The 71042-nt window shown below is 47.5% G+C and overlaps 1 protein-coding gene across 3 annotated transcripts; it reads left to right on the top strand.

The window, feature by feature from the left end:
• The first annotated feature begins 17604 nt into the window (after nt 1-17604).
• On the top strand, nt 17605-70514 carry SLC14A2 (solute carrier family 14 member 2). Of its 3 annotated transcripts, XM_078060385.1 has the most exons (19): nt 19165-19343; nt 25040-25220; nt 26174-26363; nt 30749-30877; nt 34269-34461; nt 38490-38637; nt 39709-39843; nt 41550-41599; nt 42104-42278; nt 56300-56422; nt 58563-58645; nt 59330-59489; nt 60215-60404; nt 60765-60893; nt 61755-61947; nt 64465-64612; nt 65268-65402; nt 66495-66544; nt 69458-70514. In XM_078060385.1, the coding sequence occupies exons 1-19, from the start codon at nt 19194-19196 to the stop codon at nt 69656-69658; spliced, it is 2763 nt and encodes a 920-aa protein (XP_077916511.1). In that variant the 5' UTR covers nt 19165-19193; the 3' UTR covers nt 69659-70514. The 3 variants fall into 3 exon arrangements, with proteins under 3 accessions (XP_077916510.1, XP_077916509.1, XP_077916511.1); XM_078060384.1 differs by lacking the exons at nt 56300-56422; nt 58563-58645; nt 59330-59489; ... (5 more) ...; nt 66495-66544; nt 69458-70514 and adding an exon at nt 17605-18099 and having other exon boundaries at nt 19159-19343; nt 42104-42908; XM_078060383.1 differs by lacking the exons at nt 56300-56422; nt 58563-58645; nt 59330-59489; ... (5 more) ...; nt 66495-66544; nt 69458-70514 and adding an exon at nt 17605-18251 and having other exon boundaries at nt 19159-19343; nt 42104-42908.
• Nucleotides 70515-71042: the final 528 nt, after the last annotated feature.

The following is a 71042-nucleotide window of genomic DNA, read 5'->3' as shown; positions in this document are numbered from 1 at the left end:
AGATCAAGTCACACGAAGGGATCTTTGACTCACTGTGCTAAATCTTTCCAAGGGTGCTTGTTCTTCAAAAAAGGATACCTGAAAAGGTCTGTGTTTAGTTCAAAGTAGTGAATCACTAATGGTATAATTTCAGATGCCAGGTAACTGGAGAGAGTCCCAAGTGTCAGCAGACATGGTTTTAACAAAGCCAAGTATTGTGAAGAGCCATCTTGCTTAAAGAATCAGAACACATTCACTCTCAAGTGTATTCATGCAGAATTAAGTGGCCCACTTTTGTCCGATTCAAATTTTTCACTGGTCAGATTTTCTCCCGGTCATAGACATTTCTGCAGCAGGAATAAGCTGATTATTGGTAGTCAATCACCACCTACAATTCACTTTTCCAATTTTCCGTGTTGCATGTACAGTGCCACTTTGTCAATCCCTGCAGTTTATTGACTGTGTTCTGATGGCTGGGGTAAACAAATTACTTCAGGAATGACTGGAGCAAAAAGGGCATTGCTCGCTGGCTTCTAATGATGGAACTGGTGTGTGATCCAGTTGGTCCTAATGTCAGGAGGCAATTCACCATCAGGACGGTGCAGGCTGCCATAACCCATCCTATGAGTGACAAAATTCTGTATGGTACCCAATATTGACCTTTTTTTATTCTCGGTAAATATCAGATAATATTAGATCAAATGATTTTGCAGATAAAATACTCCCAAATTTTAAAGTCTCCTCCTTTAAAACCCACTGAAAATATATGGCACAGTAACAACCCTGCTTTATAAATGCATTAAAAGCATCAATAACCAGGAAGTTCACATTCTTGCATTAGGCCAGAGGACATTTATTGGATCTAGAGCAAGTCCTTGCACCATCTAGACCCAAATCCATGCTTAGCTTAGTGGTCTGCAAATTTCTTTATTGTGCAATTCTACTAGAAAAATATTTTTGAGCAGGCACCCCCCAGTACATTTGTTTAATTACGAATTATATTTATGTACTTACATCAGCCAATATGTCAAGGCACAATACACGGTTAGGAGAGGGTCATCTTTAATGACAGTAAATGTAAATCCTTTTTAAAGTAGACTTCATGATTTTGACATTTCAGGGGCCTAGTTCTTGTCATGGCTAATTAGGTTGTCATTGTCTTTACTTTCTAATGTAGCTGGAATAACCAGAAAATAAGCACAACTGAGGAAGCAATAGCCCTGGCACTCTCCTCCGACTTATTTGGGCTTTTTTAGTCAATCTTTCTTTATATTCTAAAGTTTCTTTGTAAGGATCTTGTTAATCCAAGTGTCCGTTTTGTGTAAATCTTTTTGTACCATGGGAATCCACTCTATTCCAGAATGATAATAATAATGCTAATAACCAATAAAAAGCACTTATCCAGGAAGTTTGACTCCTGAGGCTACACAGACAGCCACCAACCTCCTGACCTTGCCACACTGACCTTCACCCAAGGTACGCAAGGTCCATACATGACATGTGACAACTTGAAAAAGCATCTGAAACAGGACACTTTAAGTGTATCTCAATTTTTAGATAAAAATATCCATAGAAGTTCTAATATTTTCTATCCACACCCCAGTGGACTGAGTGTCTGACATATCCCTCAGGATGAATATCCCACTTTGGGAACCACGGGTTCTAGTTCACCTTAAAATACAGCCTCTTCTGGAGAGGAAGGTGGAGAGGCCCACTGAGACCAAGTCAGACTTGATGTCCTGCCCAGCAGTTTGGGCATCCTGGGGGCACTGGGAAGCATTAAAGAGTCTTTTGAAGAAGGGATGCTATGACCTGAGTTGCATTCCCTTGCAAGATTATTCTGAATGCGCTAAGAAGAATGGATTGCAGAGCATACACAGGAGTGATACACAGGAGTTATAACGGGAGAAAGGATAATGGTCTGAATTAAGGCTGCAGCCTCTAAAATGGAAAAAAGTGGGCAGATTCACAAGATAGTAAAGATTTGGTTATTCATTAAACTTGCCCAAGGTTAAACAGCTGGTAGGCAGCAGAGCTAAATTTAGACCCCAGGTCCCCTCACTCCCAATACAGTGATTTTTCTTCTGATTTGCCGTGTCAGAGAACACCTGGTCCCTCGGTTTTATCCTCCCCCAGGGAGATAGGTGATCAGGAGCTAAGCCCAGACAGCAGCGTGCAGTTTCCAGCAGGGTGATGAAGGAAGGCAACCAGAGAGGAAAAGCACTGCCTTCTCCAGATGTATTTGTCTTTGCGGGATCCATGAGGGGGCTCCATGAGAATCTGTGTTCTGGGTATTGAATCCCATACTGAAATCACACACTTTCCATGACAGCAAATAGAAACTCAAGTGACTATTCACTCCAGGCCAGGCCTTAACAAAACCCATAGCCCATCCTGCTGAAGGGTGGAAGGAGATAGGGAGGTACCAACTTGGGGGAAAGAGAAACAGACTCGTAATCATTCTCACTCAGGAGCCCTTGTCTCTTCTTCTAGACTGTTTAAAATCCTTCTTCCTTTAAGCTAAAACATTAGCTCCTCCAAAAATTCCTTCCTAATTACTCCTGCCCTCCTGTCCCCTGCCCCAATCTCCTTCCTTATGGCACCTCTTGTTCAGGGTTCAGTACAGAAAACAGAAGCCACTCAGCTATTTTAAGCAGAAAGGGATTTAATACAGGAATCTAGGGGCTCACGAAATTTGGGGCAGAGTTATAGGAGTGAGCTTTCTAGGTTGGGCCAGAAATGACTCCTGGAACCCTACAAAACTGACATACCATAGGAGCTACTACCTCAGAGGCCACCTCTGAAACTACTGAGTTCAAGAACCCACCACAAGGGGCACCTGGTGGCTCAGTCGTTAAGTGTCTGCCTTCGGCTCAGGTCATGATCCCAGGGTCCTGGGATCGAGCCCCGCATCGGGCTCTCTGCTCAGCGGAGAGTCTGCTTCTCCCTCTCCCACTCCCCCTGCTTGTGTTCCCTCTCCCGCTATGTCTCTCTCTGTCAAATAAATAAATAAAAGCTTTAAAAAAAAAAAAAAAGAACCCACCATGATATTCCAGGAATCAGAAAGCCAGAATCATGTGGTCACTATAGCTCCCGCCCCTCAAACCCCACAAAGCTGGTAGCTGAGCATTGAGTGGCAAAAAACATCATCTGTCCATGACCTTGCTTCCACAAAAAAACAGCTAAAAGATCAAGACTTCTGCTTCACTTCTACCTTCTAGACTTTGCCTACATGCCTCTACTTGACAACGCCTGATTTTATTCCAGAACTTTAGCTGCAAGGGAAGCTGAGAAATTTGATTTTTAACTTTCTAGACTCTTGTATATAGTAGGGTGCCCTAGGAAGACTGAGCAAGCCACACTAGGGGTTCCAGCATGGGACCTCCCAAATAATACATCTTATGGTATTTTTATGTGTCTAACCACCCCTCAGCTCCTGGAGGACAGGGGTCATGTCTTTCACATCCTTTAAGGCTACAAGACTTGGAGATGAGAGGTCCTTGCTAAGGACAACCAAATAATCAAATGGTCAAACTCACTGTTTCAGTACTTTCTTACTTTGCTTTCTGATTCTGTTCCCGCCTTTTTAAATGTTGTCTCTGCATTAAACCTCCTTGAAGATAATGCTAGTTGGTACTTCTCAGGCATATCCCCACAGAGTGAGCCATCGGGCGAGGTATATACGTTCCTCAATTGGTGGATGATTGTGTTTCACAGCTGACCCCCAGCTGGTTTTTCTTCCCAAGAGACATTTCTGCCCCATGAGGCTCGGCCAATAGGAACCCGATTTCCTGCAAAAGTGTGAGGCCAACCGATCTTTCTTATCTGAACTATCATCTTGTTTTGGCAGCAGGGTAGCTCCAAGCGGGTAAGCAGATGCCCTCTACACTTTTCTACTTGGTTGCTATGGGGATTAGGTAGGATAACACAGGAACAATACCTACCACATAGTACGTGTTCAGTAAGTGTCAATTTCCTTCCTTCTCCCCAAGAACTTTTTCCTCCATAAAAAATATGTCTTTTGGGGCTCAAGCTAAGAGACTGGCTAATTAGCTCCCTGAAGAGGTATTAATGGCTAGTGTATTAGTTATCTACCGATGTGTAACAAATTGCCCAAAATTTAGCAACTTAAAACAGCAAAAATGTCTTTGGCCAGGAATCTGGGAGCAGCATAGCTGGGTGGTTCTGGCTGAGGGTCTCTCATGAGATGGCTGTCAAGGTGACAGGCAGGGCTGCTGTAGTCTGAGGGCTTTCCTGGAGCGGGCGGATCTGCTCTCAAGATGACTGTCTCGTGCAGCTAGCAAGTTCATGCTGCTTGTTGCCAGGAGCTCTCAGTTCCTCTCCACAAGGAGCTCCTAAGGCTGCTGCAGTGCCATCATGACATGGCAGCCACGCGCCCAGAGCCAGTGACCCAGGAGCGCCAGGCCGAAGGGCCATGGCTTTTATAACCTGGCCTCGGAAGCCACAGAGCCTCATTTCTACATAATGTCTGGCCTGTTACACAGGTCAGCTCTGTGAGCACTGGGAGGCAAGGGCCACCAAGGGCCACTCTGGCAGCAGCAGGCTGCCACACCTCCTAATGCCTCACCCTGTAGATGAGCTCTTCCGGGTACTGTCACTGTGATTTGGAAAGGACTTTGACTGTCTCAGTGCAACCTTGTGAGATGTCCTTAGAGATACTTTAATCTTTGTACGATTTTAGCTCTGGAGTGCACTTATTCGTCACTCAGGAAATATGTGAAGAATGAATAAATTTGTCCTTTAAGCAACATATAGGCATTCCCCAAAATGGAGCAGCTCAAGAGGTAAAGCACCTAGGAGGCTTTCTTGTGAATATAGATGTATACGAATCATGTATTATGTGTGTGTGATAAAATGTCACCCACAATAAGAACTTGGGAACATATGAACTATAATAAAAGAATTAGTGATAATCACTGAATTCCTTTTTTATGTAGAGGAATAAAAATACATATAAATATATACACATAAAATATATATAAATGTATATATACATATATATGTATACTCTACATAAAATATATATATACCTATATATACATATAGATGTATACTCTACATAAGAATGAATATGTATATATATATTCTTTCTTCAATAGATAGGGATAGAAGTGTATGACAACTATAAATTATAATTAAAGAATAGAATAAAATGGTATAAACCTTGACAAAGCAAAAATAATAATAGTAATAAAATTAGTAAAAATTGATAAAAGCATAGAAAACCAATTTTCTTATTTTTCTAGTAAGAGGCATTCAGTACTACCTAAATATGAAACCTGGGGGTTTCTTTGAAAGATACTAAGTTCTTAATTTTTTTAATGGTTTTTCTGTTTTCTTAGCCTTAAAAGGTTATAAAAACTAAAAATATTTCCTGTGATGAATAAACATTTATCTGAAGTTTAGCACTTTTCTGGTTTCACTTTAATTCATTTTTCTTTTATTTAAGTCACACAAAATTAAATACGATACTTTCCATTAAAAATAGCTCAAAAGCAAAAACAAATAGCTCATAAGGCATAATCCTATTTCTAGAAAAGAATTTTGTCTGTCTGTTTCTCTTGCTGCTTGGGTATATGAGCAGAGAGGTGTCTGGGAGGACAGCTCCCAAATGTTTATGATGGCCATTTCCGCATTTGGGAAATGCCAGTAAGCCTCTGTATTCCTCCTATGCTCCTCAGTAGTTGAAATTTTCATGGCAATCATATATGATTTTATAAACATGGCAATGAGGGCTTAAAATAAAAAGAATATGATTATTGGGCAGGTGATATTGTCATCTCATTTTAAGGCATATCCCCCAAAATGTTTGTGTCTTAGCACCTCAGAAGCCCTTGAAGATGTTATAGATGGGTCATTGGTTTTGAGAGGTGTACTTTACCTGCCTCTTGATGAGCCATTTGTCTTCTCCCTGATCTGTGATCCCCATCTGCACCCCTACCCAGAACTGGACCCCTTCTAAAGGCAAAGCACTGCGAGTCAGGGAGTTCTGGTTGAATCCTACTTCTTAGTTCACAGTTTTATCAGGCCTGGGCATGAAGGAATTAGGAGCATCACCAAAAAGGCAATACAATCATGTGGAAGGACGGGCCCGAGAGGAAAAGAGATGTGTCTATAAACACTGAAAAAAAAAAACAGAAAGAAACAGGACACAAGACTCCTTCACATTCAATTCAAAGATCTCTTAAAAATTGATCTTAGGAAAATGATGATATTAAAAATCTTTCTACCGACAGGCAAGTTTTTGGTTTTCATGACTTCTTTCATCCTTGGCCTACCAGGTTTCCCCACTGAGAATCTTGTGGGGGACATTCCCTTGTCATATAGGCTTGTCTTGCATATTGCAACATATTTAGCCTCCCTGGCCTTCACTCAATAAATAGTGGTGGTACCCCTCAGTCACTGAGACAACCAAAAGATGCTCCCCTCATTTCCACCTCATTTCCTACCCACCCCCGCAGTGGGAACCAGGGCAGTCCCATCCCTGGACACTCACAGTGTGCCTTCTGGTTTCCGTGAGGACAAGAAGAGCTTTTGCTTGCTCACTGTTGAATCACTACTGACTGGCCCATATAGTAGGTACTCAACAAACACATTTGACTGAATGAGCAATATCTGATAGAGGACCTGCTCTGGAGAAATTAGTGTTTTAGGAAGATTAACATTTCTAAGTATTTACATCAGCAAATTCTCTCTCATTAAATTCCTGGTAGTTGGAGGCTTTCAAGCTTATGAACAGCCCCAGAAAACCTGGGAGGACGTAGGCAGAAAGTGACATTTGTTGACATCTACGGCACGCGGGGTGGTGGGCTGCTCAGCCCTCTCCGGGTAGTAACCACCATCCTGCCTCCCAGATGAGAAGGAATCTGTGCATCCCGTGGCGCCATGGTAGGTGGCAGGGCTAGAATTTGGATGGACTCCCGAGGCCATGCTCTTCTGGTTCCACTCACTGTGACCATCCCAGTGGGGTTTGCTCATCAACACTCACCCTCCTTTCAGATGCTCTCGAGAAAACACATCTTCAGAGATTTCACAACAAACGCCACTTCTTTTCCAGTGATGTCCAGACAAATTCCATCTCTACAGAGTCTTGGCTGCTTAAATATAGCCAACGTATCTCTCCCATTACCTCAGCCAAGCCGCAGGGGGTCAGAGGACAAGCATCTTGGCAAATGTCTTCGGCCACTTGCAAAATGCATACATTCTTTAACACTCAACTGGTGTAACCCCAAGTGGCTTCTTCAGGGTTCTGAGGAAAGCTTATTTGGTAAATCTGGTTAGGCATGAAAGAGGAGAAAGGGTGGGATGAAGCTGGAATTAAGTCCCCGTTTCCCGCCAGCCTCCCTCTGGTTCTCCTTCTTAAGTAGCTGTCCCAGGGGCTGGCTATCTCTAAGCCCAGATGATGTGCCAGGAGCCACGCACAGGGCAGTGTGACAGATCACCTCGCCTCCTCTTCTCCGGAAAGAGTGTTGCTCCATCCTTCACAGGATTCATGCAAGAAGGGAGGAGGAGGGAGAAGCCTCGCTAGAGAGTCTGGCAGCTTGAAGGCTGTGGCCCCTTCAGAGCAGGGACAAATGGCTCCAGAGCACCCATCTGTCTTCCCAGCCCCATCTCCCCTCCAACTCCAACCCTTCTCAGCACCTCTCCAGCCAGCACTTAACCCTCCCCCTGTGCTGTGACTCTGCTTTTCCTCTTCTCTCCTCTCCCCCTTCCTCCTTATTCTCCCCCCTCCTCCGCCACGTCCCTCCTTGTCTACCTGTAAATTCCCTTGTTCCTTTCTGCCAACCCCAGCTGTGTTCCTTTCTCACTATCTCCACAAAATATCCCCTTCCAGTCCAGGCAGCACTTTCTCTATTCAGTCTTCTTTGATGTGGCACAAACTTACTGTGTGATTACTGATGTTCTTACTAGTGCTCTTCCTTCCTGCAGCCCCCTTCCCCCACCCCAGCACCCCCACTGGAGTTCACAGCGAGGCTGCGTGACATGTCGTAACTAAAGCCCCCTAACCTTGACTCGCCCCAGCATGGGCCCAGGCTCTGTCCTCTTTGGGGGCCATTCACAGCCACGACCCATCTATGTCTCCTCTTTATTGTCTTGTAGGAGCTTATAAGGCAAAGGTGAGCTTTTGATTTAGGTATTTTCAATAATGGGATGAGCTTCCACTTCCATAGGTGCCCCGTTTTTATTTCTGAAATTGTGCACCCCTTACAAGCCAGCTTCCTCGGGGGCATGCCGTGGCTAGGACCCTGCTCAGGTTGTGTGGGAAGCAGGGATTTAGCTTCGACAGGCCGAGACACATGCTGGAAAGGACTGGGGCATTCGCCACCTCCTTTCATCTGGAGATAGAGAATGTAAACGATATTTAATTAAAGTCATAAATCTAGCTTTGGTTTCATTTTGGTTTTGCTGTTGCTAAATCTAATCTGGTTTCACTTGTTTACTGAATGCTTGGACACTTCAGCCGAAGTTCTAAAACTAATGGAGATTGTTCCCAGGCCCAGAGCCCGCATTTAGAAAGGCAGCTGATCCTCAGCCCACACGTACCTTGAGTAGCAAGGCAGTAAAATGCGTGCCGCAAAGACAGATCCCCAAAGGTCCAGGTCAGTGCCTCTCAGTGCGGGCTGCACATCAGCATCACCTAGAGAGACCCTCAGGCTCCCAGGGCCCAGGCCGCACCCCAGACCACGTAAGTCACACTCTATGAAGGAGGAGCCCTGGCGAAGGACAGCTGTGTGCTGTCCGGGATGAGAACCTCTGCCCCTGCGGTTTAAAAGGATGGAGGGCTCACAGCTGGCCGAAGGGGAAGGGGGAGGCACTCTGAAAACAACATTGCCCCCTACTTGCCCAACTGTTTTCCCACCAAACCAGATTGCAACAGGGGCTCCGGTTCATCATGTGCAGAAAATGAGGCCAGTTTTGAAGACTGGAGGTGACTGGGGGCAGCCATGCCTCGAATGGCTCCCAAGCACATTACAGCGTGCTGAGAAGTGCCGTCCAAAGGGATGGAGGGCAGGGCCCCAGGATCTGCACCAGGAGAACCCAGCCCTGGGGCCCCTTAGTCTAGTGCTTAGCACCTGAGATTCAGCACCATCCCGTTAACTGCCCCTTTACCTGCACCCAACACCACCCCTCAGCCCTTTCAGAACGCCTCCACTCTGTCTCCGGAAGGCCTTCGAGGTCACCTGACTCTGAGCTGTACCTGAATTAGAGGCTCCGGGCACAGCGCCTGATGGGATCTGTCCCAATTTCCGCACCCTCCCAGGGACAGCTCTGCTTCCCCACTCTGATCGGTGTCAGTTCCAGAAAATAAACATCTGTGCAGGGAAAACATGGTCAGGGTTTTGTTGAAAAGAAAGGGTGTAGCTCTAGGGCCTAAAGGACATTGCCAGACTAAGTCCTTGGAGAGGTCAAGTCCAGAAGAGCTGTGTCCTTGCCAAGTGGAAGACTGGGGCTGCATACTGCCCCAGGTTACAGCATGAAGTCCCAGCTTTACACCACCGTTCAGTTCCTGAAAGGAGGCATGTGTCTGTCCACATTAAAGCCAAACACCAGAAACCTCAATGACGTAAAGCCAGGCCCCAGGGAGAATGAGGACCTGCTGGCCCCCGGAGCTCTGCATGAGAGGAGAGAGACGTCCTCGGGGCGGACATGGCCGCAGCAAGGGAGTCAGTGATGCAGTTGTGGACAGAGCCCAGGCCTGAGCTTTAGGAGGCAGGGTCAGTCCCAGCCACTGTGTCAACTCCCCGTGTCACTGGGGGTGGGGAGGTGCCCTCACTTCTCTGGGCCTATGAAATGAGAATCGCACCCCCTGCCTCTCTCCCCATCATGGATCGTTTGGGGAAACAAATGCAGATCTTGACCTGAGAGTACTTTGTAAGGTAGGGAACACTAAAGGACATGCCAGACTAAGTCCTTGGAGAGGTCAAGTCCGGAAGAGCTGTGTGCGCGAAGAGTTAGAGCAGTGCCGAATCCTCAGAGTTCATAGTGTGTGTGTGTGTGTGTGTGTGTGTGTGTGTGTGTGTGTGTGTGTAGGAGTGTATGCATGTGTGTGCATGTGAGTACGAGCATGAGTTTGAGTAGTGTGTGTGCATGTGTATGAGTGTGTGCATGCGTGCGCATACATGAGTATGTGTGCATGTGTGTGAATACGAGTCAGAGTATGTCAGCCGAGAAGGGTATGGTGACCCCCTCAGAATGTCCTTCCAAACCCAAGGATAGCCAAGTCAGAGTTTGTGTAGTGTGTGTGTATGCATGTGTATGAGTGTGTGTGTGCACATACATGACTGTGTGTGCATGTGTGTATGAACATGAATTTGTGCCGTGTGTATGTGTTCATGTGTATGAGTATACGTGCATGCACATACATGAGTGTGTGTATGTGTGTATGAGCATGCATGAGTTTGTGTAGTGTGTGTGCACATGTGTATGAGTGTGTGCTTATACATGCATATGTGTGAGTATGAGCATGTGTTTGTGGTGTGTGTGCATATACATGCATGTGTATGAGTACGAGCATGCATTTGTGGAGTGTGTGTGCATATACATACATGTGTGTGAGTACGAGCATGTGTTTGTGGAATGTGTGTGTGTGCACGTGTGTATGTGTGTGTGCATATACATACATGTGTGTGAGTACGAGCATGCATTTGTGGAGTGTGTGTGCACATACATACATGTGTGTAAGTATGAGCATGCGTTTGTGGAGTGTGTGTGTGCACGTGTGTGTGTGTGCATATACATGCATGTGTGTGAGTACGAGCATGCGTTTGTGGAGTGTGTGTGTGCACATGTATATGAGTATGTGTGTGTGCATATACATGCATGTGTGTGAGTACGAGCCTATGTTTGTGGAGTGTGTGTGTGTGTGTGTGTGTGCCTGGCAACTGCACTGGGAAGCAGACCCTAAGCACCGCCTGGGCCACAGGAGAGGCCAGGGTGCCCTGGCGTCAGGAAGGCGCCCCAGCAATGACAGGGCTGGGGTGCATGGGCAGGGTCAGGTCGTAATGGAGAACAACACACGTGGAAACACACGGAGCCTGAGGAAGCCCCAGGCCCAGAGGAGAGCTCCTGCTGAGAGCAGGGGCACGTGCGACAGAGAAGCTGGGGAGTGGTTCCAGCCCAGGTGGAGCCCCGTCACCCCAAGGCAGAGCCATGGGAGAGCGAGAACACAGCTGCCTTCAGTGCCGCTTCCCCTTTCCCCCAAGTAGCCCCAGCCTGTGCCGAGACCGGACCCGCCGCCCTCAGGTGCTCCGGGGACATGCCCGAAGCAGCCACCTACAGAGTCAAAATGTCTTCCTAGAAATTTTTTGTTTTATTTTTTTAAGATTTTATTTGTTTATTAGAGAGAGAGAACAAGCAGGTGGAGGGGCAGAAGGAGAGGGAGAAGCAGACTCCCACTGAGCAGGGAGCCCCATGCGGGGCTCAATCCCAGGACCCCAAGATCATGACCTGAGCTGAAGGCAGATGCTTAACCGACTGAGCCACCCAGACACCCGTATGTTTTTGTTGGGTGGCTCAGTCGGTTAAGCATCTGACTCTTGGTTTTGGTTCTGCCATGATCTCAGGGTCGTGAGCTTGAGCCCCGCATCCTTCTCCACTCAGCTGGGAGTCTGCTTGAGATTCTCTTTTCCTCTCCCTCTGCCCCTCCCCTTCTGCTCCTCCCCCAACCCTCACACATGCACGCTCTCTCTCTCTCTCTCTCTCTCAAATTAATTAATTAATTAATTCTTAAAAATAAAATTTAAAAAAATAAACAAAAACAAAAACATAAAAGCAGTAAGCACCTAGTTCCGGTAGCAAGCCACTCAGACATGCAGCATCTCAGAAGCTTTCTGAGCAGTAGCATGACCAAGTCACGTTTTAAGGTAATTCATCCATCACCCGTGACAAGGTGGAGAGGAGCTGGGTTGCTGAAGTGAGGGAGACCAGCTAGGAGCTGACCTGGACAGGAGAGGACCTGGCCCAGAGGGAGAAAATAGATTCACGCAGAAGAGGCCCTTGACGTGCAATTTGACTGCTCCGTGATTGCTGCTTTGGGGATGTGGAGAGGCAGGACCACTACAGCATGGGGAAGGGTCATCCCACTTAAAGAATGTCAGCCGAGAAGGGTATGGTGACCCCCTCAGAATGTCCTTCCAAACCCAAGGATAGCCAAGATCAAAGGAGGAGATCCAAGCAGGTCCAGTGTCCTCCCCGCACGCCATTCCAGGCCTTGGTTAGGTCCCCAGCTACCTGGTCCTGCGGGAGAACCAGAGAGATAGAGGCCCCAAGGCGCTGACCACCAGCCATCTCTCACCCTGACAGTCTGCAGATGGCCCGGCTGAGACCGTGCTGCCTCCCGATTCCCCTCCCGCCCAACCTGACCTCTGGCCCCAATGAGTCAGGCTCCTCTCAGCCCACATCAGACTCCCTGGGCTGGAACTGCCAAGAAAAACTCTGAGCCCCCTAACAAGAAGCAGCTCTTGGCCAACCTCTTACGCGATCCAGCTCCGAGAAAGGCACCTCTCACCTTAGCCTAGCTGCCAACTGGTCCCTTCCCTTGTTCCCTGGCCTATCTGTCGAGGGACCAGGGCCCTCCTGGCTTCATCCCCTCCTTGGCCTCCCTGAGCTACAATCCTTGGATCTGTTCTGCCCCCATTCCAGCATCTACTTGGCCCCGAGCAGCTGATTTCTCCCTTTCAGCAGCTGTCCACTCGGCTCAGGGATCAGCAGAGCCCTGGCCCAGGGACCCAGCCTGACTCAGCAAGGTCCTTTCGGAGTCATGTCTCTGCCCCTGATCCTGCTGTCGCTGAGATCCACTAGCAAGATGGCAGAGTCTGGGGGCCTTGGTGGGTGAGCCAAATTGAAGGAAAACCAAGAGTTCTGCCCCAGAGAAAGGAAGATTAGGGTCACTCTCGGAAGCGCTCTCATGTAGGAAAGGGAGTACAGCATGCTGTGCAGATAGGATGGACGGAATTAGAACCAGCACTGGGTAAAACTCCCAGGCACTGATGTCAGCTCCACAGATCGAAGGGTTTCTAGTACACAGAGACATTCACAATGACAGCAGCCTACCTCATGGGATCGTGGGACACCAGCCAACTGTCAGAAGCACTAAAAAGTGGAGTCCTTCATTGTTTGAAAGAGGCGGAGAATATCCTTTTTGGTCCTGAAGTTGTAGAAATATATGGAAACGGTTTCCATAATTGTATCAATTGCAAAATCTTGAGCACAATTAATTCAGCAAATGTTTTGGAAAACCTGCTAATCACATTTTCTTCTGTAGAGCTGCTGTGACCTCCGTAACTCAGCTGGACAGATGATGACATAAATGAGCCCATTCTAGATTCAGCCCTGGATGACACGTTCACTGGCATACTTACCCCCAGTAGGCCACCGGGGGTCGGGGGTGGGGGGCCTTGACTCTGCATTAATTCACACCAACTCAAGAAACCCCTCTAGTCACAAGTCTCTGCTCTCCCTTGACACCAGGAATGTGCTAGAGAGGACACAGCCCCTCCCCATTGAGCATGGGCATGCTTTGGCTTTGCTACCAGGGACAGGTAGTCTTTCAGAGAAAAGAACCAGGACAAGCATTTCAAAGTTAGTACAATAGAGTCAGAGCCATGGTTTCTAAATGTTGGAAGAAGAATTGGGGTCCAAATATAGGGACTGAGAACCTTCCCAGTCTGGCGTCTCACCCCCTACCTTCATCATTTTATTGCCTGCTGACACCCTTCCCCATGTTCCAGCAGGTTCTACAACCGGGGTTTCCCGGCACAAACCACGTATGTATTTTCTTAGGCATCTCCTTGGCCTAGAGTGTTCTCCTCCCTCTGGCTTGCTCAGCCAAGTCCCGACGTGAAAGCCTGGGCCCCAGTCTCTTCACTCCTGGGAGCTGGCCCCGCATCCCCTCTGCCATGGCCTTCCCTCTGTCCTGAAAGTCCATTCGCTCCCCCTCTCCTGCCCTCCAACGCCCAAGCCTGAACGTGAGTGTGCTGTGCAGGGGGAGTCCAAGGGCACACAGTAGGTACTCAACAGAGAGATGGAGGACTTCGTGTCTGGGGACCCCCTTGTTGGAACATGCAAGACCTGGCTTTTTGGAGGGAGATGAGGCTGATCCAACAGATTTCTGAGGGAGAAGAGGAGGTGTGGGCAGCCAAGCAGATAATTATGTGTTCTTGGAAGCTGGTTTAATGCACTGGCTCAGCTCTGAGCTGGGAATGGGCTCTGAGGCCTGCCGCCTTCAGACGGGACGTGGCTCAGGCAAGGATTTTGCCGTCCAGTTTTAACAAGTGGCCAACGCCTTATGGAAACTTCTGAAAGGCGTTCTGTTTCAGGACAGCCAGCTTGTACTTCATCTGGCTGCTCTAGCCATCTTTCCTTCAGTGTGGGAGCACAAGAAGAAAGGCAACTAGAAATCACGGAGCGCCCACTACGTGCCAAGAACCAAGTCAGCAATTTCACTGCCCCAAGAGTCCCCCTTTGCCCTTTGAAGAGGGAGACACAGAGGCTCACGGAGCCCCTGGCTGCAGAGAGAGAGGGAAGCTGGGCATCTCAGCTTCCGCAGCCTGTGCTCTTTCCAGACACAGCGACCTTCTCTCTACAAGGCCGTTCCTGCTGCACGTCTCAGTCCTACCCCAAAGCCAAAATTCCCCCAGTCAAACAGGATAAACATTCCCATGGCAAAGGAACGCTGTGTTCCCCAGAGGAGAGGCAATCACGTTGTTCCTGCCGAGGCTATGTGTGCTTATGAAATAGAACTGGGCTGAGGGCCGGAACCCAGGCTCCAGGGCAGCCACCCCTCCCCTGCAGCCCCCAGCCGTGCCCTACAAGGCAGTTGGTGGAACAGAAGGGTGGGGAGCCAGGTCTAATCTTGACTTTGCAGCAAGTAACTGCTTTCCCTGGGTCTCTGCTTCCCGTTGCCATTGCAAGGCGACAAGCTTGCTTTGGAAAGTGCCGAGAGTTAAACCCATGTGAGAAATAATTCTTGTTTTGCTTTCCTGGGCATTAATTTCTCCCGTCTGTAATTGTAAAATGTTGTCTGCATACAAGAGAGACTCAGAGGTAGAGATGAAAGTGTCTTTTTGGCGATGTCTCTGGAGAGTATGTCTCTTGTACAATCATTCATTCTTTCCATAATTATTAAACACATATTGAGGGCTTATGATGTGTCAGGTTCTCTGCTGGGCAATGCAAATACAGAAATCAGCAAGATAAAACCTCTGTTCTTAAAGGACTCATCGTGTATAAACTCTTTTTGCTTCAAAAAAAAAAAATGTATGTGTGAAGTCTCATGTCTAGAAAATAATCCTGAATATACCCATTTCCAACTCCTGTATACTTGAGCCCCATCACTAAAAAATATTTCCTTGACTATATTATATACATTGTTCTCATATTTTAACATTTCTCAAGTCAATCTGCATCTTACCATTTTGATTGGCAGCATTTTCTTCTTCATGTACACCAAACAATGATCATCTTACAGATGATAACATCTTAGATTTAAAGAAATACATTTGGGGGGAAAATTTACTTTTCAACTGGACTTTTAAAGGAAATTCACAGCCACTGAATTTAACACAAGGTCTTTCCAGAACATTCCTGTTCATCCAGATGTATGGTGTCACGCAGATCATGTGTCTAGATACCTGATTTCCCCTCACCTTTCATCAGGATGGCTTGGAATCTGGAAACAGGAGACCAGGATGCTGTATCACCTCTTGGCCACCAGAGGGAGAGAGTGCATTGGTTCTCAGGCTTGCTAGTTTTCCTTCTCCTAAACCTTTCTGGCATGCCCCCTCCAGGGCAGTCTGAAACTCCACCTGTGGGGTCAAAAGAGAGGAGAAGTCCCTCTTCCAGCAACGGCAGTGAGAAAGAGGAGTTGGATCTGAATGATGTTTGCAAATTCACACTAAAAATCAGCTATGGTTTAAATGAGCAACTCCTTGGGATGAGGACAGGTGTTGGACACGGCAGTTCCGCCTCAAAAATGCAGGACTGGTGGGTGGCCCCATGCCCTTCTTAAACCATTCAAGACTCATGAAACCCACAGTGATTCATAAAGTTCTGCAAGGAGGTTTTCCCACTCTAGCAATTACCTGTAGCCTTCTCTTCTTCCTTCCTCCCTTCCTCCCTTCCCTTGCTTAACTACTTATTTATTGAACATCTGCTATGTGCCAGACCCTGTGCTAAGAGCTAAGGATAAAGTAGTAAACCGAACCGAGAAGGTTACTATCCTCATGCATCTTACATTCTGGTGGGGAGATTGACCCTATACAAATAAATCAATCATTGCATGGTGCAAAAAAGGCTGTAAGGAAAGATACTGGGTGCCTTGAGAGTATGCGAGGAGAACGTGGTCAGGAGCCGATCCAGGCAGACGTCTCTAACGAGTGGTAATGGAGACCATGCCTGAGGGAAGGCGGTCCCAGGTGAAGAGCAAGGGAGAGTCCTTCTGGGCAGAAGGACCAGCATTTGCAGAGGCCCTGAAGTAGAAAGTGCTCAGCACCTAGGCACTGAAAGGAGGCAAGTGTGGAACTCAGAGACGAGGCACAGGAGAAACCCAGGATGGGCTAACGCATAACAGGAACATGGTGGTGCAGAGCCTTATGTGTATGCTTAAGACCTATTTTTCCATCGGCAGCCATTGAAAGGACTGAAGCAGGAACAGACATGAGTGGCATGGAGTAATGATAGGACAACACTGATGACCCTGGGGAGTATGGCGTGGAGGAGAAATCTGAGAAGTGGGGTGTCCAATTGGGAGTTATTGGAGCAGAGGTAGGATGTGATGGCAGCCAAATGGGGACAGTGAGCATCCAGGTGTATTTTAGAGGTAGAATCACTGGATTGGGGGAGGGAGGAAGAGGTATTATAAGGAGTAGCTTGGAATGGAGAGAAGACTTGTCCTGGGACAGGCACTTTTCAGGGAGGACAGGATCTGAGAAGGAAACATTAGGAGCTGTTTCCGTGCATTAACTGTATGCTATTTCTGGAACATCCACATGCAAGTGTAAAGTAGACAATTAAATCTGTGAATACAGTGCTCAAAACTGGGTTGGAAATATTCGATTTGGGAGTCATAGGTATACAGATGGAGGATAAAGCCATGGTGAGAGCTGATGTCAGCTGGGTAGGAGTATCAGTGAAGAGAAAATGGTCCAGAACAGAGCTCAACAGAATGCTCATATTTCCAGGAGGAGCCAGCCAAGGACAGTGTGAAGGAACAGCTAGAGAGAGGATCGATGTAAATGCCAAAAAGAGGAAAGTGTGTCAAGGAGGGATGGTCAGCTGTGTGGATGCCCTGAGCAGTCTAATGAGATGAAGACCAAACCATGTTTTGGATTCACCAACATGGAGGTCTTACAGCAAGGGCAGCTGCAGCAGAAACCAGTCTGGGCTGGCCAAAGACAGAAAGGGAAGTGCCAAGAGTCCACCCAAGAGGATGGCAAGCATAAACCTAACGTGATGGCAGCCTACCCAGTTAGGCAGTTTTTCTCACACACTGTTCAGTTGCTTGATGAAAGCCTGGACGAGACGGAGGGTTGGGTTTAGCCCGGCCAGGATTTCACCACACAGGCGTAAGAGAGGGAGCGGGGAGAGCAGAGCAAGGGTGTTGAGAGAAGTGAAATGATGGGCTGTGAAGTCTGAGTTGGTTGAGGAGGCAAGGGAGGATACGGAGTGGGTGGAGCTGAGGGACTGGAGGTCTCCTGCAAGTGAAAGCACTGGGCCGGTGGGCGCACTTGAGCAGGCGAGCTGGAAATCCAGAGGAGAGAACCAGACCTTTGAGACTTCATAGTTTGTGTGGTATCAAGTCCATGTGGTGACCATGGGAATCAGAGGCTGAAAAGAAGAGGTGGAGAAGGTCCCTGCAAGTGAGGAAGACAAGGGTCTGTGAAGTCAGAGAATGAAGTGATGAGTTAACATCAGTGAGGTCAGTGTCAATGTCCAGACCATTGAAGTTGCTGAAAATTATTGGAGTGGAGATGAAGAGGACTCATAGGAGCGCCTAAAGTCTTCACTGAACGAGTGAACGACCAGGAAGTCGGTAACACAGCAGTGAGCAGTGAGAGAATAGTATACGCCTCAAAGAAGAGGGCTTTCTGCACCAGCAAGGTGAGCAGGGGTCTGGAAGCAACGGTGAAGAACAGGAATTCCTGTCACGGGAGTAGGAAATAGTCCCGGGAAGGGGCACTAATGCAAGCACAGGAAGGGGACTTCCTCCGCTTTGGAAGAGAACCTGCAGTCCCTTAGCAGCGTCTGCAGAGGTAAGTGTGAGGAGGGCTAGCACCCATGCTAAGGATCTGCAAACACCGTCCTAAGATATGCTGTCTTGCAACTCGGGGAGGCCGCGTGGAACAATAGGGAAAACTCCAGGTCATACTGAGAGGGGACCATGCAGGTCCAAACCGCCTGTCAAAGAAACGGTAAAGTAAATGAAGACATCCCTGAGCCGGAGGAGGCTGAAAAAGAGAACGGCTACGGTGGCCGAATAGGAAGAAGGAGGCTCTCCCAGGCGGCAGCCATAGTGAACCAGGAAACTGAGGACCGCGGCCAGAGGTTGCTCCACAAGCTAGTCATGGCATAACCCCAGTCCGGGTAGTGAAGGGAAAGGGAGCCCCACACGGAGGGACCTCCAGCCTGGCACGCACAGCTTCTAGTAGATTATACCAGAGCTGCTTCGTCAGTACTGTTCCTGGGGAAGGAAGAGGGGGAAAGTGCTGGAAAGGGCACTGAGGGCAGAGGGAAGAGAGGGGGAGGACTGGAGGTAGCCCATAATCAATACAAGCTCCAGAGCAAGTAAGAAAATGAGTTTCTCTTAGATCCCCATTCCGTTAGAAGACTCAGGCCTATGTGTGGTTATCAAAGAGAAAGTATATTTGCGACGACTACAGTAAGATAGCACAATGGATAATAAAAAAGGTAGAGAAAATCTATTTCCGTGACCAGAAGAAAAAAAGAGGCATCTATTCCAACTGGGTGGTCAGGGAACTCTTCACAGCAGACGCGGAAGAATGGGGGGATTTTGAAATGCAAGACAGCACAGGTGGAGGATGGCCCCAGGCCTCCCTGGCAGCAGCAGATGGTCCTGTACCTCTGGAGGCCTCCATCCAGCCTCAGCCACATCCCTCCGGGCCCCATCCTGACTCACCATTGTCCCCCTTTCCTCTCCAGTCGCAGGACCTCTGAGCGAGCGGCCCCTGAGGAAAATGTCTGACCCTCACAGCAGCCCTCTCCTGGCCGAGCCTCTTTCCAGCAGATGCAAACTCTATGAGTCAGAGTTTACCAACCCGAGCTGGCCCTCCAGCCCCCAGGATACACACCTGGCCCTGCCCCTCCTGGAGATGCCTGAAGAGAAGGTGAGGAGTGTCCCTCCCAGCACGTCTCCCAGGTAGAGGGAGGAAGGGGGATGAAAGACGCTGCTTTCCCAGCTTCCCAGGACACGCGTTGCAGAGCGGCCTGAAGGGGCCACTGCCCGGGGACGTTCTGCCCCCCGTCAGCACAGGGTCACACCCCTGGTGGGTCCTATTTGGCCTACGATGGAAAATGTGGTTCTGTGTGCAACACGATTTTAAAGACAAGTAGGGAATGCACACACTCACACACCAGTCTTCCAGCCAGTCCCCCGAATCCTTCCCCCTTAGACCTGCTCCCTTGGCTTACCTTATCGTCGTCTCCCAAAGTAAGGGCTGTGTTCCAAGTTTAGCTTTTAACGCTCCCTGAACTGATACAGTGGAGAGGGACCCAGGATCACTAAAGCTGCTTTTTTTTTAATGAGATATAATTTATAGACCATAAAATCCACCCCTTTAAAATGTACATTTCACTGGTTTTTAGCATAATTACAAAGTTTGCCCACATCACCACCAGTGAATTCCAGAATATGTTCATCACCTCAAAAAGAAACGCAAAATACTCATTAGCAGTCCCTCCACATTCCCCCTCCCCCACCCTGTCACCCGCCCGTCTACCTTCTGTCCCTGTGGATTTGCCTATTCTGTACATTTCATGTCAATGGAATCATCTAATATATGGGCTTCCGTGAAATGCTTCTGTCATTTAGCATAATGTTTTCAGGTGCATCCTTGTCGTAGCATTAATCAGTACATCATTACGTTTTATGGCCAAACAACATTTCATGGTATGAGTATACCATACATAGTTTATTTACCCATTCATCAGTTGATGGACATTTGGGTGTTTCCACTTTTTGCCTGTTACAAAAAATGCTACTATGAGCATTTGTGTAGAAGGTATTGTACAGACACATGTTTTTCTTTTTCTTGGGTATATATCCAGAAGTGGAATTCCCGGGTCACGTGGTAGCTGTGTGTTTAACATTTCCAGGCACTGCCGAACTGTTTTCCAAAGTCGCCGCGTCACTGAGCGTTCTCACGAGCGATGTACACGTCGTGCCCCTCCGCCTCCTTGTCAAAACTTGTTACTGTCTTTTTATTAATAGCGTGGGTGGATGTGAACTGACATCTCACTATGATTTTGATTAGTATTTCCCTAATGTCAAATTGATGGTGAGCATCTTTGCCTGTGCTTGCTGGCCAGTTGTGTATCTTCTTCGGAAAAATGTCTCTTGAAGTCCTTTGCCCATTTTTTCAATTGGGTTATTTGTCTTTTTGTTGTGGAGTTGTAACAGTTGTTTCTATATTCTGGATATTAGACCCTTGCCAATTATATGATTCACAAATAATTTCTCCCACTCTGTAAGCTTTTCACAGTCTTGATAGTGTCCTCAGAAGCACAGTTTGTGATTCTAAGTCTGATTTATCTGTTATTGACTTCTATTGCTTACGCATTTAGTGTCATATCTAAGAAACCATTTTCTTATCCAAGGTCACAAAGATGTAGTCTTATGTTTTATCTAACAGTTTTATATTTTAGCACTCACGTGTAAGTCTTTCATCCATTTTGAGTTAACTTTTGTATATGGTGTCAAGCAGGGGTCTAACTTCAGTCTTTTACAAGTAGACATCCAGTTGTCCCAGCACCATATTGAAAAAGCTATTCATTCCCCGTTGAACACCGCCATCAGAAATCCCTTGACCATAGTGCGTGGGTTTATCTCTGGGCTCTCAGCTCTAACTGATTTGTATGTCTGTCCTTCCGCCAGTACCACACCATCTTGATGACTGTAGCTTTGTAGTAAGTTTTTGAAATCAAGAATGAGTCTCCCAACTTTGTTTTTCCTTTTCAAGACTGTTTTATCTATTCTGAGACCCTTGAATTTCTGTATTAATTTTAGGATCTGACTTTCAATTTCTGCAGGAAAAAAAAAGCAACTGGGATTTTGATAAGGATTGTATTAAATCTATAGATCAACTTGAGGAGTATTGACATTTTAACAAGTCTTCCAATCCAAGGACATAGGATATATTTCCATTTATTTAAGTCTTTAATTCCTTTTGATGTTTTGTAGTTTTTAGTATAAAAAAAACTTGTACAAAACCTTTAGTTTAGTATACGTCTTTTTTGTTAAATTTATTCCAAAATATTTTATTTTTTTCATGCTATCGTAGAATTGTTTTCTTCATTATATTTTTGGATTGTTCATTGCCCATGTATAAAAATAAAATTGATTTTTGTATATTGATCTTCTATCCAGCAAACTTGCTGAACTTGTCCATTAACTTTAATAGTTTTTTGGAATCTTTTAAATAGATTTTTTAAGAAGATTCCGTATAACAGAATGTGCCATCTGCAAATGGAGATAGTTTAAATTATTTCTTTCCAATCTGGGTCCCTTTTGTTTGTTTTTTTCTTACCTAATTGCTCTGGCTAGAACTTGCAGTACAATGTTGAATAGAAGTGACAAGAGAACCAACATCCTTGTCTCATTCCTGATCTTAAAGGGAAAGCATCCCATCTTTACATACAATACATATAATATTAGCTGTGGGTTTTTAGTAGATACCCTTTATTAAGTTGAGGAATTTCCTTTCTATTCCTAGTTTGCTAAGTGTTTTTATCAGGAAAGGTTGTTGAATTTTTCAAGTGGTTTTTCTGTGTCTATTGAGATAATCATGTGGGTTTCTTCTTTCACTCTGTTAATAATTATTGATTGATTTTTATATGTTGAAACAGTTTTGAATTCTGAGAATAAATCCCACTTGGCCATAATTATTTTTATATGTTACTGAATCTGGCTTGGTAGTATTTTGTCAAGGATTTTTGCATCTATATTTACAAAGCAGATTGATCTGTAATTTTCTTTCTTGTGATGTCTTTGTCTGGCTTTGGTGTTAGGGTAATACTAGCCTCATAGAATGTGCTAGGAAGTGTTGCCTTTTCTAGTTTTTGAGAAATACTGTTACTAATTCTTTAAGTATTTGGCAGAATGTACAAGTGAAGCCATCTGAACTTGGGTTTTTCTTTTTTTTTTAATAAAGATTTATTTTATTTTTTTATTTTTTATTCATTTGACAGAGAGAGACACAGCGAGAGAGGGAACACAAGCAGGGAGAGTGGGAGAAGGAGAAGCAGGCCCCCTGCAGAGCAGGGAGCCCATGCAGGGCTCAATCCCAGGACCCTGGGATCTTGACCTGAGCCAAAGGCAGACGCTTAACGACTGAGCCACCCAGGCGCCCCTGAACTTGGGTTTTTCTTTGTGGGAAGTGTTTTGTTTGTTGTTTTTGTTTTTGTTCTACTAATTTAATCATTTACTTTGTTATGAGTTCGTTCAGATTTTCTGTTTCTTCTTGAGTCATTTTGATAGCTTGTGCCTATCTAAAAATGTATTCAGTTCATCTAGGTTATCTGATTTATTAGCATACAATTATCCATTTCTTTAGAATCCATTTCCTCATAACCCTTTTTATTTCTTGAAGGTTGGTAGTAATGTCTCCTCTCTCATTTCTGATTCTGGTAATTTCAATCTTCTCTTTTTAACTTGGTCAGTCTAGCTAAAGGTTAGTCAGTTTTGATCCTTGCAAAGAACTATCTTTTAGTTTCATGGATTTTCTATATTTTTTCTTCTCTATTTCATTTATTTTCATGACAGTGTTTATTATTTCCTTCCTTCTACTTGCTTTGTGTTTAGTTCACTGTTACTTTTCTAGTTTCCTAAAGTGAAAGGTTAGGTTGTTGATACAGGATATTTCTTTTTTTCACATAGGTCTTTACACCTACAATTTCCCTCGAACACTGATTTAGCTGCATCCCATAAGTTTTGATAAGTTGTGTTTTATTTTCATTCATCTCAAAGTATTTTTCTAATTTCTCTTCTGATTTCCTCTTTGATCCATTGATTATTTAGGAGCCTGTTGTTTAATTGCCACATTATTTCCCAAATTTCCTTTTGCTTTTGATTTCTAAATTCACACCATCATGGTCAGAGAACATACTTTGGGGGCACCTGGCTGGCTCAGTTGGTAGAGTGTACAACTCTTGATCTTGGGATTGTGGGTTCAAGCCCCACGTTGGGTGTAAAGATTACTTAAAAGTAAAATCTTTTTAAAAAGAGAGAACAGGGGTGCCTGGGTGGCTCAGTCATTTAAGCATCTGCCTTCGGCTCAAGTCATGATCCCAGGGTTGTGGGATGGAGACCAAGTCAGGCTCCCTGCTCAGCAGGCAACCTGCTTCTCCCTCTTCCTCTGCTGGTCCCCCTGCTTGTGCTCTCTCACTCTCTCTCAAATAAATGAAATCTTAAAAAAAGAGAGAGAAAGAACATCCTTTGTATGATTTTAATGCCTTTAAATTTACTGATACTTTTTTATCAGTAAAAATGTTTTACTTAGGGCAAAAAAAAAAAAATGTTTTACTTATCTTATGGCCTAACATGGTCTATACTAAGAATGTTCCATGTGCAATAGAAAAGAACGTATATTGCCTTTATGAAAGAACTTGTGGAGGTCCTTACTCTACCACTTTCACTGATATCCTCAAGACACTGAAGTTTTGATGTACAGAGGAGGTTAGAGAAATCTATAGACCATCAGTGTACAATAGAAATATAATGTGAGCCACACATATATGTTTAAATGTCTATTAACCATATTTTTAACAGTAAAAGGAAGGTAACATTAATTTTAATACTGTATTTTATTTAACCTAATATATATGAATATATATAATATTGTTATTTCATTATTTAACCAGTGTAAAGTATCACTGAGATATTTTACACATTCTTTTCTCATACTAAGTCTTCAAAATCCACTTGGAGCCTATCTCAATTCAAATTAACCACATTTTAAGTGCTCAATAGCCACGTGTCCTATTGGCTATGATAGTGAACAGTGTAGTTTTAGAACAAGCAGTCCTGACCAAGGGATCCACGGATAGGCTTGAGGGGGTATGAACTTGGATGGGGAAAATAATTTACCTTTATTTCACTAGCTTCCAATGAACTGTAGCACTTATTTGAATTATAAACATAGGTAATGAACAACAGCCCTCTCCGTGCTAGGATTGTTGCCCTTGTCACAGGCTGGGTTCCCCTAGAAGGATGACTTTGAGATGGAGATTTGCATGTAAGAAGTTTACTGGGGTGTGCCTTTGGGGTCAATACTTGGAGAGGAGGAAATGCAGCAGGATTAGGCAGAAGGAGAAATTGGGCAATAAGGGCCCCAGGCGACCCTATAGTGAGCTCTGGATCTCAAGTGGCCCTATAAAGTTGTCCTGAGTTGGCGTGAGGAGGCCCCACATACTCACTCATTGTTACTTTGAAATTATAATAGGTATTAGATTGGCCGCACCTGTATGTCTGTCACAGACTTTTTTATTTTTAAATATAACTGGTTTTCTTTGCAATCCTGTTTATTTTATTCACTTCCAAACATCACTTCTGGAAAGAAGTCCATGGCCTTGTAAACTGACAGAAGGGATCCACAGCACAAAAGTTTATGAAACCCTGCTGTGAAGAATGTGTAGTCGTCCTGGAAGACTGGCTTGCGTGTGGCACCCTGGACAGCAATAGAGAGTGGACAGGGGTCTTATGATCGTTTATCTTTATCAGAACAGCTGACAAGCTTCCCTATCCCCAAGTGCCCCTGCTCTCAAAAAGACGTATTATATGATAGTTTGTCATGGTTTCTCTTAAAAGGATCTCCGCTCATCCAATGAAGACAGCCATATTGTGAAAATGGAAAAACCCAGCGAAAGGACTAAAAGGAGAGAAAGTGGGGCAGCCCATCGGGGCTCTGCAGGCTTGGGGGGCATCAGCCTCTTCCAAGCAGTGGGCTACCTCACAGGGGAGATGAAGGAGTGCAGGGGCTGGCTGAAAGGTAAGCAAATGCCCAGGGAAGAAGCAGCGCCCCCTCTGGCCTGGGTGGAGGAAGCTGCTCCCTCATTCATCTATTGAGAGGAACCCCAGGTGGAGTGCTCCCGCCCTGAGTTGGCCGTGGGTGGATCTAAGGTACCCCAATAACTTGGGATTCCCACGGGTTCAGAATGAAATGCACTTCACTGATTTTAGTTCTTTGCAAATTCTTCACCCCTACATGGAATAGAGGACAACCACTTTAGCAACATATAAGCCATTCCCCAGTGATCTTTCCTTCCCTTGTTCCACAGCCATTTACTATGTGCCGAGAAAATACTGACATCCCCCTCCCCCATATTCCAACATTCTTTCTCTCCTTTCAATGGCTTTCTTCTCCTAGTTTCCCTCAACTAAATACTGCAACAAACACCCCTATCCTCCTCACCCACACCTGTAGAGGCTGTCCTAGAAACCGAACCAGAGAGCAAGGCAGAATATATGTCCCCTCTTCTAGGCCTGGCTTCCCCCAGGTCCTAACTCAATACGATTGCACTGCTGAGCTGAAACCATTTCTTTTTCAGCTCCTTTTCTCCAGACTCCTTTCTTTACTGCTCAGATACCAGCTCTCAACTGAGCCATACGGCACAACACAAAAAGAGAGTTTCCTTCCCTCCTCACCCCTTCCCTTGGACCAATAAATTCCCCTTGGAATGCTCCCGAGGCTTCCTTGCCAACCAAGCTGATGGCTGGAATGGCGTTAAATTGGTCTCAGCATGGTGCCTCAGTCTGTATGGCAAAAGCTAACACCCACTGTGGACTGATTGCCTAGCCACTCAGAGACTTGGGCTGGGTACCAGGCTGAATGAGAGGAAATGTCCTGGCCCCTGCATCCCTGTTTGCCTTGGTTGCCGCGCCAGCCAGTGGTCCAGCAGGGAGGCCCAAGCTGACCCCTGCTCACGGCTCTGTCTCTTTCAGATAAGCCCCTGGCCTTCCAGTTCTCGGACTGGGTCCTGAGGGGGGCTGCTCAGGTGATGTTTGTCAACAACCCTGTCAGCGGACTCATCATCTTCATAGGACTCCTGATCCAGAATCCCTGGTGGACGATTACCGGGGGTCTAGGGACAGTGGTCTCAACCTTAACTGCCCTCGCCTTGAACCAGGACAGGTAGGTCCCTGTCTGGTTGGTTGTGGGGTCTTGAGATGGACAGGTAGAGAAGTGTTTACGAGACTGATCAGCCAACATTATCCTACCGGCCAGCCCAAAGTCTCCTGAAGATCGACTTTGAACCAGTCACTGGAGGTCTCTATAGAATTAAACAGAATTAAACTACTCCTGTGCTCACAGCAGGTGACAGCACTAGGCTCCTTTTGACTGTAGATCCTTCTGGAAACACTCCCTGGGAGGCAGGTGCAAAGGAACACTTAAGTGGCTCTTCCCTCATGGAGCCTACAGTCTATTTGAGGCAAGAAATGTCTCAGAATAATAAGAAACAGTATATACTGGAGAGCTCAGAAAAGACAGACGTCTCTGGGGTGCCTGGGTGGCTCAGTCATTAAGCATCTGCCTTTGGCTCAGGTCATGATCCCAGGGTCCTGGGATCGAGCCCCACATCGGGCTCCCTGCTCGGTGGGAAGCCTGCTTCTCCCTCTCCCACTCCCAGTGCTTGTGTTCCCTCTCTTGCTGTATGTCTCTCTCTGTGTCAAATAAATAAAATCTTTAAAAAAAAAAAAAGAAAAAGAAAGACAGACATCTCTAAGTGCTGGGGGGCATGAGAGAGGGCAGCCTTTGAGCTGGAAACATGGGACCTGGGAGAGAGAAGGGAGGGAGAAGAGGAAGGGCAGAGTGGAGGCAAGAGGCATTACCCCCCCCACCCCCGCACTGGTGGCCACAAAGTCCAGGAACAATAATAAGTAGCATTTTATGTAACTGGACCATTTCCTCAGACTTTGCGCCACGCTGTCCCAGTGTTCCCAAACTTTGCTGATGGCTAGAATCGTCTGGGCTGACTGTTAAGAAATGTGTCTTCTTCAGCCCAACCACTTCTGTTCCCTCAGATAGTCCCATTCAATGGGTCTGGGAGAGAGTGTTTTTTTTAAAAAGATCCTTCTGGGTGCTTCTGATGATCAGAGAAGTTTGGGAATGTGCATATTTTTAGTGTTTTTCAATTTGGGGGTCACCCATCCATTTGTGGATCATGAATTAATTGTCAACAGCATTTTTAAAAATTAAAATAATAGAATAAAACAGATTAGAGTCATTCATATGTAGTAAATATTTTGCGAAATTTTTGTTTCATTAATGTTGGGATGTGTTGTATATGTGGGGGAGATGCACAGGGGGACAGAGAGAGAGAACCGGGTCATGCTACCAAGTATATTCCCTCCTTACCGTGGGTTACTGCAAAAAGATTGAAAAGCACTATCATGCACTATCATGATTCTCACGGCCACTTCACAAGGCAGGAAGTGAAGGTAAGAGGGTCCACACTTCACAAGTAAGAGAAAGGAGACAGGGAGGTACCACAATGAGTGGATGGCCGGGCTCGGGGTGTGACACATGGCCCACATCTTCTAGGCTGAGGTGAGTGCTCTCCTTGTCACATAGACTGCGTAGACAGCAAGGCCAGAGGCTCCCTGGTGAACCCAGAGGATGGGGAGTAATTGGAGTTGACTGTTGTAACCAACACCACATTGCCTCCGGGTGCACCTGACATTCCAGATGCCACCAAGGCAAATTTGTGAGTCGACTTGTCTCCCCTGAGAAGCCATTCATGCACCTCTCAGGTGGCCCTGGGGGACCCCAGGAGGCCATTCCAAATTGGATGAATGAGAAGCTGAATTCTTTGGGGTGCACGTCTGTGTGTGACATAAAAAGTAGGCTCCAGCCAGGATTTTGTGTCTCTCTTTCAACCAGTAGGTTCCCTATTCCTCCTTACCATCTCAGGGGCCAGCTGGCTTAGAATTGGGCCCCTGACGGGATTACCTCTGGTCTCACTGCTTCATCACTGTTTGGTAAAACTCACCCGAACTCTGTCCAGCCCACTGCCTCTTTAGCTATGTGACCTTGGGCCAGTGCTTCCCCTCCTGGCCCCATTGTCCTCGTCTGTGAGAGCTACAACTTACTAGCTCACCTTCGAGGAGCCAGAGTCCCTTCCTGCGCTGACAGTCTGATTCTCCGACTTTCTTCCCAACCATAATCTACTGGTAAACTTGCCAGGCCATTCACAGAGCTGCTTCATGGACCTCAGTATTACAGGGGAGACACCAACCACGCCTGCCTAATCCTCCCAAACATCTTCACTAAGACAAGTATATGCCAGTTTGGCTTCCAAAGCCTTCTCTGATGGGCCCCACCATATTCCCACTCAGTATCCCACTATTCCCAGTTAAGCACTTTTGCTTCTGCCTATCTAATCCTACTATCCTTTCAAATCCCCCTCCTACAGCGAGCCACCCCTGATTACCTCAGTGCTCTCTGAACGAACCCTCCTTTCTCACTGGACAACCCCAGAACATACCCCAATAACTCTATGGGATGGTTCTCTAATTGCTTTCTGAGGCTTCTCTCCCTGGCAATGTTCTAAGCATGTTCAGGACAGGAAGTCATTTTGAATGCTCCATATTCTAATCATAACCGCCACCGTCCCTCTCCACCATCCCTACTCCCCTACCCCCATTCCCCTGACCACCCCTACTTCCTGTCCACCAGTCCTACCCCCCACCTCCTCCTCCATCAGCCCCGTGTCTCCCCTTATCCCTGCTACCCTACCCCCACTAGCCCAGAGACTGTACTTCACAGAGAGGAACTCCAGGTCATCAACTCTAATGCTGCAGTGTCCCAATGGAACGTGGTCCTAATGAAGACCTTTTTGGCATTAGGGTTAAACCTACCTTTGTATTTCTGATGGTCAGAGTGGGACGTAAGGTAATGAGTTTCATTTTGACAACTAAACCCAAAAGCCACCAAAGGTTTGGTAGAGAAGTGTCCTGGGAGGGGACGTCACCAGGGAGGGGCAACTATGGAGGCAGCCCTTAGATATGGCCCTAATCTTGTCTCCCCTGGGCTCCCTTGTTTGATTCCTACTATTCCCCCTACACCCTGCCCCTGGGGCTACTGGCCAGGCCCCCACGAGGGGCCAGCCGTCTTTGCCCAGTTTGCCTGAAGCAACTGGTATTAAAACCAAAAAAATCCTAAATTCTAACACTGAACAGAAATGGGAAAGTGTAGACAAAATGCAATCACACCTAAAAGTTAAGTATTTTCCCAAACATGGGTTTCTGCTTTTCAGATAGATACCCTAGTCCTGAGGACATTGTGAACCCCAGTGGTCTTCCCTCCCAGCCCCCCGACCTGTCCCCAGCTGCCCCATATGTTCATGGCCTCGGGAGCAGCCCACCCACTGTCCCGTGTCCCATACAAGTGTCCCCCCACAAGGGCCATGTGCTCAGCTTTTCTTGTTGGCAACCATCTAGAGACTCCCCCTCCCGCCCTCCAGCTGCCCCACCCCCTGCCCCACTAGCTGAGCGGCTCTCCCGGCCCCTCCAGAGCTGAGGCTCCCCTCCTTCCGGACCTAAGCCATGGCCTCTGCCAGGCAGGAGCCCTCCTCTAGCCAGAGCTCCCTGCCTCCCTCTCAGGGCACTCGTGCTTCTAGATGCCCCTGCTGGGCACGAACGGTCAGTCGGTGAAGAGCTCTAGCATTCCCACACAGGCATTCGACAGCTAGGCAAGGCCTGGAACCCTCTGTGCACCAGACGGACGCTGTTGTCTGTTGTTACACTGATGTCAGACGGATGAGCTCCAGCCTGAGCAACCCTGGGCAACTTCCAGTCAAGGACAGGGACACAGCACAGCACACAAAGCTCAAGCTCAGGCAGGGGTCTTGCAGGGATTGGCCCAGTCCCTCCCTTACCCTGCTCCCCGTCCCCCCAGCCAGCAGAGCTATGGCCAGGGTCAAGGGCAGTGTTGTTAGCATCCAGGAGAGAAGCTGAGGTGCACATAGACTTCCCTGATGAAATGAAGAGAGGATAGGCTCGGGCTTGGATTCTCCCCACCTCTGGGCCTCTCCCTGCCCTGCCGAGGGGAGAGGCACATACACATCCCCAGCAGGCTCAGCTCGTCCACTCTGGGACACACTGTCGTCCTCGGAGAGAAGACAGGTGACAATTACAGCTTCACACCATGCAGTCAGAACGCACTCTCTCTTCCTCTTTCCCTTCCTCCCCTCCTCCCTGTCTCCTACACACACACACACACCCCTTCCCCAGTGTCATACTCAGGTTTCTGTTAGATCTCCCACTATACTTAGCAGTCAGAGACACCCACCCCTGAGAACCTGAGGGGAGAGCTCAGAGACAGTGAGAAGCCTTAATTCTAGAACAGCAGGGTAATCAGGGCTGGGTAGGGGTGGTAATCTGGGAAGGTGCTGGCAGCTCTGTGACTACCCAACATTCAGGAGTAAGCTGACTTGTTTCTGGTAGTACCAAGGGGGGCCCTACAAGCACCACCAAATTCAGATGCAAAGTAGCTGTCCCTTCTCCCCCCACCCCCAGGTCTGCCATCGCCTCCGGCCTCCATGGATACAACGGGATGCTGGTGGGACTGCTCATGGCCGTGTTCTCGGAGAAGTGGGACTATTACTGGTGGCTTCTGTTTCCTGTGACCTTCACAGCCATGACCTGGTGAGACACCTCACTCCTTCTGCTCACAGACCCACGGAACCCCGGGGTGCTTGCGTCTTACACTGGACAGGGACATGGACCCCCTGGAGCCCAGTGCTTCATCATCAGGCTGGCTTGTCCCACAAGACACAGTGAAGATCCGTGAATCTGATTGCGACACAGCAGATCATTTTTTTATTTTGGAATAACAAGGACCCTTTAGAGCAGCAATGAGCACAGGTTTTTTATGGTGCTAATAATCTTCCTTGAATGATAGTTTTAATAATAACAGCTAACATTTACTGCGGATATCCTACAAGCCAAGGAACAGTGCAAAGCCAGGTAGGGTTACTATTGTCCCCAGTTTACAGAAGGGAAGACCAAGTCATGAAGAGGTTAAGTAACTGGCCCCAGGTCACACTTTTACAAAGTTTTTGATAATGAACCCAGAGTCTCCAGGCTCCCTGGGAATCATCTAAACTGTGGCCTGAGAATAGACAGAAAAGCTAAAAACTCACTGGGGACAGAATTAGAGCTCTCTTGGAGCAGGATATCTGTAGTGAAAGCACAGAATCTTTGAACAAGAAGCATAAGTTAAGATCTTGCTGTGCAATCACCTCATTTTGCAAAGGAATAAGTCAGGAGGAAGGGTCTTGGAAACAAATATTCATGCTAGGCCTTAGCTCACCTGCGTCTGAGGCAGGTCTGTGGTGCCCGAGGCCACCAGCACCTGAGGGCAGGAGCCTGAGGTGATCCGCGTTGTCCATTCTGTGCCCCGCAGCTCCAAGAGAGGCTGACGAATTTTTAACATCTCTAAGAAGTACATGTCTTTCTTTGGTGTCTGGAGTTACTAAAACCAGTTAGTTTAATTTAGTTTAAGTACTGTTTTATTACTTTTTAGTAGTGCTTGTAAATAAATTACTACATTAAGCATTCTGGGCAATTTATGTTTCTTCTTAGGGTTTCTGTCTTTCTGAAACCATTGGGACAAAAAGCTATAGCAGTCATTTCTGTGGGGTTTTCTCAATGTCCCCGCCTGTCCCCATGTCAGGAGTAGCAGACCTCGTCTTCATTTGCACACATTTGCTTATAACAACACAGATGAAGCCCCTCAGCAAGCTCCGCAGCCATTCGGCACTGGGTGGCACTTTGTCTACAGTGCCCACTCCCCACTTTAACAGACAAAAAATCATGGAGCACCCAACTCTGTGCTGCTATTCCAGTGTGTTCACTAATCTATTCACGTAGAACCCAGAATCCAACCCATAAGGTAGGTATCAGTAGTGCCATTTTCCAGATCTATCCAACGAATATTTGCTGAGTGCCTGCTATGTGCGGGCACTATTCTAGATCCTGGGGATACTTGTGAACAAGAGACGGTCTCCATCCTCTTGGAGCCTATGTTCTTCTTGACAAAGATAGAAACAATGTCCCCAACTAGTTAATTAAAAAGATCTTGTCAAGATTTGATTAGTGCTGTGAGGAAAGCAAAACAGGGGTGAGCGGGACAGAGAGTGATTCCAGACATGAGTGGTCAGGGAAGGCCACTATGTAGAGGGAATGAGGGTGCTTCCCCCTAAATGATAAAAGGCAGCTGCCCTCTGAAGATCTGGTGCAGACCCCAAATGGAGGAGTGCCTGTGTTCAGGAAGCAAGACCATGGCGGGCGGTTATGCCCAGTGAACCAAGAAGGAGTGGGCAGAAGGAAGTGAGAGCTAGACCCCGTTCGCTTTGAGGATCCAGTAAGCTTTTTGATTTTTATTACAACTGTGATGGGAAGCAGTTAAAGGGTTTTAAGCAGAGATGTGATAGGATATAGTTTAAATTTAAACAAATCACTCTTGCCATGTGGAGAATGGATTTTAACTGGAGCAAGAGTGGATGCTGAAAGCATCATCAGGAACCCACAGAGAGATGAGAATGGTCTGGACAAGGGTCATATACAGGAAGGTGGTGAGAAACGGTTGGGCTTGGAGTGTATTTTAAGGAAGGTTTAGGCAACAAAACTCGCTGGGAAGCTATGGAGTACGGGGGGTAAGAAAGAAAAGAAGATTCAGTATACTCCTACAGTTTGGCTGAGCACCTGGGTTGATGGACAAAACTAAGAGGAAAACAGGTTGGTGGTGGGAGACAGGGCACAAATCAAGAGTTCTGTTGGACATATTAGGCTGTAGACTTCCAAGGAGAGATGTTGATGAGGTAACTAGATGTACAAATCCAGAACTTTGTGATATGGTCAAGATTGGAGGGCAGAAGCATAGAGAAGATATTTTATCCATGGGACTAAAGGATATCACCCAGAAAAAAATGAAGAAAGAGAAGACCCAAGGCAGAGCCATAGGATCTTCCAATATTTGGATAACTGGCAGAGGAGGGGAATAACCACAAAGAAGAGGTCATGAGGAGCTGCTGGAGAAGCAGGAAGCAAGCTAAGAAAGGGCAGTGTCGTGGTAGCCCAGACAGAAGGTGTTTCAATCCCGTTGGAGTGTCCAGGTGTCAAATGAAGGGAGCAGGGAATGGCCGTGGATTTGGCAGGATAGATGTCATTGGTGAACTGGACCAGAGCCACTTCTGTGGCATGGGGAGAATGCACTCGTGACTAAAGTGGGTCCAGGAAAGAAAGGGGGTGGAAAGATGAGGCATAGCAATCTTTTGAGGAGTAATTGCTATGAAGGGGAGCGGAGAAATGGGGCAAACTAGCTGGAGGGGACATCGGGTTAGAGGAGGAGAATGTTTACAGGTAGAAGACACTAAAGCATGTTGTAGACTTATGAGAATGATCTAGAGAAAAAGGAGAGACTGAAGCTGCAGGAGAGAGGGGAGAGAATTGTAGGAGTGAAGTCTTGGAGACAGAATGGATCCCGAAATACAAGGGAAAGAATTGGCCCAATAAAGAAGGAGGGACACTTTCATCATGTGCCAAAGGCAGAGAGGAAGAGGATGTGGGAGCAGGGCCGTTGGAGAGCGTGGAGCTGATGGTTGGGAAAATGAAGTATTTCCCCTCTCGTCATTTCTCATCAGCTGCCTCCCACAAGGCCAGACTTCTAAAATGTTATCACAGCCTAGGATAGAAGCTGTTGTACATCTCGATAATCCAAAGGCAATATGTGATATTTTCTAAGGATGACATTTTGTTTCGTTTTCTTGGTTTAAGAAACAAGGAAATATTTAATTTCTAAAGGTTTCTATTCCAAACAAATTATAATACTTTAAAAATCTGTTTCTCAAAGATTCACCTTAAATTGAACACTTTATTCCCAGTCCCAGATAAATCAGACCACTAGAGTCCCAAAGGAGTCAGGAATGGCCATGCCAAGGAGAGGAGACAGTGGGTGGCATTGTGGCCAGAGCCGATGAGACGGTGTAGACCTAAGGATGCGCACAGATTAACCTTTTGTCTCTCTCATCTTCAGCCCACTTCTTTCCAGTGCCTTGAATTCCATCTTCAGCAGGTGGGACCTCCCGGTCTTCACGCTGCCCTTCAACATGGCCATGACCCTGTACCTGGCAGCCACCGGCCACTACAACCTCTTCTTCCCCACGACACTGGTGGAGCCCATGTCTTCGGTGCCCAACATCACCTGGACAGAGATGGAGATGTCCTTGGTAAGTTCCCCAGCGGCAGAGGAGTTGGGACCCCTGCTTCTGTCACACACCTTCTCCATAACCAGCCTGTGGATTACCCAGGCTCTCTGCTTCTCCAGACGCAGCTCCACCAGATGATGGCCATGGGTGAGGCTAGGACAGGGAAGGGATGCTGCCAGCTCGTATGCTCTTTCACCGAACCCTTGTTGAAGACCTGATACATGCTGGGCACTTTATCAGACACGAGGAATCCACGGGGAGTAAGAGGACAACAACCTCTCTGCCGTTTTGCAGGGTACACTCCCCCAACCCAGGGAAACAGACAGTAAACAAGCGCACAGACGAGTGCCAAGTTGCTGCTACACAGCCGTGGGGTTCGGGGAGAAATACTAAGTAAGATGGACGGCTGGGGGGAGGGGCAAGACACTAAAGTGAATGTTTAAAGTTAGGATTTTAAAGATATTAGCAGTAGAAGATGGGGATGAATTTGCATATACTTTCCATCTCAGTGGCTCTCAAGCAGGGGTGATTTTGTCCTCCTGAGCAGGGCAAATACCCGCAGATACTTTTTAAATTGTCTAAACTGGGGGGGAGGGGTGCTACTGGTATTGAGCAGGTAGAAGCCAGGGATGCCGCATGACATCCTCTTATGCACAGGACAGCCCTCCCCATAACGAAGAATTATGCAGCCCCAAATGCCAATAATACTGAAGTTGAGAAACTCTGTTTTACATCCAACTATCATAAATGTACATATTCATTTATTCTACTGACGTCTAGACACTGGGGATGAAGAGATATAATAAAAATCTAACATAAGATTAAATATACAGAATTGTAACATTTGGCCTTGTTAATGAACAATAGAGAAAGCTAAGAGCCCCTCATAGGGCAAGCTTATTACGTACCAGACACTGTTCCAAGCCCTGGACTTGGGAGCTCATTTAATCAACCCTCATAATAGCCCAATACTGTAAGTACTGTCATCATCCCCACTCCCAGATGAGAAAACTGAGGCACAGAGCGGGTTAGCTGCCCAAGGTCAAACTGCAGCTAGTGCCTGAGCATGAAACGCCTGCTGCAGAGCCCAGGCTCTGAGCCGCCTCCCACTTCGTCCCAGGCAGGACAGGCACCCTCCGCCGGAACAACCACAGTGAGGTGAAACCCTCTGCTTCTCAGTGCAGTGCGCCCCCCACTGGGTACCTTTACTGAGTGCTGGAGTGTTCTTTACCTTCCTCAGAAATCCATCCCCCTCCATCTTTCACCCATTGCTTCTAGCTCGGCTTTTTGGAATAATTCAGAATATTGTTTCCATGATCGTCTTTTGAATGCTTGCAAACATAACCCATGTCCTCAATACTGTTTAGACAATCTGATTTCTGAGCCCTCACCACGCGGCCGAGCCCTGCTGCGGGGGGCTCAGCTCCAGGACCACGGCTCCAGGGCAGGGTGGGCCGCGTGGCTCCTCCAGGGCCGGCCACCCTCCGACCCCGAAGCCTCTCGGAAAAGGAAAGGCTCCCGAGCCCCTAGCGCAGACGCTGCTGCCAACCACGCGGACCCTTTGTAAAGGTTTTATCTTTGTAAAGTCTTGTCTGGGCCCGGGGCAGGAGTACGAGGAGTCAGGGTTAGGGTGGAAATCGGAGAGAATGGAAAAGACAGAGCCCTGCCTTGAAGGGAAAGCTCACCTCTCCAGTGGAAAACAGCAGGGGTGGGAGCAGGGGCAAAACCCTACCTCTGATAGGATCGTCAGGGAGCCTCCTCGGCAGTAAGGCACATTGCCCTGGGGCACAGACCTGCTGCCCCCGGAGCCCTGCCCGTGCGGCGGGGTCCAAGTGCCAGCCACTGGGGCCTGTGGGGCTGCCAGAAGGAAGGGCCCCCGGAGCCCCCTCACCCACCCCACACTGTGAGGCTCTGCAGTCCGGCACCGAGGGGAGTGCTGAGGGGAGACAGCCACAGGCAAGAGCTGCCTCTTGTTCGTCTTCACCATAAGCAGAAAGTGGCAGGACGCAAATCCACGTGAGCCCAAGCTCACCGTCCGAGCTCCCCATCACACCGCTACTGTGAGCCCCGGCTCCTTCTCTTCCACACCATCCACATCCCAACACCCCTTCCCTCCTTCTCTTTAAAATAATGTTGGGAGTGACTTCCTTTTTGTCCATCAGGACTGTCGTCGTTACTGGAGAATAGTCCCGAGGTGGGAGTAGGAAGGAGGCCGGTTCTCAGTAAATTTCCATGCACACCTGACTGCCCTTCACACCTTCACCCCAGAGTGTTGGAAAGCAGGTGGAGGGGAGGGAGGCAGCCCCGGGCCACAGTTCACCAAGCTAAAATATGGATCCCAGCAGAGAAAGCAGCTTTCTGAACCCAGGCTCCATTCCGAGGCTACTTGTCCCTCATTCCTCTCATTCTTGACTGCTTGCGCTTCAAACTTGTGTTCCTAGAGGGGAAGGGGGAAGTTGGAACCCCCTCAGCAGCCTGCATTCCTCAGACTTCGGGAAGTCATAGAATATTTACTGAGTAGACTTCTAACCCATTCCCCGAACAGAAGCTGAGTTCCCTGAACTGGCACAAAGCTTTCTCGGGGTTCCTTTAAATAAGATGCACCCCACCATGTCATTCCTGGCACAGGGCTATAAGCTCTGGCCCAATGGGTCTTGGTGATTGAAAGGCCACCCATCTAGAGACAAGGATGGGTAAAGCTTAAAAGCTCAAAACACTATTCTCTAAAGAAATCAGACTGACTCCAGAATTAAATCAGTTTGTTAAAATGTCCAAAAATTCACCCAAAGGGAGACGTGCAGTGAACTCCCAACAACTACAGTAGGTCATGTGTAACTAACCCAGTGGTCCCCAAACTCGGTTGCACATTATAATCTCCTGAGGCCCTGGTCAGGCCCATACTGGTTAAATCATGATGTTGGGGAGGAGCCAGGCATCAATTTTTTTTTTAAAGATCTCCAGGTGATTCCAATTACAGCCAAGTTTGGAAACCGCTGAGCGAATCAATACATATATATGAAGCACCTAGTATGTACCCAGCCATAAAGGAGCCCGGTCCTCAAAGAGGTCACATCACCTAGTAATGGAGTGAAGACCGCAGAATTTTAAAGCTGAAAGATTATCTGATAAGGCAGGCTCCTCCTGTTACAGAGGTGGACACCAGAGCCCAGAGTGAAGAAGTGACATACTCGTCATCAAGCCGTGAGCTCACGCAGAGACCTCTGAAGGCTGGAGCCCTCAGCTCCCAGGCCAGTGCTCTCCCTAGCCTGCCAATCTCCCTCCTTTCCTTCTTCCCCTCCTCTGTCAGATGGGGATGGTTCAGCGTGGGCAGAAAAAGGCCATCTGGCTGCCAAACTAACCATCTCCAATTACAACACCACCAAATGACTCTTAAGCTCAGGGATGTTGGCTTTGTTCTGTTTTCCAAGTTGCGCACATTACCCTTCTGCAATGCTAAAGCTCCTCGAGCAGGGCAAGTCCCACCTCCTTCCCAGAGCCCCACAACACCCTAGGTAGCTCTGAATCTACAGCAACCACCTGTAGACTAGGGGTCAAGTTCAGAGGCTTTAGCCTGGCCTTGGCCACCAATAAGTTGGGTGACCTTAGATTAAGTCAATTGTCAGAATGGCCTAAAATATTTCCAGTATTCCTGGAATAGTTGTAGGATTTCGGAAGGTCTAGTGGAAATACCTTAGTGCCCCGAAACCTCCAATGGCAGTCTAGAGAGGGGGTGCCCTCTGGTCCCCTCAGAGTTTCTCCTCTCAGAGCAGAAGCCATGTGTCCCTCAGAAGCACCTGTGTTGGGGGGCTCTGCCCGGCTCTGCATGAGGGATACCAGATGCCTGCTAGGTGGTGGAGTGAAGAGCGATTTGTTCCGGCTGGCGTCCTTCCTCCCAAGGTCTCTTACACACTGGAGGGTACCACCGTCCTCCCACCCCACCCTGTTCCAGCCCATTACCCCCACCAGGAATGGCTCAGTCCCGACCCTAAGGCCTGGTCTTTGTGTTATGTGCCCACACTCCAGTGACCCGGATTCTGTTGACTTTGCAGCTGCTACAAGCCATCCCCATCGGGGTTGGCCAGGTGTATGGCTGCGACAATCCCTGGACAGGCGGCATCTTCCTGGTGGCTCTGTTCATCTCCTCGCCACTCGTCTGCCTGCATGCCGCCATTGGCTCCATCGTGGGGATGCTGGCGGGTAGGACACGGTCCCATCTCTGCAAGGAGGGCTTGGGCATAATCTTCCTGAGGTCATTTCACCCCTGCACGTGGCAAATGTTCTAGATCTATGATCTTCACCGGCGTTTTTTAACACTGTCAGGAGTAGGGATGTATTTTTCCCTTTCTTGAGTCTCCAAAGGGAGCACACTGCCTCAGCAGGATATGTGGGGAGACGCAAGGGACTGAAGACCTGATCAGCCTGCTAACTGAGCCCCTGGGAGCTGAGGGCTGGGAGGAGGGGAGGGGAACTCAGGGAGGAGGAGAGCAGTAGCACACCAAGAGGTATAAATGACCCAGCACTTCGAAATGTCAAGGAAACTAAAAGAAAAAAATTTCTCAAAATTTGTGTTGCTATTTGACAAATGTGATTTAATATTTCTACATGTATGTGTATGTATGTACATGCACGTATATATGGATATGTGGACAGCAGAGCCAGAAATTGGAGTTGGACATATGGGACTAAGATCCTGTCGACTCATTCCAATATTTGTCAGAAACATCTTGGAAACAGAACTTAAAAAAATTCTTTGAAAATAACTTTGAACTCACCAAAAAATTACAAAAATAAAAACGGTACACAAAGCACTCCATACATTCTTTACCTGATTCACCTGTTGTTCGCATCCTACCGTTTCACTGTATTATTTCTCTATCTCCGTGTTCCTATATGTGTACATACATACTTTTCCTCATCCGTTTGAAGCAGACCTTTCTCAGTTGAAAACTTTCTTACTAAAAATGCAGTTGCTGTGGCCAAAGGAGTGGGGAAGGCCTAGAATCCCAACACCTTGACCTCCCTTCACCTTGGAAGTAGTCATACCTCTGTGTGAAACCTCCAAAACACAGTTTGGAAATCACTGCTCTCTTCTTGTTGCTTGTTCCCGAAGACCAGATGCCATTTGTAGAAGCTCCTTTCATGGGAGGAGGGAGGAGGGTGGTGGGGGGATGCCAGGATTGAGGCCACCCTGAGACCTGGCACCAGCCACGGGGTGGCCTTTGTGCTGGAACCCGGGACTGGCCAGAAACAACACACCTCGTCCCACAGCCCTGACGGTGGCCACGCCCTTTGGGAGGATCTACTTGGGCCTCTGGAGCTACAACTGTGTCCTCTCCTGTGTTGCCATCGGGGGCATGTTCTACGCCCTCACCTGGCAGACCCACCTGCTGGCCCTTGTCTGTGGTAGGTATTTGGGGAAAGCCATGTCACTCTGCTCTTCCTTCCCTCCCTGCTTGGTTATGTGAAACTCATGGGGCCCACTAGTCAGAACTCACAACAGTGATAGAAGGACCTGTGGCTTGGGTCCCAACACCGGGAGACTTGAGGTTCCTCTTCTGGCAAATGGAGTCGCAACCACACTTACTGCTATTACAACAGTGTTGGAAGTTTACAAGGAGATCACACATGCATTTCCTCACGTGCTAGTGGCAGTGTCCAGGTGTAATAACTTTTCATCCCACAACCCATTACAGAGCACCACTAAGTGCCAGGCCCTAGGCTAGACACGGAAGATGCAATGGGGACCACATCCTCATGAAGCCACATCTAGTGGAAGAGAAGTAATCACACAATTGTTAAGGCTGTGATGTCTGAAAAGATTGTTGGAAAGACCCAGGGAGATGATGTACTTGGGAGCACTGAGGTCTCAGAAAATCGGACCATGGGAGCTTGATTCCCATGGAGTAAACAGCGTGCTGTCCCGAGGGAAATGGGCTGCAGGCCTTATTACGGCTGCCCCCAGCACCACATGGGAGCTCAGTCCAGGCATAGATTGTCGGCCCATTTTATGGGAGAGGGAAAGAAGCCCAGAAGGGTTCACGAACTTGGCGTCGAATGCAGCTATTAAGGGCAGAAGCAAGATTCAAACCCCAGCCCCATCTTTCCACCAGTCTTCCTGCCCTGAAGTTGCTTATATTCTCTGGAAACAACAGGACCTTAACAAGCAAAACTAAAGACAAGTAAAGGGCAGAATACCATCCAGGAGAACTTTTGTTTTTTTCCCCACTCATGTGTGGCGACTGTAAATGTCTTCCGTGTCCCTTATAGTCCCCTCAGCAGCCAGCAGGGAGACAGTAGGCTTGATAAATATTTGTCAAGTCAAAAGTGCCAGATATTTTGAGGCTAAGACTGTAACTGCATTTGGCCTTCAGAGAAGTGGCAGATTCTTGTGGCTAGAACCATCTGGGAAGGCTTCAGGAGGAGGATGGGGTTTATCTCAACATTGCCAGGATGGGAATTGGGTGGGGGGCAGGGGGCACAGAGAAAGTGTTCTGGACAGAGGAACAGAAAGAGCAAAAGTGAAGGGGCAGAAGGAGCCTGTCCAGAGGCACAGGGGTGTTGATGAGCTACCCTATCCTGAGGGCCACATCCTAGGGTGAACTCAGATGCCTGGCTCCTAAAGACAAGCTCATGGACCAATAAGGTCCAGCCCTTGTGAGACTTGGTGCAGGTCCAACAAGATCTATCATAGCTGCTCAGAATCTTGGACGGGAGGGGACTTGCTGGGGGCTCATATAATCTGACCCCTCAACCCCTGGACAGATAATAATCCAGTGACCCAGCCTGTGCCAGACCATCCCCAAGGTCAGTATGACAAGCAAAAGATGCTTACTGACCCCTGACTCTATGCATGCAAGTGGGGACTCCCCATGGAAGTGGGGAAGGGATAGAAGGCTTTCATCTCTGCCCTGGGAACCCATAGTCTGGTGGGAGACTGGCCACACCTACCGGCAAAGATAACTACCATAATAATGTCAAGCAAATATGCCAGATGTCAGGGTCTGCTGCAGACACTGAGGCTGCTGGAGACAGGATGGGCCCCCCTGCCCTTGGGGAAGGTGGGGGGCAGACCCTGGGAAGCTGACTCCATGGGCCTTGTTTTTCCACAGCCCTGTTCTGTGCATACATGGGAGCGGCCCTCTCCAACATAATGTCGGTGGTAAGTTTGGATTCTCCTGAACGTGCCCCTCCCCCAGCCAGGGCTTTAGGACATTTGCAGTTTGTGGAAGAATCCTGAGTGCATTATGATAGCTAGTACCCACACAACGTCTTTGTCAACGTTTATCCAGGGTTTGTCCAGAGAAGGACTGGCAATTGCATGCATGTGCCTCTGAGGTATGTTGGGGGTGGCTGTGTGTGTGCGCAAAAGGGAGATACAACAGCAGTGGAGAACCTAGATGGACAGATGGAGGTATTGGTGTGTGGCCGGATGTGGGAAATCATCCCTAGGCTGATTTTCAGCTCCATCATTAAAAGATTCGGATTGTATCCAAAAGTACCAACATCTCAAATTCCTCGACCAACTCCTCTGATGTTATGAACCCAAAATCCAATGTCATCACTAGGGAAGAAGGATCCCCATCCTCAACTCCTACCACATCCTTCTCCCCCAGGGTCCCTGCAGCCTAGGACCATTTTCAGACCCCAGTGTTTCTTCTTCCAGGTTGGTGTGCCACCAGGCACCTGGGCCTTCTGCCTCTCCACCCTCATCTTCCTGCTCCTGACAACCAACAACCCTGCCATCTATAAGCTCCCACTCAGCAAAGTCACCTACCCAGAGGCCAACCGCATCTACTACCTGAAAGTGAAGAGCAGTGAAGAAGAGAAGTCCCCCAGCGGTGACTAGCCAACTCCTAGGCAGAAATGCTCTTTGCCTGGACCTGGTGTCTGCTCCCTGCGGTCTCAGCTCTGGGTCAATCGGCTGCAGCACTCCCCTTCTGTGCCTCTCCTGTTAGAGCCAAACACACCTGTACCTCCCTTTCCCCGTGCTCATTTTTCTCTCTCTGCCCAAATAGCCATAACTATCCATATATGACTTTAGAGGAAGTTGGTATGAGCTTGCAGAGTTAGAAGTAAGACATGTGCTTTCAATGTCATTGTCTTAAAACAAAAACATTTCTCTTTAGTCTTTTAGGAAGATGATTACAAGATGGTCTTCATGGCATGTTTAGCTGAATAATAGATGCTGTAAAATTGAACTTGCTGAGTGGTTCCCAGGCAGACTCGGAGTGGGTGGAAATTCAGAGGATACACGCAAAGAGTTGAAGGTGCATTGAGTTAGTGGCTGATGAGCACACCCAGCATTACGTAAAAGGGAGGGATTTCACATTGATAGAGTTTTAAAGTCAAAGCAGGGACAATTAGAGCACTGGGAGTGTCTAAATAGGAAGTCTCGAACATTCAGTGGTCAGAGTAAGGGCAAGATGCTATCTCATAGCAGGAAGCAATTCATAAAAATTAGAATCCCATATATGACTTTAATTATTAAAAAAAAAAGATAAGAAACTTATCTCATTCTCCTATTTGCCTGTGGGTGTTAGAAGCTTTATGAGGTCTGTGATACTTAAATGGTTAGCCTGAGTAGAAGGACAAACAATTATCCATGAAGTTCATAATTTGACTTCCCGATTACAGTCATTAACTTACATTCAGTCTCCATTTATATGTATATCAGGGCTCAGCAAACTTTTTCTGGAAAGGGTCAAACAGTAAATGTTTTTGGTTCTGGAGACCTTTGGTTGTGGAGACCTGGAGTCTTTAGCAAAGACTCACCTGTGTCATTGTAGCATGAAACGGCCTTAGACAACATAGACATGCCTGAGCGTGGTTGTGTTCCACGATTTCATCAAGCGAGGAAACTAGATTCAACCCAGTCTGCCAGTGCCTGAGACGGATGCTTGCCATAGTGACAGTTCGAGCTGGTGGGCAGAGGGCAGGCCCAAAGGACGCCGCCAAGTTCTTCGCAACAGACACCCCCATAGCCATTTCTCTGCTGGGTGATAGTAGAAGATTATAGGAAAGTGAGATTAGCATGACCGGAATCAGCAAGATCCGCTCTGAGTCTCCTTGACCCAGTGCACCAGAGGCTGCCACTTTCATCCAGGCCCTCCTTCCCCAGCAAGGTCTGGGAACCACCCCTCCTCTGTCCCCTCGCTCTGCTTCCACCTCTGCCAGCAGGCACACCACCGTAAGAGTAAGGAAAAACTGACCTTTAGTGCGGGCGTTGCCAGTGGGAAGAGCAGGGAGGCTCCTAGAATCGCAGGCGTGGAGGGGAGTGTGAAGGTCAGGCGGTCTGCGGAGGATGGGGGTGTCAGTTCCCTGCCAGGCTTCCAGACAGGGCTCAATTACCCAAAAGGGAGGGGAGGCCCCCCCCAACTATTCTAACAAGGGATAACAGAACCAGATTCCCCATTCATTCACTATGGACAAACTGTGCCCAGAAATCTACTTTCCTTTCCTTTAAGCCTGTGAGACTCTCCACCCCAAGAACTGGATCTGATAGGAACTGGGGTTTTTGTTGTTTTTGTTTTGTTTTTAAGATTTTATTTATTTATTTGAGAGAGAGAGAGAGAGAGAGCATGAGTGGGGGTGGGGTGGGGGAGAAGCAGGCTCCCCAGGACCCTGGGATCGTGACATGAGCTGAAGGCAGACGTTTAACTGACTGAGCCACCCAGGCGCCGGGGAGCTGGGTTTTAACCATGCTTTTATATTGGATTTCCAGGACAGGAAAACTATTTGGCCATAAAAAATCCTTCCAGTTCACTTGGACAAGATTCTCTCTTCTCCCTTCCTTTCCCAACCCACGTCTCTGTCATTAACAAGGTCCCACTTTGGTCACAGGTGTCTGGGTTGCTTTTTTTCTCCCAAGTTCCCACTTCCACCCCTGTAGAAATTAAATGTTAACTGCATTGCCAGCTGCCAAATTCATAGGAGGAAAAATGGATAAAAGCTAAGTGATTCAGAAAGAGGAAAAAGCATGTCCAGCAAGTCTGGAAAAACCACAGGGCCTTAGAAATTCTATAATACATTATGATCAAGATGGCCAGATATTTATGTAGAAATAGGAAAACATCTACTAATTTGAAACAAGAAAGAATTGCCTGGATGAAGTATTGTTAATCACTGAATTCGTTTGCCAAGATATGTCCAGGAGTGATGAAATGTTTTTAAAAAACATCTTTTGGGGCTAAGAGGCAGAAAATCGATGGTATTTCCCAAATGTGGTCAAACAAGCTCCTTCTGGAGCAGAACAAATCTTATTAAGCCAGTCTGGCAGGCAGATGCCACATCTCTCTTGTGGGCATGGACAAGGGTGGGGCAGAAATGAAAATCCCCACCCCTCTAAGAAAAGTCAGCCCCGTGCAGGTCACCCTGCCCGTGGGCCATGGACAGAAGCCCAGATGTCCTCTGAAGTAGACAAAATAGTGGTAGGAGGTTTGGAGAGCTCCCTGGAGTGACCCTGTCCTGCCTTCACCAGCACTTTCCCATCCCACTGATGAGTAGGATGGATGAGTAGGGGCAGGAAACTTAACCACAGAGACACCACCAACATGAGACTGCAGAGGAGTGAGCCGCCAAGAAAGAAGGGAGAAGAGCTTTTGGGTCCACATCCCGGCTGTTTTGCTGTGATCACCCCCAGATTCCGGGTAGCAGCTCTTGGATGTACAAATGGTAGTTGAACATAAATATGGCTGAACATAGTCATTAAAAAGAGTAGGAATATGCTGGCAGCAGGGGGTGGTAGAGGAGGTGCTGTCTGAAATTGTCCCTATCACACCATCCTCTCCCTCTCTCCACTGTCCCCTCCCTAGATCTTCTCATCTCCTCCCTCTGACCTCATCATCTCCCCCCGCATTTCCATCTGCTCTCCCCCATGGATGAATTCTGCTGTCAGCCATGAAGTGATGTTGTCCTGCCGTATTTTTAAATCATCAATCTCAACTCATCTGTCAATGTCTTCTATGATAACTGACATAGTCAAGTTTTCTACTTCTTCTTGGTCAAACTTCAGAGTTTGTTTGCTAGGGAATAATCCATTTTCTTTAGATTTAAAACATTGTTGCCCTACTGTTACTCATAAAGTTCTCATACAATAATTTCAATCTCTCTTCTTTCTATGGCTACGTCTCCTTTCTCTTCCCAATCTTATGGACTTTTGCTCTCTTTTCCTTGATCAAGTTTGTGATGGGTTCATCCATTTTATTGGCTTTCTCAAAGAAGCAATTTGAGATTTATTTGCCCTACCTACAGTTTTGGTGTGTTTTCTATTTTACTGATTTCTTTTTCTAGTTTTTTTCATGTTTTCTCAAATTTAAATGTTCCTTTTTCCTAATGTTTTAAAATTGATGTAAAGTTTCTTCATTTTAGATCTTTCTCCTTTAACAACAAAGGCATTTTAAGGCTATTAATTTTCCTCTGAGTGTAGCTATAGCTGTGTACCATAGGTTTGGGAATAAAGTATTCTGCTTTGATCAGTTTTAGATAGTTTGTAATTTTAGTTTTGATTTCTCTTTGATCCAAAAATTATTTAAGAATGATTTCTTAATTTCTAGCACTTGGGACTTCTTATATTTTTTTAACTTTCTATATCTAGTTTTATTATGAGCAGAGAAGATGGCCTGTGAAACTATTTTAAAATTATATGAATTCTTCTTTGTAGCCCAGTACTTAGTTGATTTTGGAAGTGCAAATGCAAATTTTTGATTTGAAGGAAATACATATTAAATTGGTTTATTAATTGCATCATTCAGTTCTTCTATGTGCTTATTTATTTTTTGTCTATGGGATCTTAATTCTGAAAAGGGCTTATTAAAATTCAACTATGGGGCACCTGGGTGACTCAGCTGGTTAAGTGTCTCTTGATCTCAGCTCAGGTCTTGATCTCAGGGTCATGAGTTCAAGCACCACACTGAGCCCAGCATGGAGCTTACCAAAAAAAAAGTCAACAATAAATGTATAGTTTCATGAAACTCTCTTTGCATTTCTGTAACATTTGTCTCATATATGTAGCAGCTACATTGTTTGGTGCCTATTGACAATGACTGTCACTGATTTTTCATAAATGTTCTTTTACTGTTACATACTACCTATTTTATCCTTGTTCATGCTTTTAAACTCATTCCAACTTATCTGGTCTTAATGTTGCCATACCTACTTTCTTCCTAGTGTTTTCTTATCCCTTTGCTTCAACCTTTATCATTTTCTTTTAACCGTGTTTCTTAAGAATAGCATTTAGCAATGTTTTATATTTAACCTAATCTTAGTGCTTCTGTAATTTAGTAGGTAATATAACCTCTTCCTGTTTAGTGTAACCATCAATATGCTTGTTTTACTTCTTCCACCTTACTTTACTTTTTACTATTTATTGGTTATTACTGCTTTTGCTTTTTACTTTCCTCATTTTGCAAGTATGATCATGTTACTTTTTCTTTCTTCCCTTTGTTTATTTGGAAAGTCTACTATTCTTTTCCGTTTCACTAGTTGTTCTGCTTCTTTCCCAACACTCATGATCAAAAGTATATGTCTCTATTATATAAAAACAAGATGTCAAATAGTTTACCCTGGCAAGAGTTCCCATTTCTCTGATGCTCCTTCCCCACCCTGAGGAACTAAAGCCCTTATATACCACTTTCACTATTCTCCTCCCCGGAGCCCCCACTTTTACTTTTACAACACTTTTATTTCTCCAGTATCAACCATCCCTGGATCTTGCTGAGATCATTTATAATTTTTTTTTTTTCCCTTGCCTCACATTTTTGCAAAAATCCTTACTCGGCCCCTATGCCCCACATTCCCAGTAATTCTATCATTGTTCATTTGGCGTTCACTGTGTAGAGCGGACATGTTACCTTTTATCACTGTTCCCTTTATTCTTCACCTTCTTTTGTTTCATGATCTTTGTTACGATTCATGTATTACTTGTTTAGAATTCTTGTTTGAGTACTGAGTGTTTTGTTCAATACTATATGAGAGAATATGGGTGACATGTTCTCTGACTCTGCATGTCCACAAAGTTTCTTTCCCTTGCAAGTGAATGGCATTTTGGCTGGGGGTTCCTGGACCACAGCCCTTCCCTCAACTGTCTGTAGCCATTGTCCTTCCATTTTCTGGCTTCCAGGTGTTACAAACAAAAAATCTGATGTCAATGTCATTCGTTTTCCTTTGTAAATAACCTGTTCTTTCTTTCTAAAACATCATAAGATTTTCTTCTTATCAGTAGCTTTCAGGAATTTTATTAAGTCAAGCCTAAATGTGTGTCTTGTCTCATCAGTCCTGCCTTTCAATCTGCAAACTCAAGTCTTTCTTCAGCTCAGCAGCTTTTCTTCTAACATTTGTCTGATTATTGCTCTTTCTCCATCTTTTCCTTCTTCTATGTCTGGAATGCCTATTATCCATGTGTTCAGTCTCCTCGAGCTCTGCTCTAAGTTGCTTGCTTCCTTCATAATTTTTACCATTTGTATTTTTGCTTTGCTTTGAGATACTTCTTCCATTTTGATCTTCTAGGCCACCAATTCAGATCCCAACAGTAACCTTTCTTTCCTTCAATTCAAGAGATAGTTGAATTTTTAGTTCAAAAATCTGTGTTTCATTTCAGAAAATCTTAGGGATTTTGAATCTTGAATCTCCATGTATGTTTATATTATTCTTTTGTTGTCCCCAAGGCCACTTGCCAACTTCCATGAGCCAAGCCCCTAGAAATTTTGCCTTATTGTCTGACCTCATTCACTCATTCATCTAGAAGACATGTATGAAGAACTGTTAATATGTTACTCAGGACCCTACTTGACCAGGAAAGAATCAGCCAAGTTCCTGGCTTCAAGGAATTCATTTTATGGGAATTTGCCTGGCCAGGTGAGTAGTCTCACCTGAGGTGAAGATGAGGGTAACACCACAGATTGCCTGAGCCATGTAAGTTCACAGTATCAGTTTCATTATTTTGAGTGAATTATCTGGTTGGATTGGTCTTCTGTACAGGAAAAGTATCAAGCATGATGTTAAGGGTCCCAGGAAGATTTCTGTGCCTCATCTCTTGTCCTCTATCTTGCCATTACCTGATGCCCAAACATTCCCAACCATCCCTTCAGTTCAAGCTTTGAACCTGTTAAAATGTAAACAGTCCTAGAAAGATAACACGGTAAGCATGATCAATCATTTGCATCTTAGGTTGCAGGAGTCATTTCTGAGAATAGGTTAGATGGAAAAGAAACAAAGAAAAAAATGGGTAGCATACTTTGAAAGAGTCTTTGGCAATGGAGGACATACTAGGTGAGGCCAAGCTGGATGAATGAGGTCTGAAGCCCCCTTGTTTCATCAGGAATGATGATGACACTGTTATATTTGGCTTGGAGAAGAAAAGAAATGGCTAGGGTCATGGCTGTCTGCAGTGTGGAGTAATGCATGTGGAAAAAGTCAACTTACTCAGCATTACTTCAGAGGATAGAACAAGGATAACAGTGGGATTGATAAGCAGGCAGACTTTGAATCAGTAGAGAAGAGCAGTTTTTCACAATGGAAGTTGAGAAATAGTCCTGTGGGACCCTGAGTTCCCTGCTCTGGCAGTGCAAGGACAAGGGCTAGAGGCCTATTGGGAATGCTTGCTTTGGGTGGGGGTAGACCAGCTGACCAGGTAGCCTCTCTCTTCCAACACTAGTTTTTCCAGTACTCTGGCCCTGGATCTCTACAGAGGAATGGGAAGGAGGCATCACTGAAATGGCAAAAAGTTAATAACATGGAGATCAAATGTACCAAGAGCATACCACTGTTGCCTTTACAGCTTTTTCTACAGTTTACCAAAACGCTCAACGTGCTTGTGTGGATGCAAGCTGAGATGCCAACATCATTCAACTGTGCCTTGTCTTTGAACTGTTCTCTCCTACCATTCTCCCCTCTCAGGGAGTTCTTCTTTGGGTTGGTCTTCAAGATCTGCCCATTTGGAAACTCAAATCTTCATGGCCTGTATTTGTGGTCACATCAAACCCATGTGCCCCAGTTTCTTTGTGCTTCTTATATGAGTCTGAGCTTTGTTTCCTTGGGTCATAAAGGTTGTGAGGGTCTGGGGACAGCTGTAATCTAAACTAGTTAGGAGTTGGCAGTTTCAGTGTGAGTATGAGTTCTACTCAATAAACCACAATCTCATTTGGTAACTTGAAAGGCATTCACTTTTTATGTGAGATTTTTTTTTACTTGCCTGGCTTTTCACACCTCTTACCATTCAGAGAAGATAGAAGAATCCATAGGGAACACTTCTGTCCCTAGTGAAACTAGAATTGCAAGGCCCCAAGGAGGGAGATGAGGGATTGCTAGAAAAGTGTTTGTTGCCCCCTGTAAATTGATAACTAGGAGTCCCCAGCCCCCTCATACAGCTGAACAAGCTGCTGGAACAGAATGAAGTAAAGGAAGTAGCTCTTTGTAGAACGTCTAGCCCGGCATGCATTTATTCCACCTGAACTCCGGCCTATTCTGGAGAAATCTGACCTCCCCCACAGTCAGTGCAGCCCTCCTCCTTCTACAAGATTGGAAATGTGGAGTTGAAGGGAGCCATGAGCACTGTGAAGAAAACTTAGTTCTGAAGTGAATTCTGATTGAGCCTTCAAGGAAATAATCTGTAGGCATAGACAGATGTTTTGGGGAGCCATTGGTATCTGAACTGCAGCCTTCAGTAAGAATCGTCTGGGACAAGATTCCATCTTGATCTTCTTACAGGACAGCACTTGATTGCCCCACCCTTAGTGTGTATCACAGATACTCTACACGTCTAATTTGGCTCATGAGCTGCATATGAACTTGTGAATGGCTCCTCAGGGAGACTTATTTCCAGTCTTTTCAAGCTGGTTAATGATGGCATTTTTCCTGTCACTTCTTGGGCAGATGGATGATTAGGGGGCTGAAGGGAGCACACCACAAGAAGTATAGGAACCTTCAGGAAAGACCAGAGCAAGAGGGTAAGGGATAGGGCATGCAGAACTGAGCCAAGAGCCGCCAGGTGGGGAACAAGGAAAAGTGTTGTTGGCAGACGTCCATGGGCCCTGAACTAGCAATACCAAAGTAAAGACCCTGTACAGGGGACTGATCTCTAGTCAGCTCCACACCTGTCCCTGGAATGTGGGGCTCCCCAGCTCCTCCCCCCTCTGTTTGCTTTCTTTTTTCAGAAGGACCTCTGTGATCAGGTCCCCTCTTTGGCAGTTCTGAAACACCTGGAATGGTGGGAAGGGGGCCTTTGACGTCAGTGGGGAGGTTGTCTACTCAGGTGTAGCTAATTTCCTCAATGTGGGGTTTTGTTTCTAAACCTGGGTAGGCTGCCTCACAGCCCATCAATAAGTGTGTATATGTGTGTGTGTGTGTGTACTCGTGTGTTTATGGGGGGAAGGTACACAAACCTGGGACGGGCTAGGGGCGGGGGAGGGGGAGTGATGCTTGACCCATCATACCACAAAGCCAAACAAAACATGTTTAGATTGGGCCCCCCTCCTCAAACTCCAGCCCACCAGACCCCACAGCCCCACGGGATGTGGGAGGGTCACCTTTCCTAATATATAGACCTCAAGTCCTTTCTGCAGGCAGTGGTTAGGTCATGCCCTTCTTGCTCTGAGCGGGTCCCGTAGTGAGTCCTCAGGACCCCTGTCAGCATAAGTCAGAAGGAGGAAAGGTCTGAAGATTTCCACAGAACCAGAAAGATAGCATCTAGTATTGGGCTGTGCAGAAACTTCTGTCGAGATGGCAATATTGTCCCCTAGTCTGTGCCCTGGCTGTACAGGGAACTAAGGGAGTTTATTGAGATTGGAAGACAAATTGGCCCCCTGAGGAGACAACACTTAGATGATTGCTTTAAAGGCAAGTACTGGAGCAAATTTCTAATGAGAGGAGCAACTGAGGGAGGACAGGGAAGCTCCTACTACACGATCTCTGGCTCTGTCCCTTTAAAGGAAACCTGCCTGATCAAACCAGGTGGGGGAACCATGGTAGCCAGAGCCAGTCTTCCTCAGGGAATGTAGAAAGAATCTTTTGTCAGGAAGGCCAGAGTGAGAGTAAGCTGCAGAAAGAACATTTGTCTTTCCTCTCCCTCCTCTTCCATGATACCCTTTCTCAACTGGAAGACGTGTGCCAGGCATAGGGTCAGGGAATGCAAAGTGAACTTACAGAGGGTCAGCAAGAGAATGGGCAGGAGGGCTCCAGGAAGTGAGGGGCTTTGGGTTTAGGGATCAGTCCAGCATCCGGAGTTGAGGACCAGAAACGCCACCCAATCGGAAAAAAACTTCTTCGCACATCCTGATGGTCTAGATTCCTCCAGCCCTGTGCAGGAAACCAGAAAGAGCCCAGGTAAGAGGTCTTGTGGGGGAGAACTGAACCATAGACCAACCCCCCCAGCCAACAGGACCATCTGACTTTTCAAAGGAAGAGAAAAAAAAGAAAAGCTGATGTTTTTCTGTTCCTTTCATCTGTTGAGCTATGGTGTCTGGGGAAGCTAGTCCTAAAACAGGGAACATTACAGAGAACTCTAGAGAGAATTTAGATTCTGGAAGCTTCAAAGCCCTTACCTTGTAGATAAAGAAATCATGGTTTTCCAAGGACCTGTCCAGGTGATAAAAGAGCCTGGACACAAGTCCAGGGGTCCTAACTCACAGATCTGAGCTCTTCTTGCTCACCTGGTGATGGAACCAAGTTAATCCATCAGCCCTCAAATCTCCTTACCGCACTTGCTGCCCACTGGGTGAGTCTTCACACTATTTGTCATCCTTTCCACAATTTTGTGACCCACAACTCTAACATAGGATGGTTCCCAGGGCAGCACCACATGGAGTTGAACTGTGGGAGGCTAATGCACTGAATTTGAAAACTTTCTTCTTAGGAGTCATTACCTGCTGCTTCCAGGGTGGAGGCACCTGGTCCAGGCATCTTAGCCTTTCCGCTCAAGTCCTGTACCCCTTCCTCAGACGTGCCAATAGAGCTAGACCATCTCAGCATCTACAAACCTCTTAACATCCCCGCTTAACAACCTATCTCTTTGGTGCCCCTCTCTTACACAGCCATCTTAGATTACTATAGACATATTCTGTGTAGCTACAGAGAGTAGATGTTTCTGGAATATTCCAGGATATTGAAGTTATCTGATCAGAGAATGGACAACCTTGTATGGTATGTGATCTCCTCCAAAACTGGCACCAAAGGATGTGAGGTTTGGTGAATTGCTGAGGGAAGGCTGTCCTGTGAGGCTTGAAAGGGCCTGTGGCCGGGCATCTCCTGGGTAGCAACACCCTGGCCTTGACACACCCCTTCTCTCAAGACATAGATGCTTGTACGGTATCTACACCTTCCTTTAAGGCTGGGGGAGAGGGGAGTAAGTTTACCTTCAAGTGCCAACTCTAATTAGTATTGGTTGTCTGAGCATTGTGTTAAGAAGGAGTCTGAGGCTGTTTTGGAACTTACTGGGAGAGAGTGCTATCACTAATTAGCTATGTTTGCCATAGATAATGGAGAGGAAGGGGGCGGGGAAGAGGAGGTAAGGAAAAGGAATATGGAAACATGGCTACCAGAGAAGAAGCTGGTGTACAATGGCCCACAACTTTCCTTGGCCTTTTATTGGGTGTCACAGATGTAATGATACACAGGTGGTTTGGAGTGGGGTTTGGGGGACGTAACTCTTGTTTTGGGGAGGGGTGACAAATGGGTCTTAATGATGGGTCCCAGATGCTCCATATGTTCAACATTGCAAGCAATGTATGGATGGCATCGATCCACCTGCAAGAGACAGTAACATCTGTTCAAAATCTGAGGAAGAAAACTTATAGAAAGAATTTAGGCATGGGCCTGTCCAAATAAAGATTGATTTTCAGTAAGATGGACTAGATCAGTTTTCCTCTTCTGAACGATGTCATACATGGTTCGGGTTTGTTTAGTTCCTCTCAAAGAAAATGCACTAGGTTTCAAAATTGTATTTGACAGGTCGGGTCCTCTACAAAATCTCTTTTAACCTTGGTATTTGAATGGCTGATGTTTTCTGGACATTCAACGTCAGTAAAGGCAGAAGTACTATGGGGCACTACCCTCCAGGAGCCGCGTTTCTGAACAGATACCATGCCTCATAATTGTGCTTTCTTTCTGTGAGTCAACGGGAGGAAGGGGCTGCTGGACCCCTGCCTATAAAAACACAGGATGGTGGCAGTCCTCGAGGGCAAGGGCCATACCCGTGAAATGGCAGTGGGAAGCCACATGCATTGGGACACTTAATAAGGCTCTTCAGGGAAGGAGAGCCATGACTCCTTCACCAGGTGGGCAGGCCAAGGAGTTACTGAGCCACTAAGGTTTACCCATGGGCTATCAAGGACTGAGCTTTCCGATCGTGGGCCACAGCTCATGCCACGCTGGGCCCACAGAGCCCCCACTGGCCCTCTAAGGACCCAGGTGGGCCTGGTGGGCCCCAAGTCCATGGGGGCAGGCCCTCTGGCCATAAACAGCATTATCTGTTCACTGCACCATGCCACACACTATTTTCCATGTGTGCCATGATGTTAGGGGGAGAAAAGTTGAAAGAACCCCAAAAAGTAAGTTATTATGAACAAAATTATTCTTGGGCTGTAGAACACCCAGCCCCACCTCTGAAGCGCTTAGGGATTTGTGGCCCCCCAGAATGGACTATGTAATATATAGTTTCCCATAGCCCATGGAGCATGATCTCTGTCTTCAGTGGTCTGTTCTCCTGTCTCCTTAACTGAGTTCTCCCAGCCACCCTCGCGGGATTCCTGGGTTTCTGGTTGGTTGGTCACAGATGGTCAAGCATTGTATGACCATCTGTAAACTTCCTTTCTTTTATCCAAGTGCCACTGAAAATAATCAGCTCTTATCCTGTAAGCTGCAAAACCCTACTCGACTCAGCCATTACCTTGGTCAACCAATGAAAGGCTCTCACCTTTATTTCAGTATTTATCAAGTATTTAACAATGACAATGAGATGTATTATTCTTAAAAATAGCTCAAATCCTGCAATAGCCAATGATTGTTCCTTATAGCATTCAGAAACTAAAATGTGTAGTATAATTATCCCTCATTAATTTATTCAGCAAATACTTCCAAGTGCCTACAGAATACCGGGCTTATGCCGGGTGCTGGGGAAACCAAGGTAATCGGGTGTAACCCGGGCTGCCGAGGGCTTCACCATCCTGTGGAGGTGACAGACAAGAACACATAATTGACACTTGGCAAGGTAAGAGTCAGTGCGGGCTGGTGTAAAATGCCAGGTGTGCACCGGGACAGGGAGTCCTCCTGCCCTCCTGCCTGCAGCCGCCCGAGGGCAGTGGCCTCACCGGAAAGGGATCTGACATGTGAGCGCTGCAAAATTATTTTCCCGAGCCTCTTGCAAGCATTGTCTCATCTTCATAACAACATGAGGAAGAAACGGAGGGTGTCCCTCCAAAATAACTGCCATCGTTCTATAGATGGAGTTCACAAGGGCTGCCGACGGGCGTCTGTGTATTTCTGAGAGCCATGCATGCAGTGGGGAAACGTCAGTGAAAACAGCATGTGGAGATGAATGACTCTGGTTCTTGGCCAGAGTTACTGCTGCTTTCTTGTTTCCCCACCACACCGATGGAACATTTATTTCTAGAACATTTGAAAGATGTGTTCAGGATATTCTTGAAATCGCCTTTATCCATTAGGAAAGTCTTGAGCATCTGTCCCAAAGATAGCGGTAAACGGTTCTCATCTTAGCTTTTAAGTATTTTCACCGCCTCAGGAAATTTGTGGCCTTATCTCCAGTTCTTCGTGGCATCTGCTCCCACTTTACCTTCTCAGCCATTGGCCGGCACGTCGGGTGGGGCCGCTGCCCTCCAGGTAGTGCCCCCCACTTCAGTCATACCCACAGGAGAGCCGGGACCAACCCCGTGTCAGACCCTATTTGGTGCCACCTCCCCAAAGAAAGACCAAAAACAGCGTTCAAGGGAAAGAAAGATACTTTTTGCTTTTGCTTTTTGTGGCTGGGACATCAACCCCAGGAACATACAGTAATATGGGCCCGGCCCCCACTTTCCTGGGCCCTGAGCAGGTAGCAGAATCTGGGGTGCTAACAGTGAAGGGCCAGGGCATGGAAGGTGGGCCAGGCCTCCTGCCGCCAGTTCCAGAGCCTCTGATTGGATGTCAGGAGACCTGGGAGCAACTCCGGGCTGTGCCATGATTCATGAGCTGTATGACTCAGTTGATTTTTCGGGACACAGGAGGTAGACTGTGATCTTGTAATTTCGTGCAATTCTCAGTCTAGGAGGCTAAGGTCAGAATATTGCTGTGCCCGGCGGGGGGTGGCTGGGGTAGCTGACGCTCGGCATGTGAGAAACGAGAAGCAGCAGGCCAGCAGCGGTGCCCTTCCAGCCTGGCAGATGAGCACTTGGGATTGGCGTTCCGGCAGAATGCCCCGCTGTGTCGGACGATGCATGCTACCCCCTCAGTCCTCGTTCCCCCGCACAAAACCTGTCTGCCAAGGTGTCCGAGGGCAGGCTGATGTTCCAGGTGTCTCTGAAGCACGGGATCAGGGGGCTCCTCCAGGTCTTTGAGTAGTTCCCCACTAGAGAAATAGGGCAGACTGGCTCATCTGTCTCTTGACATGTTTACGTGTCTATGACACGGTTTCTGCGGGGAAAGGAAGCGCGCGTTTTAACAGGGGGAATGGAGAAGCTGGAGGCTCGACAGCGACACAGATGTGATTCCTACCTGCAGCTTCAGAGCCACTGTTCCTGCCTTTCCAGCTTCTGCACGTGACATTACCCCCCCCCCCGCCCCCCCCCCCCCCCCCCCCCCCCCCCCCCGCTGCTTGGCTCTCACCGGGTGCAGACCTGGGCGGACACTAACCTGTCTTGCTTTGTCCCCGGCCTAGGTGGCAGTAGGGAGCAGCCAGCCACAGCAAGCCCCAAGGCCGATGAGGGCTCGGAGGCCGTGCCCCCCAAGCCCAGGAGCGTGTTCCACATCGAGTGGTCATCCATTCGGAGGAGGAGCAAAGGTGGGTGCTGCTCCCCTTCACTCTCGGGACCTCAATTGACTCATCTCTAGAATGGGGACAGTGGCAGAACCTACTTCATAGGGCAGTAGGGAGAGCCACGCGGGCCAGGCTCATTTTTATCACACCCAACCTCTGACCACAGCCATGGCCCCGTTGTCTGGACCCTCCGGGGGGTGCGGGTGGGGGGATGCTGGAGCTGGGACAGGCAGCCGACTCAGGAGGTCTCCAATTTGACTGCATATTGGAATCACCTGCATCCCATCCCTGGAGACACTAATCTAATTCATCTGGGGAGAAGCCTAGGTGGGCATAAGGATCTTCCAAAGCTCCCCATGAGATTCTAATTTTTGCCAGGCCACAAACCACCGGTCCATTTACAAGTCGAGAGGTGAAAGTTCTCGCCTACAGTGGTGGTCAAGATGTCAAGGCCAAGGAAAGAGCGGGAGAACCATGGAAGGGAGGGGACTCCCACAGGCCAAGAGGGGCAGCCAAAAATGAGCAGGTGGGGAAGCCAGGGAGGAGCCAGGGGCACGGGGAGGGACGCAAGAGGAGTCCTCCTTCCTCCCCAATCAGATGCAAAAGTAGCCACGTGAAGAGCCAGGACAGAGGGGTAATCTAATTCTGCCCCTCAAGTCCCAGGGAGGGGAACCGAGTCACACAGCTGGCAAGGGACAAGGGGCAGGGGGAGGACTGGTTAGTGTCCTTTTTACAACATCACATGCTTCCCAGAAGATGTGTTCGTGACATTCTTGCTCCAGTTCATCTAAGCTTCATCGTTTCTCACCAAAAGTGGCCGACCCAAAGAAACGGGCCTGGGGGCTGTGGGAAAACACAGTGGAGGTGGAGGTGGAAAGGGCGTTGAGACATCTGGCCCAGGGGTTTGTATTTGACAGAGGCCACCAGCATGGCAAGAAGAAAGTGTGGCTTTCCTCAAAAGGTTAACAATCCCCTTCCAAACGTCCTTCGTCCCAGGGGTTGGGGGCTGGGGGTAGGGAGGCCCTTTCAGGGAGTGCAAAGGAGCCTGGGACGTGGATCAGTGGAACTGCTCAACAGCAGACCCGGGGCAGCTTCACGCACAGGAAACGGCTCCATCAGGACGCCACGCACACTGGCCTCAACATCTAGAGGAATCTTTGCTCCTACTCTTTCTTTCAAATCTTCCAAAATTAATTTTTCCTGCATAGTGTAACTTCCCAACCATACTGGTATTTGCAGCCCCGTCCCTTCAAAAATGGACGTTTTTGTGCCATTCATGCGCCGTTGTTGCCACTGATGCATCTTAAGTACCCTGCAAGCTCATGAATGCCGTGGGAAGAGCCAATTCAGTCTGCAAATACCCGGTGTTCAGAGCCCAGCCTGCCATCCTCAAACTTGACCACGAGAGGGAACCAAAGCACCAAGACCGGAACTTCAAAGTTCTTTTAGGATGCATAAAACCCTACTAAAATTGGTCATCTTTAAAAAAATAAATGATCTGGTAATAAGAAAAATATGTTTACAGCAACGTTACAAGAGTTTTCTAGAATTACAAGATCATGCCAAAATCTGTTTCAAGGAATGACGTGGACATCACTCGTCTTAATCCAACCAGCAGTTGCAGCTAAAATACCTGAAATTCCCAGATATATGTCCAAAACAAGAGACCAGAACAGCCTGCAGTCATCCAGTTGAAGTCACAGTCAAATTCAAACCCAGACCTTACATGGCTCAGGCAGCTTAATACTTTAGGAGAAATAACGTCCAAGTTTTCCTTTCTTGTACACTTACAAGTTTGTGCAGAGAAAGAACCCTAGATTTGGGGATCACGGCCAAGGCACTATTTCTTCATCTAAAAAATAGAGGGATTGAGCTAAATCAGAGGCTCTTCACTAAAGGTCAGTCGAGTCTCTGAACTCCCTAAATTCCTGTAAAATGTCCTGTTTACATGTGGATGTACATTTTTTACCCAAAGTGAGAGTCCAAATGGGTTCTTGACCAATAAAAATTAAAAGGTGCCTTCCAGCTGCAAGACATTGCAGTTCTGGGCTTCCTCAAGTGGAATAGGAAATATTGAATATATCAACTCAACTGCAAGAAATTTGCAGCTAACGTGCCTGGGTAGAGCTGTCCTAATTGATGATGTGCTCTCCTTCAACTCCAGTGTTTGGAAAAGGCGACCACCAGGAGAGACAAACCAAAGACCCTTCTCCCTATCAGTACCGGAAGCCTGCGGTTGAGCTGCTGGTGAGTCAGAAGTGGCCCGAATCAGGCAGTGTCCTGAGCCACAGAGCCTGCAGCAGATTAGGGAGCGGACGTCCAGAAAAGACGCCCTCTGATATAGGCAAACTTTGCTTGAATTCATATATCCAGAAACATAATTACCTGGGATAAAAATGCCTATTTTTCATAGTCTACTTTGTAAAATTTCATATTCCTTTTATTTGAATTAGTTATTATCTGTCTTCCTCTAAATCTGGCATTCAAGCATTTAGGAAACAAGCTGGTGCCAATTTTCAAACACAGAATATTTACGTGTTTAATTTTATGGACAGTTAAATTTTAAAGACGAGACATGCTGGGGGTGGGGAATAATTTCTTCTGGAAAGAGTGCGGTATAGAGGTAGTCATGGTTGAAATAAAGAGTCTAAAGATCTGTGGTTAAATATCAATTCTACTGTTTGACCTTGACCTTTGCCAGTGAGAATGCTCCATCCATGCTGGAGCCCTCATCCCCAGGATGAGGATAAATACGGTGTCTTGTACTGCAAGGTTGTTGCCCATAGTCAACGAGGTAACACGTCAGACAAGACAAAAGGTATTTCTAAATACCAAATAAAAACGTTAACTTGGTCCCCGAACTAGCACAAATGTGGCTTCTCAGCGTGGGAAGCGCAGGGTGTGGGAGCTCCTTGTCTTGCCCCTGGACAGGATCTGGACACCATGGAGGACAGTGCTGAGATAAAAGCGGAAGCGAACACTTCCATGGCTTCCTGGATTCAGAGTCACCTGACTGCCCACGGGAAGAGGGTCAGCAGAGCCCTCAGTTACATCACAGGGGAGATGAAGGAGTGCGGTGAGGGGCTTAAAGGTAAAGGTCCTGCGAGCGAAGCCCTTGACCCTGCCCCTAGAGTGTCACTTCCAAGCGTCCCCAGCAGGCACCATGTGCCGCAGTTCTTGGTAGATTAGACTGAGTACCGTTTCTATGGTCACTCAGAAGGAATAGGAGTTTTGCTGTGACGGCAGACATGCAGACTCTTGGGAGGTGAATACGATCCATGTCAGTGTGTGAGCCCTCATTTCCAAACCGAGCAGCCGTGCTATCACACATGTTCCATCGGGCATTTAGGCCTGGGATTCTAGAGTCACCATTCCAAAAAAAAAAAAAGCCTGTCCTATGGATGACTGTTGGGAGAACTATGTCTCCTAGTCCAGTAAGTTCTCTCTCGCAGTCCTCCCAGAGCCCAGGCCGTGGCTTTGACACCCTCAGTGCAGCAAGAGAATTTTCTCTTTGGATGTGTCTTCTTGAAAATTCATGCCGCTCTCACAGGGGGACAGATAGCTCAGGGTACCTCATCCCCACTGCTTGAAAAACAATGTAAAGACCACAACCAGCTGGCGATGGGTCTGAAGAGTTTTCTGGACCGTCAAATGCCCTCTTGGGTTCCTGGTTTATCCCCCTCTGTGGCAGGTGACGGTAGGGCCCTGCGAACCCACTTTGGACGCAGAGCTTCCCGCACCTTCCACCCACCCACCTGAGTCCCACGCAGGACTGGCACACCTGAACATTGACTCCCTGCCCTGGTTCCATTTCAGACAAATCCCCAGTGTTCCAGTTCCTCGACTGGGTCTTGCGGGGCACGTCGCAGGTGATGTTTGTGAACAACCCCCTCAGCGGCATCCTCATTGTGCTTGGCCTCTTCGTCCAGAACCCCTGGTGGGCCATCTCGGGCTGCTTGGGCACTGTTGTGTCCACTTTGACAGCCCTCATCCTGAGCCAGGACAGGTAAATTCCAGGAGACCCAGGGCCCAAGCATGAAGCCAGAGGTCGCTTCCTGCAGGGACCCTATGCCACCTTCCCATCGCCTTGCTGCTGGCCTCCAAGCTCAGACACTGTTCAGACTAAGGACACTAATAACTAACAACAGCCACTCCTTCATTATTTGGTAACAGCTCCACATCGCCCAGGGGAACGCGAAGGGCTGATGTCTTCCCTTCCCATTCCCAGTGGGGCCATCTGCTGGAAGGTGTGTGCAGTCGGGCCCCAGCTGAGAAAAACCTGGGTCAGAAGGGAAGTCAAGAAGGTAGTGCCCCTCCCGAGGCCCTGGGGGGACCCTGCTACCCCAGCCCTCCTCCATCCCTCCAGGTCGGCCATCGCGGCAGGACTCCACGGCTACAACGGGGTGCTGGTGGGGCTGCTGATGGCCGTGTTCTCAGACAAAGGCAACTATTACTGGTGGCTTCTGCTCCCCGTCATCATGATGTCCATGTCGTGGTAAGTTTTCTCCTGAGGCTGCGGGTGCAGTCAAGGGCTGCCAGCCTTTCCGCCCCAGCTCCCTGTCTGTCTAAACTCAACTTTAAGGGGGCATGGACTTCGCACATCAGAAGCATCCACTGGAAATAATTATTAGTGTCATACGGTGACAGAACCATGCTAGGTTATCTGTGGACAATATCTCAGTACCTACCAGCCTCCACTCTTCTTTTTGTAAGATCTAAAAGGGTTTCTGGTCCTACTCAGCCAGAGCACAGAGAAAGGAACTGAGGCCCATATATAGGTGAAGAGCCATACCACAGCATCCTATCCATTTCTAGAAACCTTCTCATCCTCCTGCTGCCCCCCACCCAGCTTTCCCCCATCCTCGGGACCCCTGACAAGCCTGGAACAACCTCCTAGTGCAGGCTGAAGGACCAGCCACTGAGCAGAGCCCTTAGAGGGTCAGGGCTCAGCTCCCCTTCCCCTCCAGAAATCAGCCATGGGGCATTCTGGGCAGGAGGCTTGGTGCTCTCAGCTGCTCAACAAACATTTGTGGAAGGAAGGAAGGACTACAATTCTGCTCCTGTCACTCCCCCACTCTCCTCATGCCTGAGCATGGAGCTGCATGACTTTTCAAGGAGCTTCTATGACTCTTTGCCTTAGGTCTTCCCCCAGAAAGCCCTCTTTCTAAAGCTGAGCTTGGGCGTCTACCCTATCACCGCACCAGGCCCAGGGAGGAGGCCATGGGAAGATGTGCTCAGGGGCCAGTCAGGCTCAGAGAACATACCCAGCAGGCTGCTTTTCCTTGGGAAAGTGCTCCTGTTCAGCCTAGTATCAGGGCCTGAACTTCTTGAACAGTCCCCTGTGCTTCTGCCACAGCCCCATCCTCTCCAGTGCCCTGGGGACCATCTTCAGCAAGTGGGACCTCCCGGTCTTCACGCTGCCCTTCAACATAGCCGTGACCCTCTACCTGGCGGCCACCGGCCACTACAACCTCTTCTTCCCCACGACGCTGCTGCAGCCTGCGTCCTCCACACCCAACATCACCTGGTCAGAGGTCCAAGTGCCCTTGGTAAGTGTCTGGGAAGGCAGAAGGGCAGCGTCTGTCCAAACGCCATGTTAATGTGGCATTTACTGCAGCCTCCATGGGTAATGCCTATTAACAACCGCACAATGTGAGGCACTTGGCATGCAGTCTCTCTTTAGCCACCATCCTTTTCCTTCCTCTCCGTAAGAGCTAACAGGACCATTTTTGGTCCCACGCTGTCCTAGCACAGAGGAAGAAACTGAGGCCTGAGGTCACACACCTAATCAGTGAAGAGCGGAGTCGAGATTAGCACTCCGACCTCCTACTGCTACACCTGGGTTCTTTCCTTTTTCCTTTTGGAAAAAAATCTTTTTGATGCTTTTCTCCAATTTTCCTCCAGCTTACACTGTATATTTTCTTCCATCAGTCTCACTGAATCACTAAAGACATACACATTACAAGACCACCTGTGGGCTAACGAAGTCTCTGTTGCAACCTCCAGAATGGATTGCATTCGCTCTCTGAGGCATGGTCACACCATAAAGCACAGGTGTTCCTCCATTAAGAAAGTCTAGATATTAGAGCTTTTAACATTTTTTGCAAGTATTTTGTATATAACGCTGGCCTCTGGAAGTCTGCCAAGATAATTAATAAGACACGTTTTAGCTGAGGTTCTCCTGCTTTCCATTACACTAGACTACCCTCCATGGTCTGGGGCTCACTCTGGAACTTTGCTATTGACGAGTCATCATCTAACCACGAAACCACTTGGGCTTGTTGAAAGAACTTTCAGAAATAACAATGACTCATTTCCTGTAGCATTTCATAGAATACGGCAGCATGGTAGAAAGGCCCTGCATTTGCACTAAGAAACATTATTTAGGATGAGAAATAATAATAATAATAATACATTATTTAGGAAGAGAAATATTCGTGTTGGCCTCATCCTTGTGTGTGTGTGTGTGTGTGTGTGAGGACCTTTGTGAACCAGATGTGAGAAGAGGTTGGTAACTTACTCCTTAGGCTTCCCTTTCATGGTATGTACCCCACCAATCAGTTTTGAAGGCACAGTTGCTCTAACCGGCTGGCTATGGGGAGATGATGTTAGAAAGGGCAAGTTGAAGATATTATGCATTCTCCATGCCACATTTTCATTGGAAAAGATACCTAGGAATTTTGTAGAAATGAAAAACAATTAGGGAATCCCGTACAAATATTTTAGAACCCCAAAGTTCCAGAAAAGAAAAATTCAGTTTTTGGTGGTTGCCTTTTAAGAAGTAACTCTAGCCAATTAAATGGATTATGATAATGACTAATATGTTTTGTCTTTTAGACCACTCATGAGAGCGTTCAGTGTTGGGGAAACAAGTAAATGTCAGAAGGAGGGTCTAAAACTCCCAACAGTGTTGAAGCCCCATAAGTTCCTCTGCCCTCTGGTCCCCGGAGGGCCCCCTAGATGGTGTCACCAGCTGGGACTACACTGCCCAGCACTGCTGCCTCTGTATGGAGCTCTCCCGCCCGCACCCGCACCCACATGGTAATGCCAGAGCCCCCACCCTGTTCCCTGTTCCTGGGGTCACAGGAGATTGAGTCTGGAGGGTTAGCCCACTAAGCCACCCCACGGGCTCCTGCAATGTCTTCCTGTCTCCACATACCTCCATGGGCAGAGTCTTCTCGGAAGGCAACGGGCTGAGAGAAGAGCTGCTTCCTTGTAATCTATAGATACCCTGGCCCAGGACTCTGCTTCTTCTCAGCTCACTGCCCAAGGGGTGAGACGAACCCCAGTGTACCCTGCATGGCCACTCCCTTATGCACTTTCCTAACTCAAGGGCCTTTGGCCAACCTTCCAAACCATGGGACCCAACCCCAGTCACTGGGGAAGGCTGCATGCCCAGGATGCTTTTCTTGAACTCCAGAGCACGTGTGCAAGCGCCCACAGGCAGTGGATCCTGCCTCCTCAAGCCCCTCACATTGGCAGACAGGCCCCGCTTCCCTGAGCTACGTGGAGGCCTGACGCAAGCTGGGTGCTCATCTGTCGGTCACCATTTCATTGGCTTATCAACCAAAAGAGCAGAGACCATACTACCTCCCCGGAGACTCTCCTGTGAGTCCAGCTGCTCACCCAGACCAGACTAACATGACCACAGCCCAGACACTTTATTCTTGGAAACACAAAAGACCATTTTTTCATAGCATATTCAGGCTTCTAGTCATAATTTTAGGGTTTTTTTTAAAAAACGTTACAAGAGAGTTTTTAAACCCCAACCTTGATCAGACATCTCCTCATTTTAAGTTTCTAGTTTCTCTTCAGTGGGGATTCAATGCCTTACACTCATGTTTCTAAATAAAGGAAACTTAACATCTTAAACTATTGTTCTAAGAACTCAAGATTAAAACAGAAAAGCTTGTGTTCCTTTCAGAGTTCATCTATTTGGATACAAATATCTTGGAAACCTGCTGCAGAATGTTAGGGTAGAGGCTTTGGCACAAATCTTTTCCAGCCGAGGTTCCAGTTGTCTCCGGTCTCCCTCTGTAACCGCACGTGGTCCTCTGCCCCCACAGCTTCTGAGAGCCATCCCTGTAGGAATCGGCCAGGTCTACGGCTGCAACAACCCCTGGACCGGAGGCATTTTCCTCGTAGCTCTGTTCATCTCGTCCCCTCTCATCTGCTTGCACGCTGCGATCGGCTCCACTGTGGGGATGTTAGCAGGTTAGTCTCATCACTTCTCCCTTACTAATGGGCCATAAGGATGTTAGTGTCTGGAGTCAGCTCCAAAGAAAATGGTGACACGTGTCTTCAATACCCGTGGCCCCCCGACCCCTGCTGATGCCCGCCAACTTTCGCTCCTTCCATTACACCCTGTTTCCCCACTTCGGGTGCGAGTGCCCTCATGCTTCTGTGAGCAAAAGCTGCCCTCCAGAAAGGCTTTGGTGTTAGCCGTTTACACCTTAGTATAAATTTAAAGTTTGAGAGAGGTTAATTACAGGCATGTTTGTGTTTTATGTCTTATCTCGAGAGATGATACTCCAGTAGAGAACATTAAGATATCAATGAAGAAGGAAAAGTCCTCTTTCTTGGCAGGGGAGGGAAGTTCTCTGGACTGCTTCAAAAGGCCACAGAGTCCTCACTCCAAAAGCTCTCTTCTACCATAACAGCTACACCACTAGCACTCATGTGGCTCTATGGCCATTTCTTCCCTTTAGTTATTTTTTTCACTGAATAAGATCAGCAGTTCTTTTTTATAAATGCCTAAGAGAATGGCTGGTCTGGGCTTTGAGCACTATGGTGGTTTTGGGGGCCAGCAGGAGAGCCCCACGAGACTGCCCCCGCCAAACTCAACGCCGCTGCCTGTCTTCTCTCGTAGCCCTCACCATCGCGACGCCCTTGGACTCCATCTACTTCGGCCTGGGCGGCTTCAACAGCACGCTGGCCTGCATCGCCATAGGGGGCATGTTCTACGTCCTGACCTGGCAGACGCACGTCCTGGCCGTCGCCTGCGGTAAGGACCGCCACCACGTCCCTTTGCCCCTTGCACGCCCCCGTGCCTGTCCCTGTAGGGAAAACCGCACTGAAAGCCCTGTGGATCCTCCACAGATAAATGGGAGGATTGTTTGCTTCATAAAAGGCTTTTTATCTAAAACTGTTTTTGAATGGTTGCTTAATGATTCACGCAGTAAAAATTATTTTCATGGAACACAAAGCGCTCAGCCACATGAAGACAGAATTTTGAGCTGGTGGTTGTTTGGTTGTTGTTCCTGGGCTGTCTCTGTGATTGCCACTCTCCTGGCTGGTGATTGAAGCTAACCGACAGAGCAACTCTTCCACATATTAATCTTTATATATAGAATTGGGTGATTTACATCAGTTACAGCAATTAACCTTAAGCACCCAAACACTAATCATAGGACCTTCAAATAATGCTTACGTTGTAGAAATGCTGAAGGGTGTGGGTACTCAGTGACTCTCTAATAAAGATTTGCTGTTGTTAATATCCTAGGGACAATTAGGATGCTTTCAGTTGAGAAACAGGATTCAAAAGCAAAGCCCAATTCCACTGGCTCATTTTCCCAGAGCCTCCTCACCTCTTACTGGCACTTGGCTCTTCCCAGTGGCCCAGCCTGGCCGTCCCTCTGCGGGCAGAGCCTGGAAGACGAGGCAGTGGGCCTATGTGGTCTTCCTCAAGCTTACAGGTTGCTGCTCCTCACTGGAAACCCATATTCTGTTAATAACTTGGGATGAAATATTCCAGCAGGGAGTCCTGGGATCCACTTGGCCTTGGCCATGTAGTAAAATTTTCATGTATGGTTTATGCTGCTAAGTGTTCCTTTGCTAGAATGCAAGGTGGTGGGACCCAAGAGAACCATAACGGCTCCATTCTGGCCCTTTTTAACAAAGTTCATCTTCCGCCTTAGCTGTGCTGGCATTTGCCTGGAATTTAACACATTTCAAAGCTGTCAAGTAATAGAAACATAACTCAAGTTTTATTTCATCGGCCAGATAGCATTTGTGGCCTAAATGTCTCGGGGGATAACGTGCAGGCTGAGCTTGAGGCACCGGTAGTCACTGGACTGTGTCTTGGTTCTCTTTGCAGCCCTGTTTGCGGCCTACCTGGGCGCTGCCCTGGCTAACATGCTCTCCGTGGTGAGTCTAAGAACGTGCCACAACTCCCTTCCTGCTGTTCCTTCCGCTCCCCGAAGCCAGTGGGAACCTCTCCCCCGGGAACCCTTCCCCAATTCTTCCCTCTCGTCTCACATCACACTGCCCGCCTTGGCACCTGCCAGACAGAAGGAGCTGGGTCTCAAAAGTTTCAGTGTCAACTGTTGGCCCAATCAGATCCCATTAGCCTTGGGCCCATGGAGCTTCTTATAGAAGGACAATTTGACAAGCATTATCTTGTAAATTGAATTCTGTCACCTCATCCTCTAGATCCCGTTTTAAATCTTTATTATTTAATGTGTGTGTGTGTAGAGAGCAACTGCCCAACTAGCTTATGGGCCAGTGTACATCTTTGTTCATCCCTTGGCAACTCCGTGCTGAGGGGTCGTGAGGGAAGCCTTCGGGGAAGACAGGGAACCAAGCTGCAGCCATACCTGAGAGAAGGCTGAGCTGGTGGCTATGAGCACATGCAGCCATCCAAGAACCCCGTCTTTGTCTGAGCGCTGGTGGGAGGAGGTGTCGGAGTCAGGAGGAGCCGCGTGGCCAGCCCCAGCAGAGGGTTAGGGCCCATGGCCCAGCACAGAGGGCTAGGGGCTCAGCCCACAGTCAATGCCTCCCCCTTTTGGATAAGGTTTCAAGGGCACATTTTATAAAAGCATCCAGGAAAAGTCCCAGTGGTCCTGAAAATGGGGACAAAGGTGGGAATTCTACCCACACCTGCCTAAATCCCTTCTTCACCCTTAGTGAAATTGGGCAGGTTGAACTTAGCTTAGGAAAGAATTTTCTAGGCAAGAGAATTGGCCTTCCCTGATATCATCCTATGTCCCCCAGTGGACTAATCTCCCCCTGGGCCCCAGCGAACTGTGTACATTCCTCTGCTGCAACACTTGGAGTACGGTAGTGACGAGCCTCGTACACATTCTTCCTCAAACACCGTCAGCCCGTGTGCTCCTTCAGAACCGGGGCCCGGTCGTATTCTAATCTTTATCTCTAGTTCCTATTGCAGTACCCAGCACATAACAGGTGCTCAAGAAATGCTAAATGACTGAAACTCTAGGGGAGCAAGCCGCCACCATGGGGGGGCATAAGAGCTGGGGCTGAAGCGTCAGCCATCAGAAACACGGACGGGTAGCAAGAGCACGGAGTATGGGCTCTGTGGCTCCTTGTGCTCCGGGCTTTCACATCCTGCGTGTACCCTTACAGCTGACTGTCCAGGCAGTGACTGGGTGTCACGTGCTTTCCTTGGGCAAGGACTAGAAGAGATGCCAAACAGGATCCCAGGCACTTACAGGATGATTGACCCTTTCTTCTGTGTACAGAGAAGTTAGAGGTTATACCACTCAATTTGGGCTTTTTTTCTTTCCTAAATCAAGGTTATTTTCTGTGTGCCTATGATGTTTAAGACACTGCTGATCACTCTCAAGGATATGAAAAAGTGCAGGCTATTTACTCACTCTGAAGGAATTTCTAATATCCTTGAGGCACAGGATATAAAAATGTCGAGTGACATTTATGAGCCCCTTCAAGCCCTCCACAGACGAGAGCACTTAGGAGCTGCGTTCCTCTGCTTTCTCACCGGCATCCATATCACGGCCTGTGTCTTCCACAGTGCCACCCTCTACTCCACGGTCATGACCACGTGCTGAGGGCAGTTTATGGGGTCCTTAGTACGCACGAGGCCCCAACTCTCTGAGTAAACACTGTTATCCCTACTTAACTCCTGAGGAAATAGGTCTCAGACGATTGAAATGCCTTTAGCAAGGTGGTTGGAGCTGAGATGTGGATCTGGGCCCGTGGGACTCTAGACCTACGTCCTTTCCCACTGTGGGACTCCAGGGGGTGCTTCCCAAAACACACTGTGTAGTGTGAGCAGGGCTTTGGGGAGACTCATTGGGTGGAATTCATTATGCTTGAGTATCTTATGGCCACGGTCTGGCTGCCATTGTTCTTCCCCAAGTCCCATCCAGCAGCACCATCTTTGAACACACACATTACGGGCACATGGTATTACCTGAGGTCTTTACTGCTTATAATGAAATGAGGTTGGAGGTGAGGAGGACATGATTTGGTCTGCCTCATAGTTGAGTCTGAAGGCTCCTTGTCAGCAAGCTCTCCACTCAAGTGGTCTCAAGTAAGAGTGGGGAGGCATATCAAAAAGGCTCAGGGCATCTTAAGGAATAAAAAATAGGTCAACACCATGAGAAGGGCAGCTGGGAATGGGAGAGCCCTTAAGAAGAGAAGTAGCTGCCCTCCACTTCCAGGCCCTGGGACTAGGACAGCATGTCTCTGCCTCTCTCCAAATGTCTGTTCTATCTCCCTGTGTCTCTCTGCAGTGCACACAGTCCCCCAGTGGCCACCCAGCACTGGTTGGCTCTCCAGTCCTTTCAGACCAAGAGCTCAGTCTCTCTTAGTTCAAATTCTCAAAAGAGGGATCCAATTCCCAGGCCATCTGCCTGTGGAAGTTGCATTTGAGTCAAGCGCCTTGCTCTGGTCCAATCGGCTGTGACCAGAGAAATATCGTGAACTAAAAAATGGCTGCCAAATCTGCTCCTTCAACAGGGGCTATGGGAGAAGGCAGACAATGGTCATAGGTCCTAGAGTTGGAGGTATAGCCTGGCCAGACAGCCTAAGACAAAACAGGATTTCTACATAAAGCCATATTGTAATAGGGTTTCAATGGCTGCATTATGAAGAATGTGTGTCCACCTGTTACAATGCAGGCAGAGAGCACTGACAGGATTACATTGGCCAAGAATTAAGTATTATTCCTATCATTGCCCATGAAGCATCCTGTCCTCTACCCGGGGCTGTATAGGGTTGGTAAAGGCTGATGAAACAAACACAAGCATGTGATATAACCAAGGCTTCTCTTGTGTCTCACCCCTGCCCCTTGCTCAGTTTGGACTGCCACCATGCACCTGGCCCTTCTGCCTCTCGGCGCTCACCTTCCTGCTCCTAACGACCAACAACCCTGCCATCTATAAGCTTCCGCTCAGCAAAGTCACCTACCCAGAGGCCAACCGCATCTACTACTTATCCCAGGAGAAAAACAGAAGAGCATCAACCATAACAAAGTACCAGGCCTATGATGTCTCCTAGACTGCCTTTTCCAAAACATGTCACTGCACATTCAGCCTTCAGCAGGTTGTCCGGGTCTCCAGGCTGAAGACCATGCAACCTCCCTTTCTGTCTGTTCTGCTATTTTCCCCTTAAGCAAGCCTACACCCTAGTTATTCCCCCACATAAGGACATATGTGTGTAGTCACCATTTAGGGACCTCTCATTTCTAAGATGTACAACACTTATCAAAGATACAGTTACTTTAGACTTCATACCCATAGCTCACTCCAGAAGAGCTCCCTTTGAGGTGATTTGCCCTCCTCTGCAAAATAAGTCACATCCCTAAAAAGAACTCATCAAGAAGGAGACAGAGATTGGTAGCGTGGGCCTCCAACTCAGGCATGTCATGGAGCCATGCACAGTACCAGGGAACATGCATCAACCTGGAAGGTGATGGGATGGTTCTGCCCCAGCCCTGCCTCTAGTGAGCTCCTGCCATCTTGAGTGAGCACATCCCTGCTCTCAGCCTTGACTTCCTAGTTTCATGACAGGGAGGGACTCTACAGTTCTCCCACATCAGAAGTATTGATTCTTCTCTCTCTCTCCCATAAACTGACAAAATCAGCATGACCATCAAGTAATTACTTTGAGTAAGTAATAGATGGAGGGCTTCCCTGGAGAAGAGGCAGGAAAACGTTAATATTCTGAGATTTGTTCTTGAGTCACGAGCAGATACTCTCCAGACTTGATGTTAGGAAACTAAAGTCACTGGAAATGCCAACATGCCTTCCTTTACAAGATAGAAATATTTCTGGAAATGTCATAAGATGAAAACTGATCTTTTTCAACATTCAAATCATGTTTTAAACCAATGTATTTTCTTTGGTAGTATTCATAAGCATTCTCTTATTAAATGGTTAAGTTCACAAGATGGTATCAGGGTTTTCTTGAAATGCGGTTCACCTACCCTGTTCACACATTGCCCATCTGAGGGGCTTTTCATGGTCAAGCCAGTGTCTGGCTGAGGTGAGGATGGGTTACAAATCATCAGAAGAAGGTCTGATTCACTTACAAAGAGAATTATATAGAAATGACCGCGGTCATTGTTTTTTTGAGTAGAAGCACGGGTTATTAACAACACACCTTACTTTTTAGGGCATAGTCTTTTAGTCTTGCATCCCCAAATTACAAACCCAGCCCCTCTTGAATGGCCAGTAACTCTTGTTATTTAGTTGCTCTGGTTACAGCATAGAGCTCCTAACTTGCAGGACCCCTCTGTGGGAAGCCACGTGGCTCAGCCCTCCCACCCCTCCTCCACAGGACAGGGATAAACCTTTCCCAGCACCTCATGGGACAACCCCCATCTTACACTCCCAATTCAGTGTGATGGGGTGAGGATATAAGATGGGGGAAGAAGGCAAGG

This window comes from Halichoerus grypus, chromosome 13 (assembly GCF_964656455.1).
Source record: "Halichoerus grypus chromosome 13, mHalGry1.hap1.1, whole genome shotgun sequence".
In the NCBI taxonomy this organism is placed as follows: Eukaryota; Metazoa; Chordata; class Mammalia; order Carnivora; family Phocidae; genus Halichoerus; species Halichoerus grypus.
This window is presented reverse-complemented; position numbering and strand designations above follow the sequence as displayed.

What these genes read in the sequence shown, in the direction of transcription:
- SLC14A2 (XM_078060385.1), top strand. Translation starts at nt 19,194, where the DNA reads ATGTCTGACCCTCACAGCAGCCCTCTCCTGGCCGAGCCTCTTTCCAGC. An exon ending in ACCTTCACAGCCATGACCTG is followed by an intron (nt 30,878 to 34,268) that starts GTGAGACACCTC and finishes TCTCATCTTCAG; the next exon opens with CCCACTTCTTTCCAGTGCCT. An exon ending in TGGCTAACATGCTCTCCGTG is followed by an intron (nt 66,545 to 69,457) that starts GTGAGTCTAAGA and finishes CCCCTTGCTCAG; the next exon opens with TTTGGACTGCCACCATGCAC.